This window comes from Rattus norvegicus, chromosome 12, assembly GCF_036323735.1.
Source record: "Rattus norvegicus strain BN/NHsdMcwi chromosome 12, GRCr8, whole genome shotgun sequence".
In the NCBI taxonomy this organism is placed as follows: domain Eukaryota; kingdom Metazoa; phylum Chordata; class Mammalia; order Rodentia; family Muridae; genus Rattus; species Rattus norvegicus.
In genome coordinates, this window is record NC_086030.1 from 45822518 (window position 1) to 45894606 (window position 72089).

Here is a 72089-nt window from a genome sequence, read left to right on the forward strand (position 1 = left end):
TCATTTGAGTCACTACTACTATTACTACTACTACTACTACTACTACTACTACTACTACTCACACACACACACACACACTCAAACACATGTAGTCTCTCTCACACACATAGTCACAACACAGTCACACATACACAGTCACATACAGAATCACACAATCACACAACAGAGTCAGTCACACATCCATAGTCACATATACTCAATCACACACAGTCACACACACAGCCACATACAGTCAAACAACAGAGTCACACACACACAAAACATACACACACAGCACACACACACAGACACAGGCAAGGAGTCACAGACAGTCACAAACACATACAGTCACACACTTACCACTCACACACACCATCATGCACACAGATAGTCACACACATATACACTGTCGCATACTTAGTTACACACAGTCACAGAGTCAAACACAGAGTCACACACACTCATATACAGTCACACACTCAAACACAAAGACACACATTGATACACAGTCACACAGTCACACACACATTTACACACACACTCACACACATAGTTACACACAGTCACAGACAGTCACACACACACATAGTTACACACAGTCACAGTCACACACACACACACACATAGTTACACACAGTCACAGACAGTCTCACACACACACACACATAGTTACACACAGTCACAGACAGTCACACACACACACATAGTTACACACAGTCACAGTCATACACACACACATAGTTACACACAGTCACAGTCACACACACACACACACACACACACACACACACACACACACACACACAGAACCAGTTATTCTCATCACACATCCTGTCTGTTGTTCAGTGAAAACCCACCTTAGGAATCCTGAGGGTGGGGTACCCTGCCTTGGCTAAGTCTGTAGCCACTCACCACCCCCTCCCAACCCCACATTGACTTCATTCTTCCTAAATAGGTTGGTCATGAAGCCGAACCCAATGTCCTCTTCTGACATTTTCTAGTGACTAAGACCTGTCGATGACTTAATGGTCACATGCCCTTTGCCCACACTGACACATCACTTTTAGAGTGCTCCATTTGACGGAAGATACAGTTAAGGCTCCAAGGGCAAGCTCACATAACTAGTAGGCGTCTGGGTCCAGATCTGAGAGTTCCGGGAGCATTTTTTTAACACCCTTTATTTTTTATCCCCGAGTATGTGAACCCCATCGATGCAGAGCTAACCTATCCCACCCCACCCCCGATGGCTCCAATTAGATGACTTGTCAGAAATTGTGTCTTTTAGAAGAATGTCCCTGTGACTAATGTCGTCACTCTCCCTGACTCATGGACAGGCCTTCACCTTTCTATCTTCCGCCCAGACTCCCAGTTACCGGGAAACCACGTGTTTCTTCATCTTGCGATTGGACAGGGCAGATGCCCCACCCCCCGCACCCCTTAAACCCCTATCCCCCTAGGTCCCAGCTGTCCTGGCTGCGGAGGGAAAAACCCTGCTTCTCGGATGCCTAGATGCCTTCTTTCTTTACCAGATTGGCAGCTGCCCAAGTGTGGAGCAGAGGCAACATGCCTCCAACACTCCCGCTCTGGTGATCTGGATATGCGTGCAGCCTCTCTGCTGGGTCCAATCGATGAAACAGTTCAGGCCGTGGGAGGAATGTTGGGAAACAGAACTTCCCAGGAGATGGGACCCAGACTCCTGCCAGCGCGCTTTTCAGCTTGCGCATTTAAGCAAGTCGAGCCCTTCTTTAGGACCCAGTTGCTCTACCTATTAAGAGGGGTCGGGAGGGTTAACGGCAACTAGTATTAAAATCACTTTGAACTGTTAGCCCGCCCCAGACAATATGAGTTTTCGAGGGAGGATGTCGGGCACCTGAGCTTCTAAAAAGTCTCCCTAGGCTATTCCAGTATGAATCCAGAGTGGAAAACCACTGAAGACGATGGTACCCATACACTACCCAGAGCTGGTGGATGTTCTAGGGTAAAGTTCGCAGCACATCTTGGTGACCATAAAGCCAGCACTAAGCGTCTCCACGGTGCCAACTAAGGGCCAGGCTGGTATCTGGGAGCTCCACTTGTGTCCATGTAAATGACCTACCTATCCATCTCCACAACATCCCCGGGAGAGGGACGCCCTGCTAACGTCAATTTCATAGTTACGGAAACTGGGACACAAATGTTTGCTGGTAGGTCTCTCTATCCGGTAGGGGAGGAATAAGGCAGAGTGTAACTACACCTTGGAGGGTCAAGCAGAATGTCACGGGGCTGAGGAATGTGCCCTCTAGGCAGCTGAGGAGGAGAATTAGCTAATAGCAGAAATGAAGCTTGTGGGGTTGGGGATTTAGCTCAGTGGTAGAGCGCTTGCCTAGCAAGCGCAAGGCCCTGGGTTCGGTCCCCAGCTCCGAAAAAAAGAAAAGAAAAGAAAAGAAAAGGAAAGGAAAGGAAAGAAAAGAAAAGAAAAAAGAAATGAAGCTTGGGGAGGAACCACGGGGTAATCCTGGGCATGGGGTGGGGGCGGGGTGGGAGCAGGGCGGTGATTGCACTTGCCTGAAGTCAGTTCCCCACCCCCACCTCGTGTCCCCGCCCCTCTCTCCCTTCGTGCAATACTCATTGCTAACCTGTAATTACTTCTCTTGTTTAGTGCACATCTCTGAGGGCAGGAGGCTTCTCATTCCTTGTTAATTCCATTCCTGCAGGGACACTCTGCCTGCATGGTGTGTGTGTGTGTGTGTGTGTGTGTGTGTGTGTGTGTGTGTGTATCGTGTGTGTGTATCGTGTGTGTGTGTATCGTGTGTGAGTGTGTGTGTGTGTTTGTGTGTGTATGAGGAGGAGGTTGCAGCAAGGTAGTGACATGTCCCCAAGGTAGTGTGGCATGTCCCCAGAGCAATGTCACTGACCTACCCTGGGAAGAGAGAAGGGAGCCCAGATGGTAAGTCACCTGAGCACTACCATCCACCTGGCCTTACTCAAGGCACAGGGACACCTACCCCGGGCTACAGCATGACACAGATCTTAAAAGGAGCAATTGGAAGCAAAACCATGACAAATCGTACCCGTGAATCCACATGTAGGTTTCGTGGTCTCTCTGTGCTTTGACTTCCTTACCGTCTGCTGAGAATAACAAAACACGAACGTCACAAAAAGACCTCAGAGCTTAGAGGGGGTGGTGTGTGCCAGGCACTCAGCAGAGGGATTGATTTAGAATCCCACCCTCCCCTTAGGTAGCAGAACTCCACAGCGTCTTCTCCACTCAGGAGAATCCAGAGTCTCTAGAGAGCCGGCACCTCTGCCACTCCCCAACCCCCTGGCATTCCATCCAAGTTTCCCCACGCCCACCCCAGGCCATTCAGTGCTATTGTGGAGAGACTGTGGGCTGTCGGTGCCTGTCCATCAATGTGGAAGGACAGCTCTACATTACCACACCCTGGGATCTGACTGCATCATGGGAAAGCCAGGGCCAGCCAGCCCTTGGTTGACTCACACCTGACTTTTCTTTTCACCTTGTTGTTTTTCTTTGCTTTGCCATAGAAACTTATCCGATGCGCTCTCAAACTGCAGCAAACACTAGGCCTCTTCGGCAATAGACTCTCTCACATCTAAACCTGAAGTGAGTAATACCAACTACATTAAATGGAGTCACATTACGTAACAGAAATGGGGGCTGGGAGGTAGCTCAGTCATTCAGTGTTTGCCCCGAAGGCCTGAGAGCCTGAGTTCAACCCACAGAATCCTTGCAAAAAGCCAGGCATGGTGCTGTGTGGTTGTAATCCCAATACTGCGGAAATGGAGACGGGAGGATGCCGTGTGACTTTCTAGCCAGCCAACCTATCGTAGCTGATGACACCCGGACCCCTGTGAGAAGTAGAAGAAAAGAAGGTGGAGAGAGACCAAAGAACCACACCCAAGGTTGTCCTCTGGCGTGTGTGCGTGTGTGTGTGTGTGTGTGTGTGTGTGTGTGTGTGTGTGTGTGTGTGTGTGTGTACTGGTGCATATGTGTATATACACATACACAATCACACATATGCACTCACACACACTTACACACATACTCACACATACATTCACACATTCTCTCACACATACACATACTTTTATGTACACTCTCATACACACATACTCACATGTACACTCACACACACACTCACACATACACACACACTCTCACACACATGCACACTTAGGCTCACACTCTCATGCACCCGCACACTCTCATACACTCACACATACACTCACACACTCTCACACATACATGTACTTGCATGTACACTCACACACACTCTCACAATGCACACTCACACATGCACACTCATGCTCACTATCATACACACTTTCACACATTCACACACTCACACTCACACACTCACACATGCACATGCTCATGCACACACTCACCCACACACTTACACACTTGCAATAAACAGACATGAAGAGGACAATGGGATGAAATGGTGCACGCGCACACACACGCACACGCACACACACGCACACACACGCACGGTGGGGGGAGCAAGAGATGGGGAGGGAGGGAAAGAGAGAGAGAGAGAACATAGAGAGTGTATATAGTCTGTTTTTTCCTCAACCTTTCTCCCCTCAACCCTTATTTCTACATTACGGTATCTTAACCAAAGAGAATTTCATGACACCCGGTACTTGAACTGTATAGAGTCTCTCAATCATTGACACTCTCCACAGAGTTACTGTGGTAGCCCAGGGACTACTCATTTCTCACTTGTTTTTCTGAAAGAGTTTAACTTACAGGAAATTTTTGGGTGTTTGGACAACATTTTCCCTCTCTTGGGATAATGAAGATTTCTCCAACGCCCTCAACATCCCTTCCTCCTTCATTCATGATAATAAAGCCCTCCGTTTTTAACTAGGTTTATAGCCACTCAGAGAAGACAATGGCACCTCCCCTTCGTTGTCCTGCCCAGGTGACTACTTTTAACCAATCAGAGAAGGGCAGAATCGTTACCTGGGGGAGGGGTTTTTAGAGAGAGCCTCATCCTATGTTTGTCTTTCATTTTCCTGTTCATCTTTTTTTCAAGCCGGATGTGAATGTGATGGCTGGAACTCAAGTGGTTCCCTGACTCATGAGGTGATGATGATGGATGGGGATGGAGCTGGTACACGTGTGACAGGTGCTGTAAAGGTCTCGTTCTCACCGGGCTTTGTGGGTATCGGACCAGCACTGGATAGACATCCCTGAACTTCTGGCAGTGACAAGAACTCAGCTTTTCTCCAATTTTCATGGGTGACCCTTTGCTTAACTGTTGTTCACAGATAATTCTCATTCATCCCGGTGAGACTAAGGCTGCCACCCCAGCAGAGTCATCTTCCCCTCTCTGCATTCTCCCAGGCCCTCTGAGCCTTGCCCAAGCACAGACTCGGAGAACTTCCACAGACTGCACACGCCCAAGAGCTGTCACTCCCAGTCCCAAAAAAAGAAATTTCCAAAGCTGTTGCCCGCTGTCATGGTCACCAACTGGTCAATCCAGCTCCCTTTCTACCCCAATGGCTTCTGGGAGGAGGCCTCCCAGGTCTCCCTTTCCCAAACAGCTCAGAGTCACCTTCTGCTTAAGGGGCAAATGCAGCATGCACCATAAAATGTCCCAGACTTAGAGAAATGGGCACCAGTCTACCAGACAAAACCTTCACAAATGAGGACACCGGAAGCTTCGCACATTCGAGGGCCAGGCATGTTGAGAATGGTCTTGTGGATACAGCCGTATCTACACCCGCCAAGGGACACAGTTGAAAGGGCTGCCTGTCAGAATAAGCTGGGTTAGGAGGTGGTCATGAATGAGCCCCAAAGAACAAAGGTCTCATTCATATCCTTTTGTGAGGGTCACGACTGTAATGTTGATTATCACAGCAAACAGGTCAGGATCCTGCCTGCAGAGCCAAGGTTCTCCTGGACTACTAAAGGCTTTTAAAGGCATTGACATTTCAATGAGTTGTGGGGCAATTGGATATGAAGCAGTCCCGTAGGCTCATGCCTTGGAACACACAGCCGGTAGGGGGTTTGGGGAAGTTATGGAGCCTTTAGGCCCTTTGCTGGAGGAAGTGGGCTCCCAAGGGGGCAGGACTTGAGTGTTATGGGTGGACCCAATTCCTGCAGTGCTCCCTGAGTTGTTAAGTGCTCTATAGCATGAAGCTGCCATGGGTTTCCATTGTCCCAGCCACAGCCACTCCAACTACTGTAGTAGTGGACAGTATCCCCAGACCGTGAAAGCCAAGCTCTGTTCCCTTGCTTTGTCTCTGCTAGGGAATGGGCCACAGCGATGAGAAACCAGCTACCACAGAAGGAGAAACTGGAAATGCCTGACAAACACACCCAATGACAACCACAACACGTTCTCTTAAGCGCTGTGTACCAGGTCCTGGTGACACAGCCGTGAACGATTGGATTAAAGTCTCTTCTCTTCTCCCTCCCTATCCATGCCGAAGGAGGGGGTCAGACAAACAGAGAATTAGAGGTGAAAATAAAGTCCTCAGTTAGTGGCAAGTGCAGGAAAGAAAATGAAGCCAGCAGACATTAGAGGCTGTGGGAGGCTTCCTCTGAGCAGATGAGATTTAAGTAAAGATCTGAATGAGTCGGGAGACCCGGGGAACACTGTTCCAGGCAGTGGGAACAGACGCAGCAAAGGTCTCGGGCGAGAACATTCTAGACTCTTCTGTCTGAGAGGCAAGATCGTGGGAAACGTGGGACTCGTGGGCGGCAGAGAATCAAAGGAGGTCGCTAACCTGAGAGCTTACTTGTCGCCTTCACAAAGCTTTTTGGTACTGGCCGCCATTTTAATTGGCTGTTTGGCTGTTTCTGGAGACTCATGAGAGCCAGGGCTTCTCTCTCTCTCCCTTCTCCATCTCTACTCTTTAGGATAGTCGTTTGCGCACACAAGTGTGTCGTGTTGAAAGGAATGAATGAGAGAGGAGCAGGCCACACCCCCTTTCCACAGAGCAGGCCACACCCCCTCCTCCCTCTGGGGCGTCCTCCTTCACAAGTTCCATTGGCTCACCACCCTCCCAGGAGCGAGATCTAAATTCCAAGTCCTGTGTTTGATGGGCTCCTTCTCCACCCTGGCATCCTTCCAGTGACTCTGTCCACATTTGGTTCTTTTATATGCTGTTAGGCAGTATCTCAACCTTATTAACTGAGTCACTATAAATTCCCTCTGCTGGTCTCCTGGGAGTGGTGCTCCCGTAATACATGCTCCCCTATGTGCCAGCAATGGGGCTGAGTTCTCTTTTTCCAAACATTTTCTGGCTCTTAAGCCAACTCAGGACAAAGTCAAGTTCCTGAATGGTCCATTTTGACTGACTCCTCAACTACATCCCTTTCACCGTCATCCATGCTGACAATACCAGGTACTGTATTAGTCAGATGTTCAACCCTATGACAAAATGCCTGAGACAATTAACCTGTTAAGAAGAAAGGTCTCCGAAGCTTCAGCCCACTGTTAGGCCTTTGGTCATGTAACATAGTAGCAAATGAGGTTGGAGAAAGCTGGCCCACCTCAGTTTCTAAGAAGTGGAGACAGGCCAGAAGAGGGTAGGGTCTCCATATCCCCAGCAAGGCCGTGCTCGAATGACGTAACTTTCTTCCTCTAGGCTTCACCTTTTAAAGTTCCCATCATTTGTCAATAGCACCATGACCTGGCAACTGATACTATAACCTGTGGGTCTCTCTAAACCATAGCAATAATGATTAAATCATAAGAAAATTATTGAATCATTAAAAAAAAAAAGCAGGTGATACCATTATCTCCATATTATCTCCTTCTTACGGGAGATTAGATGGGCGTTCAGAGGAGTCAAATCAGGCGGAGCAGACAGAATCTGAACAAGGGTCTATTCAAATTCCCATGCAGCTGTTTACTGCCCTTCAACAGTGAAAGCCAACACACACACACACACACACACACACACACACACACACACACACACACACCATGCCTGAAAACTCTGCTAGCCGATCCAGGTATCGGTGTCCCTGATGCAGACTATACCGATTAATTTTTGCCTACTTGATACAATTTAGGGACATCTGTCAAGACAGAAACTCATTTGAGGAATTGTCACCACCAGGCTGGCCCTGGAACATGAGCCTGTCTGTGGGACATATTTTGATTAATGATTTATGTAAGGAGGACCTAGTCCACTGTGGGCGGTGCCATGCCTTGGCAGGTAGGTGGTCCCAGATTCCATAAGAAAGCAGACTGAGCAAGCCAGGGGGAGCAAGCCAGTAAGCAGCACCCCTCCATGGCCTCCACATCAGCTCCTGCCTCCATGTTGTTCCTGCCTTGGCTTCCTCTAGTGACAGAACTGTGACCTGTGAGCCAAATCATCTCTTCCCTTCAAGGTTGGTTTTGGTCAGTGTTTTATCACAGCAAGAAGGACAGAAGGACAAAAGGACAGTGGGTGATTATGAGCACCACAGAAGTGAGGCTCACAAGCAAGATCAGGGTACCTGGTCATCCAGAACTTACTCATCTCCATGAGTGGGCGCAGGCTCTACCCCTGCAGCCGAGAGCTGATACTGCCTCACACTAAGGATACTTTGCCGTAACGGGCAAGCTAGAAAAAGGTCAGCTGTGGTTGTTAGTTGTGGTTGGGTTTGGAGAGCTGGGATCTGGTCAGGAATGGGGGTGGGGAGGAGGGCGGGGAAGAAGCATCATGACCTCACTGTGCAGATCGAAGAGATCCAGGGCTTGACGTTTACATAGGCTTGGATTGAGAAACCACAAATTGGTGATGATATTGGCCTCAGTTTCCTCATCTGTAAAATGGGGGGTTGCTTAGAAACCCTCCTTTCCTTCTACCCATTACGGCTATTTCAGTAAATTCCCAAGTGCTATGACTTGTACATGCTATGCAGGGCAGGGCAAACCAAACTCAGAGAATATCAGATGCTCACAGGTTCTGTTGTGCCCCAGCATGTCATCCTCAAGAACCCGGACAGAAACAGGACGCCCGAGCATGATACTTGAGGGAGGCATGGTGTGCTAAGATTCTATTAGTGTTATCTTTAAGGTTTCTGAGAAAGTGAAGACAGAGAAGAGAGAAACACCAGTTGCCCTGGACCTAGAGTCTCTGTGAAGGTGGGAGAGCCTCCCCCCAACCCCCATGAAACCACCCAGCTTCCCCAGGGAGAGTTCTCAGCCCTGGGGCTGTGCTGGCGTAGGAAGGTCAACTCTCACCAGAAACCTGTGCCTTTGAGAGAGAGAGGTCCTCCCTCAGTCTTTGTTGATGGTGGCTGGGGTTAAGGAATGGAAAGATGGGGGAAGAGGAGCCTTAGGTGTCTCGGGAGAGGAAGAACCCAGGTCTGATTGCAGTACAAAGGAAACCCACATGACTGTAGGTTGTTGTCCTGCCAATACCTATGTGACTACAGCCCCTGCTTCTGCCTCCAGGGCCCCAGTTCTGGTATGCAGGATGATGTCACCTTCTCCCCAAACTGTCTCTTTGGAAGATTACTTGTGGTATTTCCCGTGTGAAAGTTTTAAGTAGATGGCAGGCAAGTGAGACAGTATTTGCTCTGGGTCCTGGGATCTAACTTCCTAATACACACACTCACATACGTACACATACATTATATACACTCCACAAATATATACACATCCATATACATACATATACACACATGAATAAAAACACACTCATATACACACTCACACATAAAACAGTCATATACACAGTCACACACATACACATATATACACACTGACACAAAAACACACTCATATACACACTCACACATAAAACAGTCATATACAGTCATACACATACACATATATACACACTGACACAAAAACACACTCATATACACACATATTTTTACACTCACATACTCATACACACTCACACATATGTACACACCCACACAAAACACACTCCTATACACACTCACATGTAAAACAGTGATATACACACTCACAAAAACACACTCACACACATTTATACACTCACTTACTCATGCACATCATACACACTCACACATTTGTACACATTCATGCATTTATAAACACACACAAATTTACACACACACACACACACACACACACACACACACACACTCCCAGAGTTTCTCCTGGAAGGACCAACCCAGGCTTCCTCTTCACAGCCTCTCCGAGTCTGATCCCACGGTTTTGGCTCGCTGGTGATGACCCAGGGTGTTACTGGTCACTTTTCCCTCAAGTCATCTTACATCTCAATCACTGGCTCAGTCAGCAGAATTAGCAGCTGCCTCACTTCTCAGTTTCTCCAGACAGAAAGCTGGCCTGATCCAGGATGCAGTAAGATCCCAGAGAAGCATGCCAGGTGGTGCAGAGAACCAGAGGCCTGGTGATAATTTCCCTTCACGGTTATTGTGAGAAACCTGCATCTCACTGGCTGTGTGACCTGGGGGAGGTGGCTTCACCTCTCTGGACTATGATAAATAAATATGAAGGTGGATGCGATGACCAGGAGCTGTAGGCACTAAGCAGGCTAAGGCAGAAAGATATCAAATTGCCACCCAATCTGAGCCACATAGAAGACCCAGCCAAGTTAACCCGAAACCTGCTGAACTAGGGCCCAGTGTATGATCAGTGCTACGTAGATGCGAGCCTCGACTCTGATTTCAGAGTATGAAAGCCGGGTCAGAGCCAAAGGCCTAGGCTGGAATCCCAGCTCTGTCGCTGAAGGACACACAGAGTCAGGCAAGTCGCACTGTGCCTCAGTTCTCCAGCTACAAAATGGGAACACTTAAAAGCCCCTTCCTTGAAGGCTTTTGGGAGGATTTGATGAAAGGGCAGGAAGTTCAAAGTGTCAAAGGTAGAAGAAAGTGATGCCTGGGTCTTCTAGTCACGTGATCTGAGGCCTTAAAGAGAGACTACAAGGCCTGGGGTTTGATTCAAGTGGTGAATGCTGGCCTAGCCCACACCAGGCCTTGGGCTCCATTTGCAGACTCTCGTCATCCCAGCGTTTAAGAGGCCGAGGTAAGAAAGGTCGGGAGTTCAAGGTCACCGTCTGCTTTATCACGAGCTCAGGGTTTGCCTGTGCTATGTAAGAGACAGAAAGGGAGAGGGGGTGCTGGGTGAGGGAGATGCACAAGCCACCATAGATGTTCAGTCCCCACTGCTGTCGCGCCCCGCCCCCCTTCCTGGTTCCAGGCAGAATGGCCTTCGAGAAACTTTCAATGAAAATGTGCAAAGAAACCTGGGAGGGAAGAAGAAAGCCCTTTAGGACGCATCCTCAAAACAGGCTCACCCATAAATCAATACAGCTCAGCAGCACACGAACACACACCACAATGCCCACCCAAAGCCGCACGCGCCCAGCCAGCGCACCACCCCCATCCTATCCCGCCCGCTGAAGAGCCCCGCCCCGCCCCGCCCTCCCACTCCGCCACCCCCACCCCCGCCTGGTCCCAGGCAAGGCCAGATTTCTCCCTGTTCATCCATCATACAGGGTGGCTCGCCTCATAATTAGCTGCAGGCTCACTCGGCCCCTCCCAGCTGCAGTCTATGCCCAGCCATGACGTCAGCTTAAGTCTTCTGGCACAGTGAGCTCATCCTGTATCGCGTAGGGGCCACCCAGGTACTGAGGGGGGCACATCAAGGCAGGACAGGGGGACCCTCTTCCCACTGGAACAAAAGCCAGGGGTCTCATCCCACCCACTCAGTACAGATCTAAGATTCAAACTGATCGGCATTTCCACCAGAGTTCCTGACACAGGCCATCTGTATGCACGGGCCACCTATTTCCTCATCTGAAAAATGGGTTAACAGTAACAAAGACCGTTGTGAGCATTTCCCGACATGCCTGCATCGTCTCACCCTCGAGGGTGATCCTTCTCAGTATCGTCATTTTGAGTAAAGTATGTCCTGTGAGGACAGTTTTCTATCAAAACAGCTTCTCAACCTGGAACTCAAATTCCCCAACATGCCCAGTCCAAAAAGAAAGCAGAACTGGGACCCCAAGACTTTCAAAGGGAAAATGACAAGCTTCCTACCTGTTGAGGATTGGAACCCCAAACCCAAGGCGCCTGTAGGCTAAAAGATTCCTAAATTCATTTTTTCCAAGCAGAATGGAAGAGTAGGCGTTTCTAGAAATGGTTCTTCCCAGATCTGAGCTTCCAGAACATCCCACCTGGAGAACAGAGCATCTAGACATTTGCTATTATTCAGAGGAGAGAGAGAAACCCAGCCTGGTGCTAGCTGACAGGGGAGGCTGAAGCAGGGAACTCACAAGTTCAAGGCCAGCCTAAGCTGAGAGTGAAGTCAAGGTCAGCCTAGGGAGACTAATAAGAGGCTACTTGAAAATAAATAAGGAAATAAAAGGGTCTCTTTACCTGCTTGCATAACCCCACTTACACACACACACACACACACACACCATACATCACACACACACACGCACCATACATCACATATACACACCCATACATACATCGTACATCATACACACACATCATATATCACACACACAGGCACACACACATCATACCTCACACACACACATCATACATCACACACACATAAACATATGCACACACATCATACATCACATACACACACAGACATACACACACACAAACATGCATACGCACACACACACATCATACATCACACACACACATCATACATCACATATACACACACATACACACATCGTACATCATACACACATATTATATATCACACACACACAGGCACACACACATCATACCTCACACACATATCATACATCACATACACACACAGATACACACACAAACACGCATACACACACATATACACACACATATCATACATCACACACCATACATCACATATACACACACATACATCATACATCATACACACACATCATATATCACACACACACAGGCACACACACACATCATACCTCACACACACACACATCATACATCACACACACACATAAACATCCGTACACACATCATACATCACACACACACATAAACATACGCACACACAGCATACATCACATACACACACAGACACACACACAAACACACACACACACACATTACAGATTAGGATTCCCCCTATGAGGCGTAGCATAGTAGGATGACATAGTAACATCTAGAAAGAACATCAAGACAGGGCCATCTTAGGTAATGAGGAAGGATAGATGTAGGCGAAGGACACATAAGTCATGGAAGAGGTTAAAAAACATTTTTCTCCCCGAGTTTCCACCCCATGATCGACTTTTTTTTTCTTCTGTATGGTGGAGCTGTGGATAAAGCTGCGATTGATAGTTAAAGTGTAAAACACATAAGAAAGCTTCGGCGTGGCTGTTCTGAGTACGGAGTTCACAAAGTGGGGCTCCAGGGCGTGGCTGCTCTGTGTACAGGGGTTCGCCGAGATGGAAAGCATTCGGGACTGAGCAGGTGTTCGAGTGGCTATTAGCTAGCCTCAACCTGTTGTGTGATGTTTTTATTTGTGAACCCACCTCGATAAGTGATTTTACAAAGGGAGGAGGGTTGACGGTGCAGCTCGCTCTGTGGTGAAATGCTTTCCAGCATGTATAAGGCAGTCAATAAAAAAAAAAAAAAAGGTTTCTGATGACTTATGATTGTTTACTCTCCTGCCGAATGGGACAGTGGTAAGCTCGCAGCTCTCAGTGCGCAGAGGGGGAGGATTCCACCAGCTAATGTTTACGAAGCACTTGAGAGCAAACATTATGCAACCAATAAGTTGAAAGTCGAAAGCCTAAAAGCATAGACTCCTCTGCAAAGTCTATGACCTCATGCATTCCTGATGACGAGTCCCAGAGCAGGCTCCTCTCCTGCCCCACTCCCTCAGGTGGAAACCAGGCGGCTCAGGCATGCCTTGGAGTAATATTGCCGCTGATCGAAATTCTTCCCTTGACCAAACTTCAGGCAGACTCCTCCTCGGAGGCCCAGGGGTGTGTTCTCTTCACCCGGTTTTAGCAAGAACATGTCAGTTCAGCTGCAACCCCCATAACTCCATGTGTGATCACCCCCTCCCATGCCTGATCAGTTGCTCATCCTCCATTGACTTTCAAAGCAAGGTCTGGCCACCCGAGTCTATCCATAGAGGAATTCAGTTAGATCCGTTTATCTGGAATTCCCTCTGGTCCCTGAATTCCCCTCAGTCATTTCCCATCCGTTGACCCCCATTCTGCCTCCAGGCTGTGAATCCCCAGTGGCTCAGGCTGTGCTGGAAGTTGAGCTCCATCTGTTTTCTCACCCCAAGACCTACCTACCCCAATAGACTCTGCCTGACAACGTCCTGCTTTTCATAACGTAAACTGTCATTTAAAAAACAAACATCATTCTCAGAAGTCTGAGGCTGTAAGACTTGGGCCATACTGTAAGAGGGGATTCCGTGTGCTTCTCGATCCAATGAGGGGTCATCTCTCCTCTTCTGTGAGTCCCCAGAGTGGGAGGCAAGACAGAACACGTCTGAGGATGGTATTTCCAGAGTGTGACCTGAGCCCTCAGCCAGGCGGAGGGTTATTAATAGTCTGGTTTTAGTGCCCTGCGGGGCACTGGTGCCTAGAGTGGACGCTGCTGGAGGCAGAGGGAGGGCGGGGCGGAGCCGAGCAGGAGGAGGAGATCGTGCCTGAGAGGCTGGCTGGACTCGGACGCTACGGCCCCTCCCAGCTCCCCACCCGCTCCCGGAGCCCAGTTGTTCTCTCAGCGGATTCTCAGGGACTGGTTCATCACCTTTGAATACTCCTGTGACAGGAGGCGCTTGCAAAACCCGCCCCCAGCCCCCAGCAGCAAATAAATAGAAGGCTCCCAGCCCAGAAGCCAGGAGAAGTTTCTAGGCGCGTGAGTCCCCGAGCTTTTATTAAACTCCTGGCTGCGCTCAAGACCTCAGCAGGCTTTGGCTGGGAGCCGGGGCAGCCTGGGAGGAGGGCAGTCGGTGGCTTGCTGATAGCCTGGTGAGGTGGGACTGAGAGAGGCCCTCTGGGATTCTGCTGGGCCCGATTAGGTGGTCACCTTTGTGAGCCAGGACCCCAGTGCAATTCTGGGCAGCGGATGTTTGGGCTTGTGGCTAAAGGAAGATCAGCATTTTCTGAAGTGGAGAATTAAACTCTGAAAGCCATCTCAAGCCACATCACCTTGCTGTGTGACCTTTGGGTAGGTGGCTCCGTCTCTCTGAGCCTCTGTTTCCCCCTCTAAGCTCAACAAACACCATGGCTGACGGGCAATTGCCTTTCCCGTGCTCCTACCCAAGCCGCTTGCGCCGAGACCCCTTTCGGGACTCACCGCTCTCTTCCCGCCTGCTGGACGATGGCTTTGGCATGGACCCCTTCCCAGACGACTTGACAGCCCCTTGGCCCGAGTGGGCTTTGCCTCGGCTCTCCTCTGCCTGGCCTGGAACCCTAAGGTCTGGCATGGTACCCCGAGGGCCTACAGCCACAGCCAGGTTTGGGGTACCTGCTGAGGGTAGGAACCCCCCACCCTTCCCTGGGGAGCCCTGGAAAGTGTGTGTCAATGTGCACAGCTTCAAGCCGGAAGAACTGATGGTAAAGACCAAGGATGGATACGTGGAAGTGTCAGGTGAGTGACGGGCCGGCAGGGTTGTGCCTCTGTGTGTGTGTGTGTGTGTGTGTGTGTGTGTGTGTGTGTGTGTGTTGCGTGCTCCCATGCCTGTGCTCTTATGCGCGTGCTCCCAGGTTCATCCCAGAAAGAGCTTCAGGAGAAGGGACTTGTGACAGACAACATGGCTCAGGTGACCTCAGGTCCCAAGAATGCAACCCACAATGTTATCTTCAGAGACAAGTGTTTCTCAATGGGTGACGGAATGAGCGTGGATGTGATGGAGTAGCTGGGGTCCTCAGGACACCGTGCCCCACCCGAGAGCCGGCAGAAGCCAGGCTAGATGTTTCGAGGTGGACAATTTAATATAAAGACCAGATGAGTGCACGCAGGACTTCTGAAGGCACGGGGAGAGGGGTTAGCACATTCCAAAGCCAGGGGCACAGGAGCCAGGGTCAATGCAGTCACCAGATGAGGAAATGAAAGCTGGGGTGGTAATGTCAGCAGTAGGGACCTTATCCTAGGTGGAGAGCTGTCTGCCAGGCACCACGCCGAACCGTGTCCTCAGTGCCAGACAGCACCTGTGTTAGTACAACCAGAGGACATGGCTGGTGCGTCCACATCTCCCTTTTGTACTTTAGGAAACTGAGGCACAGAGAGGTTTGCATAGTTTGCTCAAAGCAACAAAGGGTGCCAACCCAGACTGCCTTGGGAATTGGGGTGGAAGGGAATATATATACATATATATATGCATATATATATGAATATATATATGAATGAATGAATGGCAGTCATCCCGACTGTCTACTCCCCTCTTGCAGCTGAGGAGGCCCAGTCCCAGGCCATACAATGAGTCAGCAAAAAGACCAGAGTAGAGCTTAGGCCTGGTCACCATGCTAGGCCCAGGGCTTTCCTTACCCCATTGCACTCTGGGAGAAAGAATACATACACAGGGGGCAAAAAGAGGAGACAGGAAGCTTGGCCCCTGGTAAGCTGGGCCTCAGCAAAGCTTTCTCCTGCCTCCCTCCCAATTAACAGGCCATTAAAAGGAGCTTGTTCTTGGCAGAGGCCTGTCAGCCAGGCAATCAATAACCGCCACTCTGTAAGCATTATCTGGGCAGGGACAAGTCCGAGCAGTGTGCGAGGCGGTGTCTTAAAGTCTCTCCGAGTACAACTGTAAACATCAAACGCCGTGGGTGTGGGAGTGGTGGGGCAGGCGGCACTCAGGGGCGCGTGCTGACGTGGGTGTGGGCTCTCTGCACTGGCTGGCGAGCCAACCCTCGCTAGCCAACGGGACGGCTCCTTTTCTCTTCGGCTGTCTCGTTCCTTTTCTGGGCAACGAGCTCCCTCCCCGTGGGTCCTCGGGAAGGATGGCGGTAGCCCCAACATATCTTTTATCTATATGGTAAATGCGCAGATGGTGCTCAGGGTTCGGATGGTGAGTTTGTTCTTGTTAACAGCAGCCACAGCGGTGGCTGTGGTACGGGCACCTGGGAAGGTCCTAGTAATAACACGTGACAAACATTCTTCGAGACCTGGGTTCAAATTCCAGCCCTCCTGTGGGGTAGCAGCACGGTTGCAGACTAGGAAGTCTCTTCATCCCTCTGAGCCTCAGTGTTCCCATCTGCGCAGTGGGAATCGGGACCATTCCTGTCAGGCAAGGCTAATGGGAAGGTGTAGTGAATGCAGACGATCTATCTAGAGTGTCAGTGAAATGGAGTTAATAGCGCGTCCTGCTGACCGAGCCCGTCACCACCCCGCCCTGGTTATTTTAATTATGGTTGTTTAATCCAGAGGCTCCCAGATCACCTACACCCTGCAGTCTCTTCTCCATCCCCATTAGAAGGTACTCCTTAACAGGTGGAGTCTGGCAGCCACAGGCTGAGATCTCAGCCACGGACCTTAGTGATCCTGAGGTTCCGGGTGTGCCCCAGACCCCCGATGTCTCTGTCTGTGAGACGGGAACACTGGAAACTAACACACAAAATAAACCATGTCCATGATGCGCAGCTAGACTGTGGCCCCAGCTCTAAAGACTCCGAGCCCACAGAGAGTGAACGATGACAAAGCTTTCTTTCTCTCATGAAAGGGGTTTGAGAACTAAGATCCGGGGCTCCCTGCAAAAGCAAAGGGAAGTCGGGGAACAGAGTCAAGGACAGCTACAGTGCAAACAAGAACCTGTCCTTCTGCAAGCAGGTTCAGGCTGGACCTTTGCTCAACCTCCAACTAGGCTGGCTTACTGGTTACTCTTGATGGGTTTTTTTTAAAGGAGTGTGGGTAGGCTTGTAACACCACCCCTGCCCATTTTACAGATTGTGAAACTGAGTCCTAGGAAGGCTAACTCACCCAACAAAACCAACCACCTGCTTCTTCTCTCGTAGTACCTAATACTTAAAGCCAGGCCTGCCCGGAGGTTCATAGGCTTACTCTAGCTCTAACTGGGAATCTACTTTTAGAACACCCCACTCCCAACCTCTGGCCTCTGTTTCAACGCTGGTCTCAGAAAGAGGTTAGGGCAGATTTGTCATCTGCTTCCGGATGTCTGGGAAGTGGAGGAAAGGCTATTTGGAGTTTTGAATGATTCCAGATGAGCCAAAATCATGAGTAAGCCTCCTCCTGGTGCAGGGCTTGGAGCCTTCCGTAGTCCGTGCAGTTTACAGACCTGAGGCGGGGTCATGATTTCCATCGCACCTGGCAGTCTCCTGCAGACAGCAGCCAAGAATGATCCCTTCAAGGGTTACTGGGCCAGGCTTTGGCTAGGGGAAGCCTGGAAAGGCTTTTGTCTTGTCCCCAGGCCCTCTGCTCTGCCTGGGAATAGCACCTTTCTTTGATGGGTCTGAGCACTTCCCCCAACACCAGCGTTTCTCTCTCAAAGCCACAGCTTTCTAGAGCTCCTAAGAAACATCACAGCCATGCTGTCCTGGGATGGCAGAGGCGATCTTTCTGTACAGACAGCCATCTTCCCTTCCTTCTGATAAATAATATATATTATGCATAAACAATTTAATATCATTCACAAATTTATTTTTATGTTAATAATTATATAGAAACGATTATGTAAAATATTTGTGTTAATATACAAAATAAGTGTATTAATAAGCAATAATATAAATTATATAGTAAAACATAATGAGTTATGCTTGCTGGTGTAAACATTAGACACACAATAAGCCAGGCGCGCATGCAAATGATATGAAAACGATATGCAAATGACATGTAAATGAAGCACAAGAATGACCCACCTTCTTTAACACATTTCCAAATTACACATTTCCTTCCAGCGATCTTGGAGTCTTTCCTGCTCAGAGACCCTCGTTCCTTCTCCTCAGCCTGAACCTCATTTTCAGAGCCTGGGCAGGATTCATAGACTTCTGAGGATCCCCATTTCCAATCTAAACATTGATGTGAACGCCAAGGTTCACCTGTGCATCTTGCCAGGGCCGTGTGACTCACTCCATTGTGTCTCCCAGAGCTCCAGTTAAGGCCGTTTTCACAACGTTTTAGAGACTACACGGAGGGCCAGAGAAGGGTAGAGCCCTGTCAGGAAGTGTTATCTAAGCAGGGATTGACATCTGGCTCTTGGGACTCTGCCCACCTCTTCTTCCAGATCTTTGCTCCATGACTTCTGGGGTCACTTGATCAGGTGTGTTCAGGGCAACTCGGCCTCTCTGATTCACTGAGAGTCTCTGAATTTTAGCTTCTCTATCCACTCAGTGCTGGCAATGAAGTCCCTGCTTAAAGGAGTTGGCATTAAGTAAGTTGCTGAGAACAGAGGCCCAGCCTACATGGGTATCCCTTGGCTTACGATGGGACCAGGGCCCCCAGAGACCTCATCTGAAACCCAAAGTATCCCAAGTTGGAAATGTAGTCACTATGCTGACCTACCGAATGCCGTGGCAGAGCCCTGCCTGTCTGAAACTGGCTCTACTGTTTAATACTGTTTAGGCAAAATTATCTCACCCAAACGCTGACTTTGTTTCAAAGCATTGACTATCTCGTGTCAGTTATTGAACGGACACACAGCAGCAGCATGGTAGGCAGAGTGGAGAAGAACTAGTTCAAAGACTGTACGTTGCTGATGTCTGTTGAGCTGACGGTTAGACCTTCATCTTCTTCACCACTGCCTCTGGCAGTCATGAGGCCGGCAGAAGGAGGAGAGGGCTCAGAAGAGCTGAGTCAGAGGCTCTGGCCTGTCCCCAGTGGAAGCAGGCTCCTCAGAGGCCCTGGCCTCAGGGAGGGAACCAGAGAACAGACCGTGCTCTTAGGACCACAGGACCCTGCCCGTGCAGGGCAGGTAACTGTCACAGAGTTGAACAGAATGACCTCTGGGTTGATAGCACACCCACCCACTGGATACAGAGTTCTAGCCTCCAGACACAGCAGTTTAAAAGGTGAATTCCGGTCAGTATATCTTTCCTCCCTGTAGTGGAACAATAGTGACTTTCCTAAGGACCATGTAGTAATGTAGCTCAGCCCTTAGAAGGTCGCAGGCTTGCCTCAAATCCCAGAGATCACTGGGCTTGGTGTGAAGATCTGTCTGCAAGGCATTTTAGTGGGGAGGGGAGGCTTCCACAAAGTAAGGGGTGGGCTGCGTCAGACATTACGGAGTCCTGAAGTGGAATACGATGCAGCCATTAAAAATGACAAGGTCCTGAGTTCCAGTCCTCAGAGCCCACCTAAAGGCTGGCATGGCAACCTGAGTACTGGGGAGGCAAAGGCAGGAGGATTCTGGGTACTTTCTGATCAGCCGAATAGACTAGTCAAGTGAAACTCCAGGTTCAGTGAAAGACCCTCCCTCAGAAATCTAAGGTTGAGCCCCCACCCCCACCCCCTGCAAGATGTCTCAGTCTCAAAGGCAGCCTGAGATTACATTTGGACCTGGGGATGAACTGACTGCTGCAAGCTGTCCTCTGATCTCCGTGGCATGTGACCCATACCAAGCACACGATTTTAAATGAATTAATCGACATAGAACCCAATAAAATCATAAGGTGGATAAGCAAACGAGAAACACACACACACACACACACACACACACACACACCACACAACACACACACACACACATACACGCGCGTGCGCCATTAAGGAGTATTTGGGGAAAATGGAAAGTAATCAGAACGTATTAGTGAGATGAGATCAGATTTCCATCCAGTGCACAGAATGATCCCTTTGGTACAGGGTGTGATGTGTGGCCGTATTCTGGAAAATCTCTAAGTTTCTGGGAAGCATTCTCTATGTCTGGAGACGTGAACACGGTATTTATGACAGCCTGGGGGTGGGGTGGGATAATGGGTGGTTGGGCCTTTTGAAGGTTTATTTCCTACGCGTTGTAACATCCATATGCATTATCTTGTAATCAGAAAATGTTATTAAAGGGATGATTAACTGGTACAAAGTATCGCTAATGCAATCACCTGTAAATGACGGCTCGAAGACACTTTGGACCTCCACATGATGCTGTAATCCCCCTGGGTATTTATAGACTGTTTTATGAAGCTCCCGTGTGTGAATATGGCGCCTGGGCTCTGGAATGTGGCTTCAAAAGGGAGCGGGAAGTGCTGAAAGGTGGCCGAGCCAGGCACTAATCCTGTTTGTTCAAAGAGAAATTGGAGACATTTTACTTTAGAAGAGGGGGAGGAAGAGGAGGAAGAGGGAGGGAGGAGGAGGGGGAGGAGGAGGAGGAGGGAAAGGAGGAGGAGGAAGGAGAGGAAGGGGATGAATGAGGAGAGCTGAGAGGATCATAATTTGCACTGTAAAAGCCATGGTCCCAACCTTCTTGTAATTTCATCCTTCTCTTCCATAATTGGGAGAAGGAACCCGGGAATGTGGGGCTGTGGAATCTCGGCCTCTCTGGTTCTGTGGCTCCCTCTCAGAGGAGAGCTACCTTAGGAGAGTCTGAGTGTCTCCAGCACCTTGAAGCTTTGAAGAAAGGCTGTCCTTTCTCTAGGATAAGGCGATACTGAGGGCTCGATGCAAGCGTGACAGCAAGAGGAGTAGGAGGCCACAGCATCTGGCCTTGATTCAGTGAGAACCGATCAAAGCCCAGAGCAGCCATCCACCTTTCTGGGTGAACTCCAACCCACTTCTAAGCGCTGAGTCCATATTTCAATAACAGCAGGAGAGAGAAGCTGATCCGTAGAACCAGGGAAGGGTACTGGATGGCCAGGGAGTCCCCGATGGGGCTTCGGTTCTTCCTCCTATGTCACTGATCGATCTGTAATGCTAAGCTCCTGGATCTGCAATGGCTGCTGGCTAGTGGGTAGGGGTGAAGCAGGAGGCTGAAAGCTAGGGAGCAGGCGTCCCAGTATAGCACTGAGTTGTCAACAAACTATCATCAAAGTCCTCTTTCCTGCCCATCAGATTAGCTCATCTTCAGCCAGCCTGGGAGGTAGGCTTGAGTCTATATGCCAAAGTCCTGAGGCTCAAAGCCTGAACTCTGAACCATCCCTAAGTTAATGAAGACAGGAGCAGAGCAGGATTGGAAATCAACCCATATCCTGAATGATAACCAAGAGATGCGGATTCTAACACACGATGACGCTCTTGTCTTCCAGGGAAGCACGAAGAGAAGCAGCAAGAAGGTGGGATTGTCTCCAAGAACTTCACCAAGAAAATACAGTAAGTGGCCTTGCGGGTGGACTGCGGGCAGGCATTGCGATCATGAGTAGAGCCCAACTTTCTTGGGAGAGACACACCTGGGCAAGGAGCTGAGCTCTCAGAAGCTGTCATAGTAAACCTTCAATAGGTGACCCCAAGTAGGGAGTTAGGTTGTCATTTCATCAGCTTGGGGCCCTGTGAGGAGGGCATTGACCCCATCAGGGAACAGAGAGGCAAAACGATTCATCTATCATACACTGAGAACTGTAGTGCTCATCCACCCAGGAGGATAGACAGGAGAGGGTATTGCCATCAGAGTAAGCCTCCCAGTTGCTGTGATAGGATCGTGTGTGTGTGTGTGTGTGTGTGTGTGTGTGTGTGCACGCTTGTGCATGCATGAGCATGAGTGTCCATGTACACGTGTGCGAGTGCATGCATGCATATGTGTGCATGTGTGCATACATGTGTGTGCATGTGTGTATGTGAAATGCATATGTATGTGTATGCATGCATGTGTATGTATATGTATATGCATGTGTGTGTATGTGTTGCATGTGTGTACATGCATGTATGCGTGTGTGCAATGCATGCATATGTGCATGCTCTGGAGTGCATGGACTCTTGTGTTTGAACAGAGGCCAGCTGCAGACGTTGTGTGCTCTGCTCCTACATTTCCTACCTTAGTGCCCTGAGTTAGAGTCTCTCACTGACCCTAGAGCTGGGCTAGTGGCCAGAAAGCCCACACCAGTCCTCCTGCCTCCCTGTCTCATAGCAGTGGGGTCACAAGCATACACTGCCACACATGTGTTTTTCCATGAGTGCTGGAAATTTGAACTCAGACCTTTATGCTTGCACACTGAGCCACTTCCACAGCTCCTCTAGTAGGCTGTCTTCCCCTACAGCTAAGGTAATACCCACGTGCCTCAAAATACTGACTTACTGTTGTCTGGTTTCCTGAGATCACTCTCACCAGCCATGGAGGTTTGGAGACTGAGATGCTGCTCTAGAGGAAGGACCAGTTTGACTTAAGGGAGGGATTCTCATTAGCTCTGGTCTTGTGAGAGCCGTAAGCAGGCAGCCAAGAGGAACGGATGAAGCATGACCACATCCCCTAACTGGCAGTCTCTGTAAGGAGAGAAGGCTCAGTGGAGGATGCTGGCTGCACTAGAGGCTCAGGGACCTGTCATGCTGTCTTCCCAGTCAGTACCATTCACTGGGTATATGTCTGGCCCTGAGGTCTTTCTCAGCCTTCACCATCCTGACCTCTGCAGTGATGGCATAGGATGGAACGAAGATGTATTGGGAACCTACCTCCCTCCTTCCCTCTGAGTATTCTGGAGAAAGGAAATCTCCAGTAGGTGAAAGGGAAAGGCTGAAGTCTATAGTAAGGATTTAGCACTGCCCCAAACAGGTCTCTGATCTGTTTCCTCCACCTGTTAAAGGTATCCTTGCAGAAAGTGGTAGATGTTCCTAGGGGTCCTCATACAGGAGGTTTGTTGCCAGGATTCTCATGATTGTGTCTGAGCTCCATACTGGCAAAGATGTCCCAGGTCAGAGAGACTGCATCAGCTGAATTTCTTTCAGCTCAGCAATCTGAGTCTGCATCTTGTGCCCTTCCCTGACTCAATCCCCACAGCCCCCATGGTTCTTGGAAGCCCTTGGAAACTTCCTGATAAGGCAAACACCAGCAAGTTTCTTCTTGCAGTCACTGGCTTGCAATCTGTGACCCTCACCCCTTCCCAGCTCAGCATCCAGATCAAACAGAACTGAGGAGGGAGGGAGGGGCTGAGGGAGGGGGGAGGGTATAGATGTCGCCTTCCAGAGGCTCAGACCCAGGTTCTGGACAGAATCACAAACAGGGCAAAGATGAGGAAAAGATCCAGCAGGGAACATGGTGAATCAACCATTATCAAAAATGTCCAGGGTGTGAGGAGAGGTGCAGAGGATAAGAGCTTTGCTCTGTAAGCACGAAGACCTGGGAATGAATCTCCAGCAACTATGGGCAAAACCAGCCATGGCAGTACAGCGGAACCTGTAGCCCTGTTGTTGTGGAGCAGAGGAGGACAGATCCTAAGCAGTCACTGGGCAGCCAGCCTCACTGGAATGGCCAGCTTCATGTGAGAGATCACGTCACGGGAACAAGGCGGAGACTTATTGCCATTGGATGAGGAAGACACCCATTGTCCTGCTCTGGCCTCCACATGCCAAACGTGCACACACACACAGAGAGAGAGAAAGAGAGAGAGAGAGAGAGAGAGAGAGAGAGAGAGAGAGAGAGAGAGAGAGAAGTGTCCAAAGCTGGACATGGTGTGGACATGGTGGTTCACACCCAGAGCTCTGAAGGCTGGGACAAAATATCGTCCTAAGTTTCATGCCAACCTCAGCTAATATAGGCTGCCCAGGACTACCCAGTGAGACCCTGCCTCAAACAAAACAAAAGAAAACACACCCATTTCCTTCGGATTTCCCTTCCTCTGAGGACTCACAGGAAGCTGCTCTCTGGGAACTCAGAGAGTAGATAGAAATGCCTGAGGTTGCTGAAGATGGTGTAACTACTCCTCAATCTATGGGATGGCGCTGCCTACATCAGCCCCCCTCCCAACACAATTAATCCTTTCTGCAACCTCCTTCTCCGAGGACCGAACACTCTGATGGTCAAGGCTGAGCTTCAGTCTGTGTTGCTGGGACCACCCAAACCTCCTTCCCTTCAACAAGTGGAGGTCCCCAGGGTCTTCCTCTGTCAGCACAGCACGCCTCCATCCATTGTGAATGTCAGTGCCCAGCGGTACCCTTAACTCTGTTAGCATTGTGATTCCGACCCCTGGTGTAGAGAGCTTCCATATTAAGATAAAATTAATGGTTCCCTTAGAGCGACTCGGGTAGCTGCTCTGAGCTTTCACTCCCCCCCAGAGATCTGGAGGACTACGGCAAAGTGTTTGGTGGAGGGGATTGATATTATTAAAACCCCCAAAGGTCAGAGTTACACACAAGAGTGGCTTGACAAATGGGACACATCAAGGAGCCCAGTTGGACACCGGGATAGCCCTGGGCTAGCATCAGGGAACTTGATTGTCTTTAGAGGACAGAGATATTTCTTTAGTCAAGCCCAGGGTCCTTAGAGGATCCCACCTATGCAGAGTAGGATCTCACCTAAGCCTGGGGTGTACTTCCAAGTGGGGTGCACTTCCAACCCCAGAGGCCTGTTTGTGTTGGATAGGAGAGACAGTTTAGAGGTCCCTAACAGGTCTGAGGTAGGCCCTCTTCTACCCCCAGCTTGGAGGAGAAACAGGAAACAGGATGCAGGAAGTCATCCCGGAAGATGCTCAGCATAGAGCACTTTGTTCTTGTGTCACGGCTCCCCGGGTATCTGGTCAGCCCTTGGTTGGTGTCTGTGACTTGAGGTGGCCATGTTATGAGGTCTGCAGGTTTAATCCAACTTATTGTTAAAGGGATCCCATTAAGCACGATTATTAAACTCACCTTGTCCGTGAGGAAACTGGAGTTCAAAGGGGCGGGTGGTGACAGAGTTAAAGTGCCGGTAGGAATAGAGCCAGACGTTTAGAAAACCCTGAAGGAGAAAGGGAGGAGAAATCTGAGCACACAGGTGGAGCTGGGGAATGCAAGGCTGGGTGAGGAAGCAGACAAAACACAGGGAGAGCAACTCTGTAGCATTTCGCCTTTGTGTGGATGACTAAATAACAGGGCTCTTCAAGGGAGAGCATAGGACGCTGCTGCCAGGGGTTGGAAATGAAAGGGAATTGGGAGTTGGGAGCCGGGAAGATAGCTCAGTGAGTGTACTGCTTACCGCACACACAGGTGGGCCTGTGCCCCAGCCTCAGCACCCATGAAGAAATCCCAGCATGGTGGGATGTGCTCATAATCCCAAGGCTGGGGAGGCAGAGGCAAGAGGTTGCTTGGGACTTGCTGGCCAGAGACAGCCTAGGCTAATTAGGGAGTCCCGGATCCCCTGAACTATCCCACCAATGATGATGATGGTGATCATGATGATTAATAATTATAATTATAATAACAATAACAACAGCAACAACAAACTGGGAATTTCCTGAGGAACGATACCCAAAGTTGATCCCCAACTTCCATATGCTTGTGGACATGTATGTGATCATAATCACGTGAAAACACACACACACACACACACACACACACACACACACACACACAATTTGATAAAGCTGTCTCTAAAAGAAAAGAGGTAGCAGTCCCTCTACCTCCCTACTGGATCAAGGGATCTCAGATGACAGATTTCACAGACCTGACTTTCTCAGACTCAGAGACTACCATACCGGGTTTAGGGCTTTACCGGGCTCTGCGGTCAGCTCACTTTTAATAACGTTAAATTAACACCACCAACGAGATCCCTAAACAATGTACCTGTGAGGGAAATAAACTCAAAGACTCTTATCTACCCTGGGCCAGTTCTAACTAGATAAGGCTAGTTGAAATGTTAAGTCAGCTTTTACTGGGAAAGGGAAAGGCAGTTAGTGAAGGGCCCTAGAGGTGACAAGGGTAGTTAGCACTCAGCGGGGGACATGCAAATAAGAACCTAAGGGGAACTTAACGTTTTCCCACATCTCCCAAAACGGGTCTACTCCTGTCTCTAGGCCTCCGTGTCTCCCGGTCCAAGATCATCCCGCTGGGTCATCAGGAAGGTCTTTTGGGCTCTGAAATCACTGTAACTTGCTTCTAAGTATCTACAACTGTCAGGGTGCCAGCATGCAGGGCCAGTGACGGCAAGGCTTCCTCACAGCGCTCAGTCGACTCCAGGATACTATTCTGACATTCTTTTCCCTACAAGGAATTAGGTTTGGAAGAGGTCAGATCATCAGTCCCCTTCTGCTGGTTGGAGAAGCTTCAGAATGTAAACTCAGCTCTGCTTGCCTGTGGGGCCCAAAGCTATACTTATACCAGGTGCCCACGGCCCGGCACACGGACGGTTAAATAGAATTGGCCCGTCCCCCACAGTGGGCGGGGCGGTAGGAGGGAGACCCACAGCCCGGCCTTGTGTTCTTGCTTCCAAAGCTTGACTTGGCGATTGTCCAAGTCCTCTAGAAGCACCTTTGTTGATCTTCAGAGTTCCGGCTTGGCAAGATGGTTTTGGGTGGGTGTGGCTCGTAGGGCTTCTGGCTTCTGATCATAGGAAATGACTCCCACCCCTCCATACCCCTCCTCCCTCCCCCGGGACTCCCACTCGCTCCACCCTCTAGGGAGCGTCCTACTCACAACCTGGAGAGGCAGAGCTAGCTGGGCCTGTGGGAAGGTCTCTGATGATCCTGGCTACTCTGTCCTTCCCTCACGTGACTGGTACCAGGGGAGGCAGGAGAACATGCTCTTTGGAGCCCAGGATTTTAGTTCTGAGTCTATCTGCCAACACCAAGCGTAACCACCTCGAAGCTCATTATCTTTGCCTGTGAAGTAGGGATGGTAATAGGACCTTCTTGGCGGGATTCTTAGCAACCGAATCTGAGGCAACACCCGAAATGTTGAAAGGGCTCAGCCGGTCATGGGCTTTTGTATTCTTACTAATATGGGCATTCCAAGGAAACCATTAACATGCCCTCATGGTTTCGAGTTTGTGGAAGAAGAAATCATATACTGGGCAGCTTCGTTCCCACCAAATAACAAAGAAAAGATCTTTTAATTCTTAGAGCTGGGTGGGGTGACACATGCCTACAATTACAGTCCTCGGGAGGTCTAAAAGTTAAGGTCTTAAGGCCAGCCAGGGCTCAGCAAGAGGCTGTCTCCTCCCACCTCCCAAGTCCTTCTGAGAAGCAGAATCAGATTTGAAAACACAGATCCCATCTTTGGTGCTCTCTGACTCAAGTTTATCTGACTCTGCCATCTCCACCCGCGGGTCTCATGATCTATGAAACAGAGGCTTGGATTCACGTGGTTTACTGAACGAGACTCTTAAAAGATGGTAACACGAGGCCGGAGTTCAGATCGGGACACCTTCATAGAAGCCAGGTGCGACCACACACGTCTGTAACCGAGGTGGAAAGATAGAGTATCCCTGAGGCCCAAAGGCTAGTTAGCCTCACCAAATTCACAAACTCCAGGTTTAGTGAGAGACCCTGTGCCTCAAACAATAAGAAGGCAAACAATAGGGGAAGATTCCCAAAATCAGGTTCTGATGGGAGGGGGGATGCCTGGGTGCGCACGTGCACACACGCACACATGCACACTCATGTGCACACACGCATGCACACGGGTGTGCACACACACATACAAACATGCAAAAGAACATTTTCTTTCCAACGAATACAGTAGTTTCAGCTAGTTTAAAAACAATCAGTGGGTAAGATCTTGTGTTTTGCTCTCCCAGGCTTCCTGCAGAAGTGGATCCAGTGACTGTATTTGCCTCACTTTCTCCAGAGGGTCTGCTCATCATTGAGGCTCCCCAGGTCCCTCCTTACTCACCCTTTGGAGAGAGCAGCTTTAACAACGAGCTTCCTCAAGACAACCAGGAAGTCACCTGCTCCTAAGACGTCAGCCTTGGTCCTTCTTTGCTCCAGGCCCCTGCCCCAGGGACTCTCTGATTTGAGGGTAGACGACTTTAGCAGCACTCAGATTTAAGGCAACTCAGATGTTGGGGGATGGGAGGGAGAACCAAATGACCATCCCTGGATAATGTAGTAGTAGATTTCTCCACAGGGTGACACAATGGGCCCGCCTCGCTTGGTTGCCTTAGGTCAAAGTATTGGGAGGTTTTTCTTCACCTTGTCTGGGTGAAGACACCACACGGTCTATAGTTGCAAAACAAGCAAATGGGGACTGAAGATTTCATGTTACATTTTTACCTTGCAGCTAACGCAAGACTTGCTTTTCTCTGGGGACCTTCCCACCACCCAGATCCCCTGCTCTGGGCCCTCCTTATATGTGGCTTGGTTGATGGGACTCATTGGCTTACCTCAGTGTGTTTCTAAACTCTCTGTCTAGAAGAGGTTATAGATAGGTCTTATATCCCCATATGGGATTTATCCACATAAAACACAGTCTGGATTTTTCACAGCATGACCCCATGGCTCTCAAACCATCACCACCAAGGACTCTGGGAGCCCCTCAGTTAATTCTCCGGCTAAGGTCCCCTTTATTGTGTCCCCTGTGTCCAAGTCAGGTTTTTACAGAGAGCTGTCTTCAGGCAGCTCCACCAGGAACCAAGCAAAGGTCAGACAGCCTGGCACGCAGGCTAGTGGTATTGTGTATGTGGGGGTGGGGGTGTCTTCATTGTGTGAATTGAGCTGTTGTTTAGGGGGAAGATAAGAGTAAATAATAATGTTCATAATAAAGGAGCTGATGTTCTTAGCACTCCGTGCTTCATTTATCGAGCAACTAAATGTTCTATCACCGAGGTGCACACACTATCAGGATGCTACGGCCTCAAGTAATGATTTCTCAATGAATAGCGGGCAGGACGGTATAAATGCTTCAAGCCTACTCCACAAGAACTTCAGATGTGCCGGCAGAGCTGTTTCTGCCGTTCTGCTTCCTGTATTTGGTCTACGCCCTTTGTGGTGACTCCACACAGCCATAGTCTGTCCTCGAGGTTGAAATACAGATGCTAGAATCCATCCTCCTGTGACAATGTAGGGAGGAGAAGGCTGGGGTGAAAGGGACGTCGAAGGTCATACGTCTGTCCAGAGTCCAATTCCTGGTGGCCCAAGAGGATGGGATGACGTCATAGCTACTTTTCTGGTTGCTGTGAAAAATTATTTTGACAAAAGCAGCTTAAGGAAGGAAAGGTTTGCTTTGGCTCACAGCGGAAGGGTACGAGCCAAGTACCCCTCCCCGCCCACAATTAGGTTTCGTTAGTGTTTTATCGCAGCAACAGAAATCAAGCTGGGACAGTGACTCTGAATCCTTACTTGGTGAAAGACACTCCAGCTAATTGATTTTATATATTCAGTCACACTAGGCTCCTATGAGGTAGGGTCAAGTCTTAGCTTCCCAGCTTCCCCTTCTACAGATTGGGAAACTGAGGGCTAGAAAGATGAAATGCACCATCCAAATCACACAGCTGGTAAGCAATACCCCCAGGCAGCAGGGATGTTCCTGAAGCCCCGGTCCAGCTCTCCCAGCAAAGGGAAAGCTGAGTTATAGTTATCAAGTCAGTTTTGATTGTCAGGATAAGAGAAGGGAGCCTGCAATCTGGCTTTGAGCAGTCAGGCAAGTCAGGGTTGAGGAATCAGGCACAATTCTAAGACCGGAACAAACAGCGGGGGTGCGGGGAGGGGTGTGGGGTATGTGAGGTGCCTGAAGCACAAGAAAACATGAGCCAAGGAGAAAGACAGGTCTTTCCTGTTCCGAAAGGTCTATTGTTTATAAGACCAACTCCAGAGTTCTTCAGAAGACTCGTGAGCCTGCCAAATGCTTCTGTCTCCCCTCCCTCCTTCCCACCCTCTTTCCCTCCCTACCGATCTATCCATCCATCCATCCATCCATCCGTCCATCCATCCATCTCTTTCTCTGTCTCTCTCTCTTACACACATAACACACACACACACACACACACACACACACACACACACACCTTTCTCCCTCCATACCCCAAATCCCCATTCTCCTGCTCCACCTGGCTTCTCTCCATTCTTTACGACAGACTGGCCCTTAAAGCCATCAGGAGAATGACTCTCCTACCCTGCCCTCCAGTTAATTCTTTAGGATCTCAGCTGAGCCTCTCATACACCACCCAGAGCCTCAATCACTTACCCCAATCCTAACACAATACAACCTATTCACCCAGGCTGGGTCCTCACAAGGCAAAAGAAATAATGATGACATCAATCAAAACCCAAATGATCCTAGCCGGCCCACTTTCAAAGAAAAGAGTGGGGAATGGTCCCAATCAGAGGGGAATTTCCACTCGTTTGATACTTGCTCGGCAAATATTCTTTAAATATCCACTGTGCCCCAAAACATAATTAGGTATTAATAATAGCTAATAATTAAGTGTTTCAACGGTCTTCTTTAAGACAAGGGGGAAAGCACAGCAAAGGTGTTATCTCCGGGTCCAACAATTCAGTTCCGGTTTCACCAGCTAAATGATGAGTGTCAACAGGCTGGAATGGAAAGTTGATCCTCGTGAGGCCAAGTGCATGGAAGGCCACAGTGATTTTCCAGGAGGACTGGAGGGACCACCACAGTAAGTAAAGATGGTAAACAGTTGGACTTTAATATAAGGTGACCATTGAGAAATGCTAGGCGCAGGGCACACCAGAGCACAGGCACACCTGGACACAGGTACACCTGGGCACAGACACACCTGGGTATAGGGTACACCTGGGCACAGGCACACCTGGGTATAGGGTACACCTGAGCACAGGCACACCTGGGTATAGGGTACACCTGGGCACAGGCACACCTGGGTGTAGGGTACACCTGGGCACAGGCACACCTGGGTATAGGGCACACCTGGGCACAGGCACACCAGGGCACAGGCACACCTGGGCAGAGGCACACTTGGGCACAGGCATACCTGGACACAGGGTACACCTGGAAACTAAAAATATAGTACTCAATATTGCATGTAAAATACTTTGCATTGTGATATAAAACTCCCATGTCATTCTCACCAGTGGGGATGTCTTATGCATATGCAGGTGCTTCACGTGAGTAAGCTTTGAGCAGGGTTGGGATAGGGTTTAAAGGCAACCCAGAGCAAAGGAAACAGGAGATTTCCTTTCAGGAAGTGCCTGGAAGTGTGAAAGGCCACGAGAAAGGCCTAAGACAGAAGGTCATTCCACGAGGGGCACTTGACAGAAAGTCTACACCACTCATGTTCAAATATCTCAGGGGAGTTTGTGTTCCCCAGATTTCTGAACTGCTATCTCATCCACTAGTCTGATGTGTCATGATGCCCATGTCTTAATGCCTCTCCACTAAATTTAATTCTTAACACACTGTCTGCTATGTAGAAGTGGTTCTTGCTTGTTAAATGCACAGACCAACAGACTGAACAAATAAAATTCAAACTCTATTCTACTGCCTTCAAAGTCCTGTGTGCCCTGGCCCTTGTCAGCACCTGCTTCCTCTCCTGAGTCCTCTCCTATGTCCCTTCTGATGTCACTTCCTCTTCTATTTCCACGCCTTCTGACATCACTTTCTCTCTTCCCCCAGACACTGAGCTCATTCTCACCCCAGGACCTTGGCACCTGCCATTCTGTCGGATGTGAATACTCTGCCCCCAGCTCTTTGCCTTCCTGCTTAGATCTCCCCTAGTATCTAGGTGTGGATCTGTACTGCTTGCTTAAGTCTTGCAGAGACTCAGGGCCTCACAACAGGCCTAGCCAAGCAAGCCCATCACTACGTTACTCCCTACAAACCAAGTCCAACAACATTGGTGGCAAAATCACATGGATTAAACTATCAGTTCCCTCAGCATTTCCTTCATATATATATATATATATATATATATATATATATATATATATATATAAAATAAAATTCAGCCCCAAAGGATGCATTTTTGTTTTTCTGTGTTGTTTAAAATGTTCTATGCAATGTTTGGTATGTTGGAGACAATAGTTACTGGATAGATGGATGGGCAGGATAGATGTGGACTGGAGGAAGGGGTAGATGGGTGGAAGGTGGGATAGATAAGAGAGAGGATGGATGGATGGATCGATGGATGGATCGATGGATGGATCGATGGATGGATCGATGGATGGACAGACAGATGGATAGATGTATATATGGTTAGATGGATGGGTGGATGGATGAATGATGAATGGATGGATGGACAGATGGATGGATAAAGAGGGGGAAGAATTAGTGAGAGTTAAAAGACGGAGAAATGGATATAAAAGGGTAGGGTGGATAAAAGGATGGATAGATAGATGATAGATGTATATATGGATGGATGAATGGATGGAGGACAGACAGATGGATAGACAGAAAGATGAATAGATAGATGTATATATGGATGGATGGATGAGTAGATGATGGATGGTTGGATGAAGAAAGGCCGATGGTCGATGGATGGACGTTGAATGGATGGATGGATGAGTAGGTGGGTGGATGAATGGATAGATGGGTGAATGGCTGGTGGGGAAGGAATGGACAGCTGCAGGAGGAAAAATGAAAGGGAAGATGGATAGAGAGGGAAATGGAGGGAGAGAGGAGAGAGAGATGAAGGCAAGGAGGGATACAGGGAACGAGGGGGGCAGAAAAGAGTGAATGCAGTAAAAGGGATCATCCTTGCAAAGGGAGAAAAGGTCACAATCGCAGGCTTCAGAGACTGCCCCATTTCACTTGAGAGCCACAAACCCAGGGGTCACAGTATGAAATCAGGAACCACACCCACTGACAGGGGAGTATGGCTCCTGGATGGCTAGCTACTTTTCTTGATGCTGTAGCAAAATTTGTAACAAAAAAAAAAATCTTGAGGAAGGAAAGATGTATTTTGGCTCACGGTTTGACAGTCCAGTTTGTCATGGCAGAGGAGGCTTCGTGACATGAGCATGAGGCAGGGAGGTCGCACGCACTCCACCCACAGTCAGAAAGCAGAAAGTGATGGGTACTTCTGCTCAGCTCGCTTTTGTCTTGTTGCTCCACACAGGGCTGTAGGACGTGGAATGGTTCAACCCACTTTTAGGGTGGATCTTCCCTCAGTCTAGTTAGATAATCCCTTATGGGTATGCGTGGGGCGTTGCCTGCAAGGCGACTAGTCATGTTGACAATTCATGTGAGCATCACCATGACCCTTCATTTGCACGATGCTAAGATAAGGGATACCTAGACCCCATTCTGTCCAGCTTCCCTAACCCAGCTTCCAGGATGTCTGGTCCACAGAGCACCTCCCCGCGCCCAGCTGCCTTGGAGCCAGCCGATTTCGGATGCTGATATATGGAGATGACTTGATTTGACCTTGAAGGGAAGAAACAAATTAATGTGTCTCAAAATAAATTCCCAGAATCAGTGACTGGCTTCTCCTCCCCCCCCCCCTCTGGTGCCTTGTATGCATTCTAATTTGAAAATCAATACTGTCTCCTAAATGAGCCAACACCTGGAGCTGCTTGGAGGTCCCCTCCTCCCTCCCGGTGTCCTGGGCCCAGGAGTTGTTAGAAGCTATGAGGACTTTAAGGCCTGGTGTCAGCTTTGCTCTTGCTTGCTGAGGGTTGACCAAGTCTCCTCATCTACAGGGAGGCCAATCTGCCTGCTCTCCAACCCCACCACAATTCAATAGCTTCTCAAGTGCAAAGTGCGGTTACCTAGTGATGCCAGAAGGGAAAAAGGAGAGCAGCTGGGTAGGCAGCATCTCCAAAGACACGTGTGCACAGGCTGGGGAAACTAAGTTTCTACCCAACAGTTAATGTGTATACACTAAGTTCTGTACTCAGCCCTAAAGTCAGTTGGGCTACATGGATACAATGACACATCTCAATCCTACAATATTTGGCATTGCAGCCCTTTACCCTTTGGGTTCAGCTCACTGCTTGGCTCTCTAAGGTTTATGTCTGAGGTCTGCACGTCTTTCCACTCCGGGGCTCTGCCTGTGTGGGTTTCTATTGCTGTGAAGAATTACTATGACCAAAACATAACTCAGAGAGGAAAGGGTTAATTGAGCTTACACTTCCACATTGCTGTTCATCACCTAAGGAAGTCAGGATTGGAACTCACGCAGGGCAGGAACCTGGAGGCAGGAGCTGATGCAGAGGCCATGGAGGGGTGCTGCTTACTGGCTTGCTTCCCCTGGCTTGCTCAGCCTGCCTTCTTATAGAATCCAGGACCACCAGCCCAGGGATGGCTCCACCCACAATGGGCTGGCTCCACCCACAATGGGCGGGGCCCTCCCCCATCAATCACTAATCAAGAAAAGGCCCTACAGCTGGATCTCATGGAGGCATTCCCTCAACTTTCTTTATGATGACTGTTTCTCCTTTTTTCTGTGATGACTCCAGCTAGTGACAAGTTGACACACAAAACCAACCAGTACAATCTGTTTGGAGCCTGGCTAACCTTGAGATTGCCCATCCAGGGCTAACCCTTGAGATGGCCTATCCAGGGGTACCATCAGCCAAGGATGGTGAGTGGGTCTTTTATGTGCACACTGAACAGTCCAGAGCCCAGCCTCTGTGGCCTCCTTTTCTGTGCTCTGGGTTCACTATCTGCCAGTCCTCCTTGTCCCAGAGTGAGATGCTGGATACCAAAGGAACCATCCCTGATCTTCCAGGCCTGCCAAGATCTTTACTCTGGCCTACCCTGAGTCTATTCTCTCTCTCACCTGTTCCTTCCTGTGAAATCGCACTTAATACCCCCCACCCCCATACACACACAACCCTCTTCTGTCTCCTGATCCACCTTAGTTAGGTTTAGATGACACCCTTGTGCCATCTTACATGATCCCGGAGGATCAGTATGTCCTCCTCCATGGAATCTGTCAATATAACCAGTTGTCTTTTCAATGCCAACTGTCCCGATGCCTAATTAATAAAATATACACACATAAACAGCTTCCACTCCCCCACCCAAATCCTCATCAGGACCTACAGATGAGAGGATCATGTTTCCTAAACAGGAAGCCTTTAGAGCAATACCATTCTCAATGAGTTGGTGTCCTGGTCTCTATGTATTAAAGGCTTTGATGAACACACCCCCCAATGCTGCCATGGCCACCGCCACTGCCACCACCGCTACTATCATGTATCAGGAACAGCACTGAAATCCAGACAAGAGGAATAGAAGTCTCTGCTTTGTCCATTTTCCCCTCTCAGGTATTATGGGGTGTCATGAAATGATTAAACAAAGACTCATAGCAGGATTTGAGGAAGGATTGGTGTGAGGTTGCAAAACTTCTTGGGTCCTGACCCAGATTCTGCTGCTTGCTGCCGGTATGACCCTGACACTCAGTCTCTGCAGTTGTCCTCATCTGTCCTAGATTTAATTCTGTTGCTGTGCTCAAACATCCCAACAACAACAACAACAACAACAACAACAACAACAAAACAACCTCAGGGTTTATTTTAGCTCACAGTCCCAGGTTATAGTCCGTCAGTGTGAGGAAGCTAAAGACGTGGGGAGCTTGTGGCAGCTGGTCCCATCACATCCAGTCAAGAGCCGGGAGAAATGAATGCCTGCATGGCATGTGCTGGCTGGTTTACACGCAGCTCAGTGTCTCCATCTTACATAGTCAGGGACCCTCTGCATAGGGAATGGTGCCGCTCACAGTGGGCTGGGTCTTCCCACACCAATTAACTTAAGACGACCCCCTACAGATATACTCAAAGCTGGCTCAATGTAGATAATTCCACATTGACGCTTGCTTTCTGGGTGATTCTAGACTCTCTCAAGCTGACAATTAAAGCTGACCATATGCAGGGCTGACGTGAGGGTTAGGACATTGTGTGTGTATGTAAATGATGTATGTAAATGATATATATGACATACACACATATGCAAAGTACTCAGTGCACAGGTGTTAAAGCAGAGAAAGCCAACAACAAAGACGTTCCACATTGATGGAAGACATCTCTTTGACTTGAGCGTGCTAGAACCAGACTGTCTCCTCCTAGAAAGGGAAAAACCCAGCATCTTCCAGGGAACAGTGATATTTTGCTAGGTCAGTAGTCTCCAGAGCTGAACCTGGAGTTGACACTCTGTGAATGTCTGCATCCCAACAGTCGTTGTCTCTGTCTGAGAGAAGATAAGTCTCCGCGGTTAGAGGCTTAGCACTGACCTTGCTGCCACCACCATCTCAAACTCCTGCCCAGGAATAGACCTGTGATGGTAGACTAGGATAAATCTGAGGATAACGCGTGGAGATCTGAACTGTGTGTATTTCTAGAAAGAGAAAATAGTGTCATCGATAAACAGAACTTAGCAAGAAACACAGTGTAAGACACTGCCAGATCCACTCTCTTACAAAGGAGTAAGGAGGGTTGGCCTAATCCATCCAGACCCCTGCAACAGAACGGTGCACGCCGGAAATTATAAATCCCAGAAATGTATTTCTCATAGTTCCTATTGCTCAACGTCCACAGTCAGAGGGGTGGCAGATTAGGGATCTGGCAAGGACTCATTTCCTGCTTTGTAGACAGCAGTTCCTCACTTGGTTGGAAGGGAAGAGTTACTCTCTGGAGTTTTATTTCCACTCCTGAGAGCTCCACTTTCGTGGTCTTACTTACCTCCAATTGATTCTGCCTCTACTGTTACCACTGTAGGGATCAAACGTTAATCTATGAGTTTGAAGGAATGGGGTACAGACTCAGAAGGTGGCAAAGGTTCCTGTAAAAACAGATCATGGTAGGAGATGGCCAGGACAGGAGCTGGCAGCTCAGGAAGCAGCTTCTTCTACAAGGGTTAAAAACCCAAGGTGAATCACCAGACCGTGCTGCTTGGCTGAAGTCTTGCTGGCCTTATGGTGCACTGGCCACTTGAACGTTCAGGTTCAGATGATAGTCCAGGATGCATTTTAGATGTTCAGATTTAGAACCTGAACTGGACCAGGGCGGGGGTGGGGGCATGAGACAGGAGAGCCCAGTGAAAGACTTGGACCAAATCCCCACATTTAGGAAAGTTCACAGTTCAGAAATACTTCAAGAGAGTGCCCACAGAATCAGCAGAGTGGGTGTGGGAGAGGCAGGACAAATTCCCAGCATCCCTAGCTCCATTGCTCTCACAAATAACCAGAAAGGATCAGTTTGCTCAAGAGTGGAGGTTCACCCCGACAAAAGACTCAAACACTCAGGCAGCCGTTCAATAGCCCGTCTCTGAAGGTGATTGCCAGTCACAGACATGGGAGACCAGACTTCCAATAATCGTTATGCCTGGGGCTCCATTCTGAAGCAAATGTAAAATAAATTTTCATTTGTATTTATTGTTTAGGATGATCAATAGAGATTCAAATTTGGAGGGGCTTGTACCTGTTGGAAATGTGTATATTCCCAACCTTATGTGTTGACATCTTTAGAACAAAGGGTGATGGTTTGAGGAGACTGGGACTGGAAAAGGCTAGGTGGGGGGGGCCCTTAGGCATGGGATTGGTGCCCTTACAAAAGAGACCTAAGGACATCGCCATCTACCAACCACTCCAAGACATGAGACGTTAACAGCATGTGACCCTGAAAAGAGACTTTGCCAGCATAACAGCACTCTGTGCCCCCATGTCTAACTTTCAGTCTTCAGAGCTGGTAGGAAGCAGTTCCTTCTGCCACACCCTGCCTAGACTTGGATACTTTTCCTATATATGCCCCAACTGACTAAGGTAAAGATTTTTCTGTTGTTCACACTCTTCATAGACTTACTTAATGCACATTATGTACCCATCACTGTGTAATGAAAAACAAGGTAGGTTTGTAGCCAAGGCTGGCCCCACACTCTAGATCTGCCTGCCTAAGCTTCTCAGGGGCCAGAACTACAAGGATACTCCATCGTGGCAGGCCAGGAGTGACAACACTTCAAACAGGAAAAGCTCCCCAGCTGTGACAAGGAGGAGTCTCACAAAGAAGCCTTTACAGTGACATCACCGGATAAAGATCCCCCCACTCCGCCCCTGCCTGATCCCGCCCCCACCCCTGCTCTCCCCTTCTGGGTTTATGCAGACACACTAGAGAACAGGGCTGCCCCAGTTTTGGATTCTGATCTATCATTTATTAGCTGGGTGACACTGAGCAAATGTCTTAACATCTCTGTGCCTCGGGCTCTCCCTGGCAGCAGTTCAGGGGTGGTGATTGAGTAGTCTGCCAGGCTGCAGGGGAGAATAAATGAGCCCAGGTAGGTAAAATACTCAGGGCAATTTTTAGCCCATGCAGAAGCCCTCTGGCTGCCTACCTACCTTCTCCAAGCTCCTTCCTAATTAGTCTGAATGACTGAGGTCGTTTTCTAAAGTATCCCCCCCTCTCTCCCTCTTTCTCTCTCTCTCTCTCATTAAAGCTACACTGTCCCACCTTGTACGGCATTCCTCGGGGATCCTGCCAGACCTAAGGCAGTCCTGATAAAATCGTTAGGTCGGCCAAGTACACTCTATTCCACTCCTGTCTTACCTCTTGCCAGCTCCTCAAAAAGCATTTGAAGCAGGGCCTCGGTTTATCGAGTTCTGGCTGAGTTCGATCCCCAGATCCGTTGTTTATTTTTAATTTTTAAACATATGCATATATATGCATGTATGCATGCATGAGTGCATGTATTGCCCTAAAGATAAGATTGCTCGGTGTTAGAGACCCACACTTGTGGTCCCTATGATGGGGAAGTCAAGGCTCTGGTGAGTCATCCTGGATGCATTGGTGAGTTATGGGTCCCAAGACAAGACCCCACCCATGCCAATAAACAGGGTAAATAGCTCTTGAAGAACACCACCCAGGGTTGCTCACCTCAGGTGCACCCTCAAACCCATCCATCACACCCACAAACTGGTGGGGCCTCCTTTTCATGTTCAGCGCCATTTCATTGGAACTTCCTGCCAACGGGTCCCATTCTCCCTCACCAGAGACAGAAACTTGCTCTATGCTAAGCCAGTCAGAGCCTCTTGCTGGTGTCAGAAACCCTGTGCAAGCAGACCTGAGCACAGACAACAGGTGAAGTCAACTCATCCCAGAGACAGGGACCAAGGTGTCTGTCTTCCTTCACCTTCCCAGAGCGTGGGAAGTGGACCCATTCTTGCCCTCCCCTGGGATGGGGTCTTCTGTGTTTCTCTTACTTCAGTGAGCTACCCAATTCAGTAGGCCCAGCCCCTTTCCTCCGGAGGCACAGAGACGAGAAGTAAACAGAAATTAGCTTCTAGAGAAGGGCGGAGAGATGCGAGGCTGAGTAGCATCACCCACGCACCCCAGAAGGTAACATAAGGCTCTGCTTTCTTCCTGAAACCAACCTACGCATGATTAATGATGGTGTTTGAGTCCTGTCCTAAGTCCCTAGGCTTCTCCCAAGATGGGTCACCTGTATCCCTTAACTCTAGTAACCGTTCCTACCTAACACATCTAACGCCCTACTCCCACTGGTCCTGGTTTTCTTTCTATTGCTATGACAAAGACCATGGTCAAAAGCAACTTGGGAAAGAGAAGAAAGGGTCTATTTGGCTTGTATATCCCAATCACAGCCCACCAGACAGGAACTTGGAGACAAGAACTAACCCTGAAGGGGTGTTTCTTACTAGCTTGCTCCCTATGGCTTGTTCAGCCTTCTTTCTTATAGAACCCAGTCACAGTGGCCTGTGAGCCTTCCCACATCAAGCATGAATCAAGGAAATGGTCCATGGGCTTGCCCGATGCCAATCAGATAGAGGCATTCTCTCAATCGAGGTTCTCTTGTTAGTTGCGTCAAGCTGACAAAAACCAAACCAAGTTCTCCAGAGCTTCCGATAATGCTAAGACATCTCCACCCACAGGCTTCTCAAACTCCAGATGTTAGTAATGAAATCCAGCACCACCCTGCGAAAGACTCCTCCTGCCTGCTTTCTGGGGTTTCACAATCGGCATCAAGACTCCCCAGCCAGACTTAGAGCACGTCACCATCTTACTTCCCCACACCCTCCGTCATAGATGCCACCTCATCGGTCCAGCAACTGGCATTTTATAACATCCAAATATCCAGGCATCGTTTATTGTATTCTGTTCGTCTGGGAGGAGGGAGGTATTATCTCAGTTGGAGAATGTGGGAGATCAGAGCAGAGAGAGTATCTACCCAAGGTCTCACAGGAAATGGGAAGTATCAATGGGATTTGAACCAGGACAGTCTGAGCCGCCATACTGGTTCCCCCTATGATCTACTCCATTCATAGCATCCAGAAGCTGGAGGGTGAATTTAAGCCCATCTATCTCTCTGGCTGGTTACTAAGGTCTCCATGCAAACATCCAAGTGTTGTCTATGAGCTCATCCGCTCCACCCTGTTCCTAATCAGGCCCTGACCTCGGAACTCATCTCCCAGGCAACCAGAGTGATGTAACAAACAGAGGTAGGGATGCCAGCACAGAGCTGAGCTGCCCAGACTGGCTGGTGGTGCAAGCTCCGGACAGATGGCTGACCTCCTCAAGGGCTCCCAGCCGAAAAAATCTCTGCTATGGGCTTGGCTCACAAGGCTCTCAGGAATCAGTCCCATTCGACACCTTGACTAGGGAGTAGCTGGTGACACCCTGATTACATGACATTTGTTGTGTATGGTCCTGTGGAGCTGGGAGGATTCAGGATGACAGAGTCCACATCGGGGCTGAGAATTACTGACGTTACCCAGAGCCCACCAGGAGACTGTACTTTACAAATAGATCAAGTCTTCAACCATTCTCTACTCTTCGATCTAAGACTGCACTCTAACAGACTATTCCTATGCACATCTCAATGGTCAAAGTTTTTATTATGTTTATGAAGGAGGGGTCATATGTCGCAGTACATGTGTGGGGGTCAGCCTCCTTCTTCCACTATGTAGGTCCTGGGGATCAAGCTCAAGTTGCAAGCTCACTTTCCCATCGAGCCATTTTTGTCCCCATGATGGTCAAGTTTTTAAAATAGTATCATCATAAAAGAAAATTCACCCTTTTACCATCTTTGCTGGTGAACGACTCAGGGACATTGATCATATTCAAGTTACAGGCTATCATTAACATTGTTTCCTCAAATTTTATTGTAAGCAAGAGCTCCCCCAATGTCCTCATCCAACCTGTCTCTGTCTCCGATAACTGATACACTCTGTCCCTGAATGTGCCCAGCCTATTCAAAGGCGCTCAAATAAGTAGAACTATGTGTATGTCTGTGTATGTGTGTATGTCTGTGCATGCATGTATGTGTGTGAGCATGCACATGTGTGAGTATCTGTGTATGTGTGCATGTGTGTATATGTATGTGGGTATGGGTGTGTATGTGTATGAGTATGTATATGTATGTATGTCTGTGTATGCATGTGTGTGAGTTTGTGTGTGTCTGTGTATGAATGTGTTTATATGTGTGTCTGTGTGTATGTGTATATGTATATGTGTGTATGTATATGTATGTGTATGTGTGTGAATGTGTATGTACATATTGTGTCTATGTGTGCATGTGTGTCTATGTGTGTCTCTTGTATGTATGTGTGTATATGTGTATGTGTATATGTGTATGTAGGTGGGCATTGTGTGTATGTGTACATTTATGTGTATATGTGTGTGTCTGAGCTTGTATGTGTGTGTACGTCTGTGTGAACATGGTGTGTTTGTCTGTGTATATGTATGTCTGTGTCTGTGTGTGTATGTATGTGTTTGTGTCTGTGTGTCTATGTATCTGTGTGTGTGTGTGTGTGTGTGTATGTGTGTGAGACATACAATCATGCCTGGCTTTTCTCATTTAGCACATTTTCAGTGTGCGTGTGTGCACGTGTGTGTGTGTGTGTATGTGTGTACATGTGTATGTGTGTGTCTGGGCTTGTATGTGTATATGTGTGTATATGCCTGTGTGAACATGTATGTTTCTATGTGTGTGTATGTCTGTGTCTGCTTCTGTATGTATGTATATGTCTGTGTCTGTGTGTATCTGTGTGTGTGTCAGTGTGAGAATGTTTGTGTGTGTGTGTGTGTGTGTGTGTGACATATAATCATGCCTGGCTTTTCTCATTTAGCACATGTTCACTGGTTGTTTATACTGCTTCGTGTCTGCACCTCGTTCCCTTTATGGCTGCATGATATTCCACACTGTATGAACGTGTCATGCCTCATTCACACATTTATCTTCTGACAGACACTTCACAGAGCGCTTACTCCCGGGGAACCATTACTCAGATGATGATGTAACTCTATTCAAATATTGCCCATCTCAGTTCATTCAAAGCAAAAGCTAGAGGTCTTACTATAACCGCTACAAAAGAGTTCATCTGCCATCCACACCCTCTTACCTCCTGTACCCTCCAACCTCAGCACTCCCATCTCTTCGGGCTCTGTTACTAAGGGGAGATGAGGTGGATGTCCAGGCTTCTTTCCTGTAATAACTCTCATTCTGTCATCCCCCACTTTACAGATTGAGAAACTGAGGCTCCAGAGCAGGAAGTGGCTTATCCGAACACCCCCGGAGCACACAGATGCAGGAAGTCAGAGCCTCAGCCCAGCTGCCAGGCTTTTTCTGCTAAACTGCTCCCACCTGTGAGATTCCAGAAGCTTGAAAAAGAAATTCCTTCCCCAGAGACCAGCTCTAAGCCCAGGGGAGTCATAATAAAGATGAAGAAAAAAAGCTTCCTTTTTATTAAGAGCTTCCTATGTGTGTCAAGCTTACTTTACTGTGCCAAGTGCTTTCCAGACGTTTTCCTCCCAGGAAGGCAGGAAAGAGAATTGTCCCCTCGTAGCTGACGGGGAATGGAGGACAGCACGTTGCAGGGTTCATCCTGGACAGAGGTGGTATTGAAGGCTGGCTCCCACGGTGCCTTCCTAAAGCTGTGGCTTCTCTAGTGCCACCCACACATCGCTTTGCCCAGTGACCTTCCTACACAAAGCAGATCCAAGAGGGCGCTTACAGAGGTGGGAAAGGCGAACGTTACACCAGCCCGCGCAACCACCCTCTCCACTTGAGCAGCAAGAGACAGAGGAACCAGGTACCATGGGAGGCGGGCATTGGGAATCCTTCGTGCCCAGCAAGGATAGAGGAAGGGGCCTCTGAGATGAACAATACCAGGGCCCTTTCATCCCAGAGCAGGAGATTCAGTCATTGGCAAATACATCATGGAAGTCCCATGCTAGTTGTGGCAATTTCAGTGGGAGGAGTTGAGCTCTTTTATCTGCCTGGTGCTTGGAAGTCTTTGGGCTGTGAGAGGGTATGAAAATATTTCCCGGGGCTGGGGATTTAGCTCAGTGGTAGAGCGCTTACCTAGGAAGTACAAGGCCCTGGGTTCGGTCCCCAGCTCCGAAAAAAAGAACCAAAAAAAAAAAAAAAAGAAAAAGAAAAAGAAAATATTTCCCAGCATGCGCTTTGCCCAGGGCTGGCTTGAAGGGAGTAGAGAGAACCAGAAGAAAGGGCTCATTGCCAAAACTGTATCTGTCTTCAACTTCCAAAGCTTGCTATGATGAAAGAGCCTAGTAATCTCTCTGTGGCTTTTGAAAGAACCATAATCTTAACAAGTAGCATGTTCTGTGTGTGTACCGTGCACCAGGCATCGTGGGGTATTTTAAATGTACCTTAGCTCACTAACTGGGTACACATAAGTTAGTGTGGGGAAGTCTCCATTCCATAAGGAAAATGTCGAATTCGAGGTGACCCATTCTTTACCCTGTTGCTAGATAACTACCATTAAGAGAGGTGGCCCAGCCTCGGGCCAGAAGTCACCTCCTAAGGATGCTCCCCACTTCTCACCAAGAACAGTCAGTCACTCCCTCCCAGACTCTCAGGTCTGCATCGAGCTCTGGAAAAAGACCAAAAGAAGGGGAATGACTGGAGGCAGAGTGGGGGCCTGAAGAGAAGGGACTGGAAAATCCCAGGCCTTAGGGAGGTTAAGGGCACGGAGAACTTGGAACCGAAGTCCTTTTATTTACACGAAGTCACATGGCACTGCCAAGGTCTGCTGTGCAGTGCCGAAGATTAAAGACTGTCTGGGTGGAATTAAAGCTACGATATGCAGGGTCTGTGGAACAGGGAAGGGGATTGCAGAACCCTCCCGGAGTCTAAGGGGGTGTTGGGTAGATGGACAGAATGACATGAGCATTTGACATGAGCATTTTGCTCCCCCAAACCATTTGACAGAGGGCTCCAGGGTGAAGGTCTGAGTCCCACAAATCTTACCCCCAAGGTTACCCTAAACGCTTCCCAACAGAATCTTCCAAGGTACTCCAAACCCTTGGTAGTCCTCTTGGATGCTCCTGGCCTACAGGCAGATAGCCACAAAGCACTTCCCCTCCCCTTCCTTCCTCTCCCCTTCACTCCCCTCTCCTCTCTTTCCCCTAACCTCCCTCTCCCTCACCTCATTGGGAATAGGAAATAACCCACGAAAGAAATTTATAGTCGAAAAAATTGTGGAAATGTCAGGTGTTGTGTGCACGCCTTTAATCCCATTACTTAGGAGGCAGAGGTAGGTGGATCTCTATGAGTTCAAGGCCAGCCTGGTCTACAAAGTGGGTCAACCAGTGCTACACAGAGAAATACTGTCTCGACAAAACCGCACCACAGCATCAAAACTGTGGAAGGAGCAAGGAAGATAGCCCACGAGCACTCACAGTAAACGCTGGGTGCGATGGCGTCTGTGTATCAGCTGAGGGCAGAGGCATCCATGTACCAAGTGCTGAAGAAGTGGGACAGGTGGATCCCCGGTTCTCACTGACAGTCCCTGGCCAGTGAGAGACCTTGTCTCATTCAACAAAGTGGGTGGCTCCTGGGGAACAACACACAAGGTTGACTTGTGGCCTTCAGCTGTATCTGCCCTGGCTCAACTATGGTCCTTCCATTTTGTTTTTTAACATCTTGGAAGACAGTATGTGAGCTCCACATGACCACTGGACAAATGCACACAGGGAGGTCAGTCAGGTATCTGTGACCTTTGTTTCCACACGGCACAGAGGAAGGAGAGGAGGTTTCCTCCTGATTCCCAACTGTTTCTCTTCCTTTCTCTAATTGCTCTGACGTCCACGAAGCAGCCCTCCAACTCCCAGAATCCTTCACACAGAGTCCCTGCCCTCCAGCTCCCAGAATCCCTTGCATCAAATCCTGCCCTTCAGTTCCCAGAAGCCTTCCTTTCAAGTCCCTGTCCATCAGGGCTCGCCAGAAGGACTAGTCCATCTTTCATTTTTAAAAACTTGTATCTGTATGTCTATGCATGTGAGAACGCATTTGTGTAGGGGTGGAGCGTGGGGCACACATGTGCACCTGCCTATGGAGGCTCTAGAACAGCTGCGATTGTCATTCTTCAAGTGCCACCTACCCCCCATTTGTTTGTTTTGAGGTCTCTTGGTGACAAGTCACCAAGCAAGCTAGGCTGCCTGACTAGCAAGCCACACGGATCCACCTGTCTCCACCTCCTTGGCGGTCGAGCCTAAGCGGCTGCAACCAGCTTCATTGCTTTTTTTAAACACCGGTTTCTGGGAATGGGACTCAGGTTCGAAAGCGTGCCAGGCAAGCGCTTCACTGATTAAGCTTTTTAACAATGGTCTAGGAAGACTACCATTTTTACAGGGAATCGGGAGAGGGAAGGAAGAACAAATCAGTAACCTAGACTCTGGACTTTTGACTTCAAATCCCCATTCTGCCTTAGAAGATGCCTATCCATGCCCAGGTGCAAATTCCCAGCTGAGGAAAATTCCTATTCTAAGTTCAAATCTCACCCCTCCTTAGGTTGAAGAATTGACCTGGGGGAAGCCATTTCAGTAGTCTTCTCATTATCTTCGTTAAAGGAATACTTTATTTTTTAAGAGAGAGAGAGAGAGAGAGAGAGAGAGAGAGAGAGAGAGAGAGAGAGAGAGCCTGAGTGTGCACTATGTATGAGCAGGTGCGTGCATGCATGTGTGTGCGTGTGTGCCTGAGTGACTGTATGTGCAGGTGCCATGAAGGCTAGAAGAGGGTGTCAGATGCCCCAGAACTAGGGTTACACATGGTGGTCAGCCACCGTGTGGAGGCTGGGAACCATACCTGGTAAGTGCTCTTACCACCAAACCATATCTCCAGCCCCAAAGGGATAGGTTCATAGCCAACCCCTAGGATGACTTACAGGAAAAACATTGCACATTGAGTCCCCAGTAGCATATTGGAGCCAGTGCTGTCTCTGTAACCAAAGGGTCACAGTAGTGTTTGAGGACATAACCATATTTTCCTATCCTCTGAGGCTTAAACTGTAAGTGAAGAGTTTTGAGGTGAGATCTAACACTCCCTGGACTCCCACAGAAATCAGAATATATCTCACCGCAGATGGACACCTGGCCGAAAGTCAGACCAGCCATACACAAATTTGCTGAACTTGGGGATGGATGCTCTAGTATTCAATGAATATAAAAATGGTCTTAATAAATTCATCTGAAATGTACTCGGTGAACACATTCCCCTTGGCAGCATTTTAAGCCCCATTTGTCGGAAGCTAAATGTCATGGGGGCTGTTTAGCCTTCTTAGGACCTCTTGCTCCGGAGAATATCTTCAACAGAATCTTGAATGTAATTAAAACACCTTGAATAATTTCATGATAAGAGTATTCAAAACGTATAAATTTACTGAATATTATCACCGAGCACATTAAAAGGGCATTTTGCTGGATCCTTGACTTTATTTTTTTAAAAAAGGAGTATATTATTAGTCATTAACGTTTGAGAAGAATGGTCCTTAAAATCGGGTTCTGAAAAATAGTCAAATTTAGTCAACGCGATCGGTTGATTGGTGGCATTTTGAATCTTAAAGGAACTACGATGATTTTGAGGGACTGGGCAAATTCTCTCACGATGACTACAGTGCCCCCTGTGGACATTAGAGGAACTGCATCCAGATTCATTTCTCATGTCAGACCTGACTTCTCTCCTGTCAGAGCCAAGACCCTCCAGCGCTTTGGAGCAGCCCACCCTTTCAAGCTCCCGAGGATGACGGCCCACATTTTAAGAGGACCTTTCCTCTTCGGTTTTCTCAGCACATGCTATATTTTATGCCACAGACGTACACATGACAGACTAAGCCGGAACTCAAGTACACAGCTCTGAGTTTGAATCCTAGTTATGGCTTTGACCATAAGCTGTGTGATCTTGAGCAACTAGCACTACATCTCTGAGCTGAGCTGAGCTGTTTATTTGGGTTTGTTGTTGTTTTTGTTTGTTTGTTTGTTTGTTTGTTTCTCCTTCTGGGAGAAAAAAAAAAAAAAACGGGTAAAACGGAGTCCTGCTATAAGAATTGTGTCAAAGATTCCACGAAGCGCCGAGACACAGGAAGAACTCGGCGTCTGCTAGTCTGGATCATCGCTAGTGCAGCTACCGTCTGAGAAATTCTCCTTTAGTTTTAGGAAAGTCTCCTTACGTATCCAGCTCTATACCTTATGGCTGTAAAGGGCTAAATGTCAGACATCCTTCTAGATCCTTCTGTGACTCCCAAAGAGAGCTGCCTCTAGAGATTCCAAAGGGTGCCTGCTACACGATCAAACTTAGATAACTCGACTAAGGGCTTTTTTCTCTCTCCTGTCCTCTATCCCTCATAGGTGCTCTGCAGAGATTACGTGACCCATGAGACCCACAGGAAAATGCATGTGGGAGCCATTGGGACAATCTTGGCATCTTCTATTGCTGCTTTTCAAATGACTTGTAAAAGTATATATAGCCCTCTCCTTCACTTATGTTTTTGTTTTTTTTTTTTTTTTTTTTTTTGGTTCTTTTTTTCGGAGCTGGGGGCCGAACCCAGGGCCTTGCGCTTCCTAGGCAAGCGCTCTACCACTGAGCTAAATCCCCAGCCCCTTCACTTATGTTTTGACTTGCAGAAATAAGATTTTTTTTCATAAAAATGTGTCTTTTGGTAGCATTGCCTGGGTCTCCCATTTTGAAATAAAGTCATGTGAGTATTTTAAAATGCGTCATTCAAATTTCTGACGTGGTCCACGTGACTACAGCTACGCCAGCGCAGATGCATTCTTGGCAGTAGTTAGGAATGCTTAAGACTGAAAGATGTCTGGAGATCGGTAAGCTTGAAAAATAGCCGGATTGGACTAGATTAGAGTATTTTATAGGGCTAATCTAAGTTTGCCTTTGATGTTGTTTCTGTCATTGAAACAGAAAGAGAGTCTTGCTATAGACCTAAAATTCTCTATGTATGTAGGTTGACCCTGAACTCCTGAAGACCCACCTGTTCCAGTCTGTGCCCCCTGAGTGCTGGGAAACTATATACATACATACATACATACATACATACATACATACATCACATTACATTCCTCCATTCCTGGAGACTTAGGCTGTTTTCACAAGTATGCATTAATGGGTAAATGTGTGTTCTGTATTGACTTGGAGTCTTGGATGAACACCTAGGAGTAATATATGTGGGACCTATGGTAAATGTGCTCTTTTTACTGAGAAACTTCCCTACATTATCCGTAAGGGCCAGACTGATTATCCTTCCCTTTTGTCTACATTCTAACCTGGCCAGAATTATTGTTGTTGTTGATGTTATTATTATTATTATTATTATTATTATTAATTTTAATGTATGTGAGAACATCAGTCAGTGCCCTTAACCACCGAGCCATCTCTCCAGCCCCTTTTTATTTTCTTAATGGCTGACATCCTGACTGGGGTAAGATGGACCCTCGATGAAGTTTTGCTCTCCAGGACTCTGACAGATAATGAAGCCACAGATTTATCAAATCTTTACCCCATTCATACTCTATCTTTGGAGGATAATCTGTTCATTAGACCATTTGTTGGATGAAGTTTTGTCAACTGCAAGAAAATGCTTGTGACTATAATCACAGTAAGCAAATCAATATAACATATGTCTCCCCGGTGTTTCCTAGACTTTACACTTGACTGTTTAACATTTAAAAACGTGGCAATTCATGTAGGGCAACCTATCATCCCTTGGTGCTGAGACAGGCATGAAAACATACTGTTTAAAGTGTTTGTCACAGGGAGACAGGGCTTTTTCTCATCTGGTCTGAGCATTTATACAGTCTTACACTGGGTCTCCACTCACTTTCCTCTCTTAGTGCCAGGGTTCACTCCGCCAAGCCCAGTGGAATGGGCTTGCTTTGTTAAAGGCTGTCTCCCTCAGCTCTCGCTCAGTGGTGTCCTCTTACTTCACAGAACAATCATAATTCGTGAGAGAGAGAGAGAGAGAGAGAGAGAGAGAGAGAGAGAGAGAGAGTATATGTGTGTATGTGCCTGTACTATGTGTATTTGTGTGTGTGTATGTGCCTGTACTGTGTGTATTTGTGTGTGTGTGTTGTTGTTGTTGTTTTGTTTATTTTGTTTCGCTCTTGCTTAAGACTGAACTATCCAAGGTCTTGTGTTTTTATCCAAATGAATTTTAAGATTGCTTTTCTGCTTCTGTAAAGAATGATGCTGTACTTTTTATGGGGTTTGTATTAACTGCATATCACTCTCGTTAAGATTGCCACATTTTTTACGGTATCCGTTTCCCCAGTCCGTAAGCACATAGAGCGAATGTTTTTCATCCATTGATCTACCGATGGCTTTTTCAGTGGAAGTTGGTGTAGTTAGGTCATGGCAAATAATATTACCTCAGTTATCTCATTTACCCAAGATGGTACCTAGGCAACCAGGATTTCCGTCGGGCAGGTGAGAATGTAGGGACTCTTTATGGCGATGGAGACAGCTCACGGTCAGATAGCCAAGCAGTGGTAGACATAAGATTTGAACTGGTCCGGCTGGTTCCTTTCCCGTTCAGACAACTCGTGCAAGAGGCTCCTCGCTGTTGTTCAGAAGGCAGAAAGGAAAAAGCCGAGCGCCCCTCTCCACAGAGGAAGCCTGACCACGTGGCTTAAACACGTGACTTTATTTTCTCACAACCTCAAGCTGATCCAGGTACTGGCCAATTTGGGTTTTCTGGACTGTTCTCAGAAGTCGAAGACGGTCACCTACATGCTATCCTGAGACGGTGTGGGGAGATGAGAGGGAGAGAGATTCTCTGCTTTGTCCCACTGTGAGGTCACTAACCCTGGAACCGGGGCCCCGCCTCCGTGACTCATAAACTTCGTTATGCCCACAGCATCTCCCTCGCCGGTAGTTACAGTCACGGTCACCTTGCTGTGACCAAACACCTGAGAGAAACAAGAGAAGAAAGGGTATAACGTTTTGTAGGTTTCAGAACAGTTCTTTAAGGCTCAGGGTCATCATGGCTGCTGGGACTGATGCCGCTGTTTTTAAGCAAAAGAAGTGTGTGTCGGGGAATTCTCACCTCTTCTTGGCAGTCCCGAAAGAGGAATGTACAGACCAGAGGTGAGTATGAATGAACCACTTCTGCCACTCAGTCAGGCCCCATCACTCCAAATTTCCAGAGCCCCCAAAGTGGCAGCATCAGTTCAAGAAACACTGCCCAAGGCCCGAGTCTAAGTAAGACATGGCTGAATTCAAACTGTAATCACCTTCAAACACAGCGACACTGGGGCTGGGGGCTAAAAGGTACAGATTTTTAAAATGCACATGTGCAAGCATAGGGTTTCCTAGAGCTTGAGTTCCAGGTGATTAGAAGCCATCTGGTGCGAGCACTGGGATCTGAACTCGGGTCCTCTGAAAGAGCAGCAACTGCTGGTCACCACAGAGCCACCTCTCCAGCCCCACGACGTGGGTGGACTTTGAGGAACAGGAACATTCTGTCTCTAGCAGATTCTTTCCCAGTTTCTCCTCTTCCCTCATCTGGATTCTGCTCCACACACCCTACTGACGGAGAAGCTGTTCGCGGCGAAAGCGAAGAGACAGAAAGACAAAAGACGAAAATATTCAGCCAAGCAGCAAATATTTACCGACTTGGTAGATCTTTTTCCCGGCTCCCAACACAAATGAAAACAGACCAGAGCATCCACTACTGTCTTCTCGGATTATTGAACTAAAACTATTTGCCACCACAATGCTTTTATTCGTAGAATGATTAGATGGTGTTTTATTTTTTTCTTCCAGCAAAGTCGTTACGGAAGCAGGAGCCTGTGGCCATCCAAAGAAATACCTCAGACTAGCCTAAGCCAATAATTTTCTCTAGTTTCTCTAGGGGCCGGGACTACATCAATTTACTTTCCTATCCTTAATCGTATTAGGTTTTTTTTTTTTAAACTCCATAATAAAACATTTTAGTGCTGCAAAATGAGAAAATTTAGAGGAAAATAAACACCAACACCTCCCCTCCCCCAATTCAGAGAACAGAGCGAAGTATGATTCTGTTTGTGGCTGCCCTGCTGGCGTTATCCTTATGATTATTGTGATTATTGGCTTGCCAAAATGACAGGAAGCCAGTTTGCATCCTTTCTCCAGTGCACACCGTGCTGATCTCCAACACCCTTATAAAAAGCCAGGCAGAGGTTCATGCTTGTGATCCTAGTGCCGGCAGAGGATTAGACCACCAGCCTAGCCCACCTGCCAAGCTCCCAGCCACTCAGAGGCTGTCTTCAACCAAGAGACATTTACTGCATTGGAGGGGCCCACCCCCCAAATTCAGGATTCCCTTTTAAAGGTCTGCCTACTATTGGATTCTGTCAAATGGACATCCCGTGGTTGATTTAGGAGCGGCCCCACTGTTACATGGCTAGGCTGCTTCTCTCTTTGCCTCCTCATAAATGAATCGGACAGAAACGAACGTCCTGGGAGCTCAATGTTTATACTCATCCATACTTTCTTTCCTGGATGTAGCGTTCTTGAGCTAATGCGTGCGCACGGTTTTGTTAGCACTACTGATTATTCTTACAGCCTATACATATATATATATATATATATATATATGTATGTATATATTTTTTTTCTCTCAGAAGGGAGGGTTTATGTTCCTTCTGTTTCCTCCTTTCAGGAGACATCTTTAGGGAGACAGGTACAACACAGAGAGACTCAAATAAATACAACTCATTATCATTATTACCAGGAGAGTTAACTGATCATTAAACTGGAATTGTAGAGCCTGTTTAATTAGCTTGAATCCAATGGCATTCCATCACGTGTAAAACAATTGATTTTAAGATACACCATTATTTGAGGTGAAATTAAGAAGGGGAAAAAGTAAAACCTCTTCTAATTAAGTGGCGGCGTGCTCCCTCAGTAGCACCTTAGTCAGAGTCGACATCCTTCATTTGAGAGTTTTTCCACCTGTGGGCCAAAAGAATTCAGCAGTTTCTCTCCTCTCCACTGCCTCGGGCTTGGTGTGTAGTATAAAAAGAAATTGTTTTAGAGGCTGAGGAGGCGACTTCCTTGGTACAGAGGTTACCCACACAATGAGAGGACCCAAGCTGATCTCCAACACCCACATAAAAAGCCAGGCAGAGAGGTTCATGCTCGTGATGCTAGCACCCACCGGCAGAGGTGGAGATCAGACCACCAGCCTAGCCCACCTGCCAAGCTCCCAGCCACTCAGAGGCTGTCTTCAACCAAGCGACATTTACTGCATTGGAGGGGCCCAAACTTGACGTCTGATCTTCCTATGTGCGGCACACTGATGTGTGCACACAAAGGCACACAAAAATTCCTGTATACATATCTCAGTGACAAAAATAAAACACAGCTCTGTCTATGTGGGGGTGTTCCCATTTTCGGGGAGCAAAGGTTGCTTTGTGAGAAAGAAGGGGTAATCAGAGTCACAGCCTCCCCCCCTCAAAGAGTTGTTTCAGTGGTGTCAGATTTCTGTCCTTGATCCATTTGGGAGTCTCTGCGGATACACGGAGACTTTCTGTTTCAATGGGGAATCAAATCATAACATAATTTTTTGAGGACATTCTAAGTGGCAATTAAAACCGATGTGTCAAGTGCCGGTCACGTGACTAAATCAGCTAAAGTGGTGTCAGTGCAAAACCCGTGACTGAGTGTGCTTAGGAACAGAGACTAAGACTCCGGCGTGTCTGTTGACTGGCTGCTGGAGAATTATAAAACACATCTCAATTACGAAGAGCTTATCATAGAAAAACTAAGCATCTTAATGAAATGTGATTAATGGAACTCTCCAAAAATTAAGATTAAAGAAGCAGGACTACGCATATACTTGTAAATTATGCCCCAGAGTAAGAGTGAGACAGGAGTGACGCTTGCCCCATGGAACATTCCCTCAGTACCATTTTCCACCTGCTTCTCAGACAGAAGACACGGGTGCCATGATAGGGTATGTTCTAGAGTCTGAAGATACATAGAAGTGAGCAATATTCCTATTTAAATGGGTGATAGATAGGTGACAGATGATTGATAGAGATAGAGATGGATGGATGGATGGATGGATGGATGGATGGATGGATGGATGGACGGACGATGGGTGGGTGGATGGATGGATGGGTGGATGAATGCATGGATGGATGGGTAGGTGATGGGTGGGTGGGTAGATGGATGGGTGGGTGGGAGAATGGGTGGGTGGGTGGATGGAAGGATGGATGGATGGGTAGATAGATGGGTGGGTGGATAGATGGGTGGGTGGGAGAATGGGTGGGTGGGTGGATGGATGGATGGATGGGTAGGTGGATAGAAGGATGGGTAGATGGATGGTGGATGGATGGATGGGTGGGTGGGTGGAAGGATGGATAATAGATCAACAAACAGTAGATGACTGGTAAGTAGAGATAGATGGATGTAGACGATAAAGACATACATGATATAGACATAGAGAGATAAACACCAAATACATATTACAAATATAGATATTGTCTCAGTGTGGGCTGTAACCACAAATACAGAGAACTGTTCTCAGTTCTTGAAGGAAGTCTTAGAAAGAGACAGGATTAGTTCCTCCAACATGGTAGAGAATTCCAGGAGCAGTTTTGAGACAGTTAGTTTATGTTCTGATCTAGGATAGAGCTGGGACATGAGGAGAGAGGAAGAAAGGGGGGGGGGAGAGGGAGAGACAGAGACAGATAGACAGACACTGAGATTCAGTGGTAAAAATCCCCTATTGTCTCAGTCACTGGACTCTCTCTGGATGCCGTGCACCCTTTCCCATGTTGTAGCTGCTTGTCACAAGACTGGCTCCTGTAGCCATTTGAACATGGTCTGTCTCACCAAAATTCACATTGACCACTGCTGCGGCAGTGTTGGGAGGTGGGCTCTTTAAACGATGATTACCTCACTAAGAAGGGCTGATGTCTGCTACAGCACGAATATAGTTTGTCCTCATTGAAACCCATTGCTGGAGCTTATGACTGTTCGGCACTGGGAGGGAGAGCTTCGCAGGAGGTGTTTTGGTCAAGGGAGAGATATTTAAACGATCTCGTATTTGACATTGACATCCCAGGTTCAAAATGAGTAACTTGGAATTCACTCAAATTTAATTTTCCCATTTCTGTGGACGACAAACCACAGATGGGAGGATCAACTCTACAAAGTTTGCAAAGAGACCCTAGGAACTTCAGGATTCCTTAAGGACAAGAAAAGAACACAACTCGAATTTTAAAGTTGCAAAAAAGGTCTGAGGGGGCACCTCGCTGAGGAAGACACACAGATGGTCGATATGCATGGAGGCCTCGTGTTACCAGAGGGCAGCAAATCAAACAGGACTGGAGTACTACTGTGTACCTCTAGGGTGGCTAACACCCCACCAGCATCAAACGCTAGTGAGAACGTGACGCTGCGAGACATCTCATAGTTGCCATGGGAATGCAAGGTGGCATTCCAAGCCTTGGAAGCAAGATCGGTTGGTCCCTTTCCTGAAAAGATGGCTCAGTGATTAAGAGCCCCTATTGCTCTCGAAGAAGCCCTGGGTTCAATTACTAGCACACACACCACCCCCAACTCCAGCACCCAACTCCCTCTTCCGACCTTTGCAGATACCAAGCACTCATGTGGTATGCAGATGTGCAGGCGAAATATTCATATGTAAAATAAAATAAATCTAATTTTAAGAGTAAAGAAAATGTTTAAATTAGACCCATGCTTGCCGTAGGATCTGGCTGTCATTCCCTGTCATTTCATAGTATTTACAACCGAATGAGTAGGGGAGTGGGGACGGGATCTGCTCATGAATGCTTAAAGCAGCTATATCCATAGTTGTCCCAAGTTAGAAGCAACCGGGATGTCCTTTAGTAGGCAAGTAGATGAATAGACTGTTATACTCCCACACAATAAGATGTTATTTAGTGCTAAAAGTAGAGACCGGGGAAATGGCCCTGTGGATGAAACACATGCCACTCCAGCGTGAGGACCAGAACTCAGATTCTTAGTATGTGCTGAGAGCAGCCTGCCCTGCAGACGGAGTCCTCAGGAGGCAGAAATGGCGCTCTCCAGAACAAGCTGGCTAGACCAGCCATATGGGCAAGCTTCCGGTTCAATGGAGAAACCTTGCCTCAGGGACTAAGGTAGAGAACCATCAAGGAAGACTACTAACATCAACATTAGCCTGGCCTTCCACACACACGTGTGCACACGTGTACCTGTGCGCCTGCCCATGGTCCACTATGGGGAACTCCACTATGCTAAACCATCACGGTAAAGATACATCATTACGCATGTGTCAGAGCACCTAGGCGGCACAGCACGCAGAATGAAGCCAGTTGTAAGCAATGCGGTTTTCATAATGATGCACCAAGGCTGGTTCACCCTTCAGGGGCTCAAATCTTCCTAATGCTCAACGATACTCAGTTGTGCGGGTATAGGACACTGATGTGATGTTGATGGCAGGGGAGCCGTGTAGGAGGGGTGGGGTCAGTCTCTGTGTTTTACACTCGATATCTCTGTAAACATCAAGCTGCTTGGGAACTGTCTGGTAAATAATGCAAGGCGGCAAGATGTGATGGCCCCGTCCTGCAATCCTGGCACTGAGGAAGCTGAGGCAGGAGAACCTCAGTTTAGACCAACCTAAAAGTTACATGGTGAGACCCTGTATATATACGATATATATGCAACTGATAAATTAATTTAAAATATAACCGTTAGATATATTGAGGATGTATGAGTATGCACACAGATTTAAGCAGTTGACTTGAGAATCTCCTCAGTGTGTATTCCACTGTTTGAGGGTTTCAAAGGGTCAAAGCTCCCCCACAGAAAGGCATGGATTTTCACCATCCACTGACACACACACACACACACACACACACACACACACACACACACATTCTTTACCCTCTGCCCTCCCGCCTGAGCCCCAATTGGATTCACAGGCAATCACATGGCTTCTGGTGTGTGCACCCAGTCTCTGCATCGGATGTGAGAGTGTCAAGCAAGCCCTAACAGTCGCACACCATGCCTGGCTGGGCAAGGAGAAGGGATGTGGGGTTCACCTTGGCTATCGTATCGGAGATCCCAAATGTGCTGTCTCTGCAGACCTCAGCTGCATAGGCTCTATAGAACCAGGGAATCATGTCGGGCGGAGACCTGCCTTTGCGTCAGTTCAGATTCATCAATAAAGCGATCGTGCTAGTGTCAGCATGGAGGAGTCCTGTGCCCCATGCCTGCCATTCTCAAGATTGTCAGTTCTTCTGAAGACCCGGTACCTTGACAGCCCAAGGTCAAGGCTGTCAGAGCAAGGCTTGTCTCCTCCTGTAGGAGGAGAGCGGGACATAAGACTGAGAATTTGGGATTCCCAGTCTAAGCATATGAGGCCCTGGGTGGGATAATCTTTCCCCAAGACGTAAGATGACTCTGCTGTAGAATGCTAGAGACCATAGGCTTCACGGCTGCCATTCAGATGCACCCAGTACTTAGCAGACGTCCCCTGGCTCAAGCTGCTCTCTATCTCAGGGTAATGCTCACCTCTAGGATTCTTGTGCAAGTGAATGACGCTTATAGTCCCTAGGACACTTTAACCCCTCCCTTTAAAGGCATTCTGAATATCCAAGGGCCTTCTGAGTCTAAACCTCCATGATTGCTTTCCCTTGAGGTCACCAAGACTCAGAGAAGGAAATGCCTTACCCAGAGTTAGACATCGAGTGGCTGACCATGAAGCCTTGTGTACCCTTTCAACATGAAATGCTCAGAACAAAGTGTCATGCCAGCTGCCCCACCTCCCTCTCTCTCCTCTCCTCTCTCTCTCTCCCTCTCCCTCTCCCTCCCTCTCCCTCTCCGCCCCCATTCTCTCTCTCTCTCTCTCTCTCTCTCTCTCTCTCTCTCTCTCTCTCGCTCTCACACTTTCTTGCTCTCCATCTCCCTCCCCCTTCCTCCCTCTCTCCCCCTCTCCTTCCCCCTCCCTCCCTCCCTCTTCCCCCCTCCCTTCCTCCTTCCCTCTCTCTCTCTCCCCTCTGTGGAGCCCTAGAGAAATACAGGTATGTTACTTTTCTCAATGCTGTGGCAAAATGATCTGATAAAAGCAGATTCAGGACCGAAAAGATTTATTTATTTGCATCCAGGGGACACAGCCTGTTATGGTAGTGAGGGTGTGGTAGTAGGAGCAGCAGGCAGCTGCCCACACGGGGCCCCCACATCAGCAAGCAGAGAGCCGGATGCCAATGTTCAGCCCACCCTCTTTCTCACTCCACCTGAGCCCCACACACTAGGGCTGCCCAGGTTTAGGGTGCGTTTTCCATCTCAATCAGCCCAGTCTAGAAATTTCCTCACAGACAGCCCCAGAGCTGTCTGCTGGGTGTCTAGCTCCTGTCAAGTTGATCGGTACTGTCACTGAGGGCATGTGCGTGCCGTCAGCATCTCAGACTGTAGTAGCTCTCCAGCCAAGACGGGAATCAGCATGACACATGTAGTCACTAGATCAATATTGTGACAAGGCTTGTAAGAAACCTGGGGACTGCCTGGGACACACATAGTTACCAAGAATGCTTCTGTTTGTTCATTCTATGGATCTTAAACAAAAAAACAAAAAAAACAAAACAAAACAACCCGGAAACAGTCCCTCAACCCAAGAATGGATAAAGTGAATGTGGTTCACTTACACAATGAGACACTACTCAGCCCTTAAAATCAGGGACACCATGAAATTTGCAGGCAAATGGATGGAACTAGAAAATATCCTCCTGAGGGTGGTAATCCAGACCCAGGAAGAAATGTATGGTACGGACACACGTATGAGAAGTGGACATTAGCCATAGAGTGCAGGATAACCACATTACAACCCACAGACCCATAGAATCTCATAATAAGGAGGGCCCAAGGGAGGATGCTTGAATATCACTCAGCAGGGGACATTGTCCATTGGAGGTGGAAGGAGGGAGGGAACTGTGTGGGAGAGGAAATGGGAAGGGGACCAGGATGGGGATCAGATGTGGGGACAGGTGTAGGTGTTGGGCAGGGCAAGCTAGAGACCTAGGGCAGGGGAGGTTCCAGGGAGTTTATGGAATGACTCTAGCTGAGACTCTCAGCAGTGGGAAATATGGAGCCTAAAGTGGCCACCTCCTGTAGCCAGGCAGGACTCTCAGTAGAAGAATAGGGACACAACGCACACACAAAACCTTTGACCCCAAATTTGTCCTGCCTACAGGAAGTAGAGTCACAGATGGAGACTGAGTTATTCCTCAACCGAGGACTGGTCCTACTTGAGACCCATCCCATGGGAGAGAGCCATCCTCTCACACTATTAATGATTCCCTGTTACGCTTTCAGACGGGAGCCTAGCATAGCTGTCCCTAGCAGCCCATGGAAACAGACGCAGAGGCCCACCGCCACACATTAGACAGAGCTAAAGAAAAATTGTGGAAGAGTTGCGGGGAGGATAGAGGGATCCAGAGGGGATTGTGACTCTACAAGACCAACAGAGTCAACAAACCTAGACCACTGGGGCCTCCCAGAGACTGACCCACCAACCAAAGAGCATACATGGGCTGGACCTACCCCTCCTGTATATATGTAGCAGATGTGCAGCTTGGTTTTCATGAGGGTTCCCCCAAAAACTGGAGTGGGGGTTAGCCCTGACTCTGTTGCCTGCCCGCAGATCCTATTCCCCTAACTGGGCTGTCTTGTATGGTCTCAGTGGGAGAGGATGCGCCTAGTCCTGCAGTGATCAAATGGGCTGGTACCCAGGAGGGTCCTCCCCCTTCCCAGAGGAGAAGAGGAAGAGGAGGAGCCGTATGAGAGGAAGACTGGGAGGGGGGTTGTGATTGGGATATAAAGTGAATAAATAAAGGAGAAAAAAGTCCTGAAGTGTAGGAGCCAAGAGGCTGCCATTTCCTGGGTGGGGCATCTAGCCTCCTACCAATTGCAAGCGTCTGTTGAACGAAGTTCAATCTTTACATTCTCTTCTGTAATCCTTTTCCATCATTTCCCAAGAACCCCTCACAGATGATCTCTTCACAGGTTCTTTTAAGTCTCTCTCTCTCTCTCTCTCTCTCTCTCTCTCTCTCTCTCTCTCTCTCTGTGTGTGTGTGTGTGTGTGTGTGTGTGTGTACGAGCGCACGCGCACACGTGAGTGCATGTGCACCTTTTACAGTCCCACACATGTGGGCCCCTTCCTGCCCCCCCACAATTAATCTTGTTCTGCCCTCGAGTTATTTAGATTCAAGTTGTGCATGTGAGAGACAACATAGGACTTTTTGCTTTCTCCTTCCATCTCCGGAAACTCTCTCATTGACCCCCATTCCTCCTCGCACACAGCCCCTTTCTAATCGATTTAAATCTGTTTCCCATTTAAGAGAAAGCACATTGTATTTCATTGAGCGCAATGATCTCCAGATGCATCCATTTCCCTTTAAATGGCATAATTCTATTTTTCCTTATGTTGGAGTAAAACTCTGTCGTGTCTGTACCACATTCTCTTCATGAACTCTCCTGTTGGTAGACATCTGGGTTATTTCCATATCTTAGTCACTCCAAGCAGGGCCATCAGAAACAAAGAAGTCCTTACCAGATCTTTCTACTTGTGTCTTTGTTTCCATCCAGACTCCTCTCTCCCTAATCACAGAATAACACCAGTTGCTAAGGTCATAATGCACTGACCAATCTCTCTATAAGAATGAAGGCCAATTTCCAGAGCTGCTACAGAGAGTCTGTTGTCCAAGACCACGTTCTTTTTTATAGGACAGCGTATGGAGAAGCTCTTTAGGTCCATCCCTGCCTCAGAGCTCTCAACGTTGTTGACTGAGCCCCTCAGCAGTGCAAAAGCCCTCAGGTGGTCTCATGGCTGACATGTTTGAAGAAGGCCAAGGGATTCGTGGGCAGAGTGGGAAAGGATGAGGAAGGAGATGATGTTAGAAGCCTGAGGAAAGACTGGGAACCAGTAGTGCTTGGTAAGCAATTCCAGGGACTTTGGCTTTCCCGAGCACTTAAGGGAGACTACCAGACAGCTCTGAAAACAGAATCCTGTTTAAGCGACTCTGATGCTTTAGAGTGATGGGCACAAGGGTCCACTTGACAAGGCTAATAACCCTGCGGAGAAAGTACAGCAGCTCCTATCAGATCCAAGACCGCACTAGACCTGCCCATTTTCTAGCAAAAACCCATTCTCTCTTTCTTGGTTGGACAATTTATGGCTTCCCAGCTGGGAACTACATTTCCCAGCCTGCCTCAGGGCAAGATGAACTCCTGTGACTAAGGTCAAGCCAACGGAAGGGGAGCAAAAGTGATCTGTCTAGTGTTGCTTCACTTGCTTGAAAGAAATATGTACATTGTGTCGGTTTTTCTCTTTGTTGCTGTCTACAAAGGCACGAGACGCGCTCTCTTGCAGTGGAGTGGCTTGAGCGAGGAAAATGGCGGAGAAAAGACACCGAACCCCAAGGAAGGCATGGAGCAAAGCCAAGAATAATAAATGAACTATCTCTTAATGCACTGTAGTTGGGGGTTCTTTGTTGCAGCAGCTTAAAGGTTACCTCAACTAATACGCAGATGTTTCAGAAAGGCTGAGTCTCGCGTGCACTGCAGCACGGGGTTGACATAAACCTAACACTCACCATCACCCGCCTTGACACTCTCTAGCCAGACGTTGCAGGGACTTTCCAAGGCTGTCTTTCTCATTAGGTCCCTGCCTGATATATTTTCTTTCATAGTTTTTCCCTTCTCCTCCTAGAGCTACTTCTACAACTTCCCAGTGCCTGAAGACGTCTGCAAGATTTTATCCAACTGTTTTTTCCAATCTCCGTCGCAGTCAAGATCTCTAAAGTTGCTTATTGAAAATCCAAAAGCCTAGTAGAACATTCTCAAGAAAGATGCACCCCACAATGGTCTCCCCAAAACGGATTACAGAATATCTGAAATCCTCCTCAGCACGTCACACAATGAGAACGGCCCCCATTGGCTCATATATTTGAATGCTTAGCATTAGGGCGTGGCACTACTTGAGAAGGATTAGGGAGTGTGGCTTCATTGGAGCAAGTGTATCACTAGGGGTGGGTCCAGTCTCTCTCTCTCTCTCTCTCTCTCTCTCTCTCTCTCTCTCTCTCTCTCTCTCTCTCTCTCTCTCTCTCTCTCTCCTCTCTCCCCCTTCCTCCCTTCCTCCCGCCAGATGTAAACTCTCAGAGATACCTCTCCAGCACTATGTCTGCCTATAAGTCACCATGCTCCCCGCTGTAACGATAATTCACCAAACCTCTGAAACTAAGCCAGCACCTAATTAAATGGTTTCTCCCTGAACATCACACTGACTAAGACTCTGCTTGCAGCCAATGTCTTTTGTTGACACATCTCCCTTCCCTAGAAATATTCTCAACATGCAGAAGCAGGGAGGTAGCATGACAGAGAATATATTTTTTATGGACTTTCAGCAAGCTTTATCATTTACCCCGGGAGTTCAGAGTCTTCTCCCATTTACGGCCACTCCCATGCCTATATCCACGGGGCTCTTTCTCAGCTGAGCTCAGGCACGCACAGCCTGTAGTGGCGGAAGATGCTGGGCTATGGGTCTCTGCTGACTCCTCAGCCCAGCCTGTAGCAACAGCTCAGCTCTCTGGCTGCGAGTCTCTTCCACTTACTGGTTCTTTGTGTTTCTCCCTGAACGTCACACTGACTCACTTCCTGTCTGCTTTTATAGTCTGTTGTGCTCACTAATGACATTTGGGCCGGCTGTAAACCGCATTAGGAAGAAGGCGACCCAGAAGCCAGGCTGTAGCAAGGCGCAGTCAGGCCTGACTATCAATCAAGACAGGTCACGTTTTCCTTCTGAGAGAGACAAGATGTCTTATCGGGACACTAGCCTAGAGACTGGCCATGGTTTGCTAATGTTTACGCCACCATGACATGGGGTCTGGGAGAGGGTCCCCCAAGCTTGCTTAGTATCCACCTGGGACTAACTCTTCCAGGGAATAGGGAATGGAATGAGATAGGGGAACACTTCATGTGGTTTGGGAGCTCTCTAGATAGAGGTGTGTACACAGACAGTGAAAAATGGAGTCAATACCTCAGCATAGGCCATGCACACATCGTGATGTCATCACAAGGGTCTCTGTATGTCATCTGGTCATGTTTTATCAGTTTCTGTTTTTTTTTTTTCTTTTTCTCCAGCCCGCCTCACATCATTCTTCTTCCAGCATACGTTCTGAACATCCAGCTATGCCCCTCCCCCCTCCTAATCCAGTGTCCGCTCTCTTTGGTTCCTGTGGCCTCTTGTCCACAGTAGTACTGCAATGAAATAAAAATCCCATAAATAAAGAGTCCGCGAGCTTTCAATAAGTTTTACTACTTTCTATTCTCTTTTTCTAAAGATTTATTTTTACATGCATTGGTGGTTTTGCTTGCATGTATATCTGTGTGAGGGTGTCGGGTCCTCTGGAACCAGAGTTACAGGTGGTTCTGAGCTGCCACGTGGGTCCTGGGAACTGGGCCCAGGTCCTCTGGAAGAGCAGCCAGTGCTCTTAACCACTGAGCCATCTCTCAGGCCCCAATGACATTCTATTCTAATCATTCCATCACTGTCTTCATTATTGTTGCTACTTTAGTATGGCTGATTTATGAGTCAAACTGATCACAGACCTCATTAAGAGAAAGGACACTGATCTGTAGAGAGATTCGATGCCCTCTTCTGGTGTGTCTGAAGACAGCTACAGTGTACTTATATATAATAAATGAATAAATAAATCTTTTAAAAAAGAGAGAAAGGACACTGTATACAGAGTTTATCACTGTCTGCAGCTTCCTATACCCACTGGGGATCAAGAAGTGCATTCTTAGACAAGCAGGGACTACTCTATTCTCCTCTTGAAGCCCTTAATTCTGCCCCTCTGTCTTTCTGACTCTATTTGTCTCTGCTGATGTATGTCCCTCTCTGTCCTTTTTACTTCTCTCTTCCTCCCCATCTCTCCCCATTTCTTTTTCTCTTCTCATCTCCCACGATAGGCACCTCCCCATCACACCCAGCACATGAGCCCCTTATTCATGGAGCCTGAACTCCCAGGCAGTGTCGTACCCACTTAGCAAGTTCCTCTCATCCCTCTTCTCTTCCTCTTCCATAACTCAACAATGGTATTGCCACCCCATCTAGATAGCTTCAAAAACTCATAGCTTGAATGTGCCGTGTGCCCAGCGCCAAACTGAATCCAAATGGAGTGACTCACCCAAGCCCCACTGTAGCCCCCTGCCATTTCACACACTGGCATCCATTTGAGCGCTATTTGCCTGAAGTATTGTTTATGTTGTGCCTTAACACTTTTGTCTTGTGCTTTCGTTGTTGTTTTTGTTGTTGATGTAAGTTTGGGGGTAAGATTTCTGGATTTTATTTTGCAAATATCTTAAGTCTACCATTGGGCTGAATTTGTGTATGTGAATCCCAAGATGGGAGGAGGTGGTCGTGCACATTGAATGGGGCTGGAGAGATGGCTGGGTGACTAACAGAGCTTGCTATTAGATAACAAGGGATCACATTCAGTTCCTAGCATGTGGGTCAGGCAGCTAAAAAAAATGCCCATATGTCCAGATCCAACACATGATGTCTTCTTCTGACCCTCCAAGGTCATATGCGCATGCACTTAATCTCAGACACACACACACACACACACACACACACACACACACACACACCCCACAGACACACCCCACAGACACAGTTTTGTATCAACTTGACACAAGCTAGGGTCATTTGAGAACAAAGAACTCCAATTGAGAAAATGTCCTGCCAGAATTGGTATGTGGTCAAGCCAGTGGGACATTTTCTTGATTGATCATGGATGGGGGAGGGCCCAGCTCCCTGTGGGCGGTGCCAGCTTTGGGTAGGTAGTCCAGAATGGTATAAGAAATCAGGATGAGCAAGCCATTGGGAGTAAGTTAGTAAGCAGCACTCCTCCATGGCCTCTGCATCAGCTCCTGCCTCCAGGTTCCTGCCCTGCTTGAGTTCCTGCCCCAGGCAAAGGACCACAAATTGTAATAAGAAGACAAAAAAACTAACTTTCTTTCTCTCCCCACATTTTCTCCCATTATTCCCTGGACAGTAGTTTAACTGTACACACAACACTTCTATCATACAAGACTCTCTAAGTAATAGAGAAGTGATTTAAAGAGGATGGAGGGTGGGCATGAATCCCAGGCAAATGCCGTGCCAGGTTATTAAGGGGACTTGAGAACCCATGACTTTGTATCCGAAGGCAGTCCTGACACCAGTCTGAATGGACATGCATATTCATGGGTCCGCCACACTTAATTCTGTCAGGATATAAATCACCGTCTCCCACAGCAATGCATTGTCTCGTTTTAAAATGCATTGAGTGTGCATGCATGATGCTCTATTCATGTATGCGGTGTAGGAGAATATCTATATGTCAAATGCTGTTTGACAGCCTGGAATTGTATAGACCCCTTCTGACCTCATTTGATTTATGCATGTGTGTCTTACTCTAGGTCTCGCCGTCTACATTTTATAGTGAAAGTGCAGAAGGAGGAAGGTGGCCTTTGGGCAGAATGACACATCTATACATCCTAACGGGTCTGTGTCACCTGCCGTTGGTGTCACCCTTTCCTATCCTCACCCGAACCCTGCAAATGTCACCGGCTAACAGCTCACACCTGGGCGCCTTGCTCAGGGATGCCTTCGTCCTGGGATTGACTCCTAGAAGAAATCCTGATCTTGTCGTGAGGGATGTGGGATCTGAGAGCCCCCGCCAACGGGTATCACTATTCAGATGGAGGAGAACAGGGTTGGAGACGGTGGGGAGAAGACGAAGCCAGACGAATGGGATTCTGGGAGGAAACCAGCCTGAATCCCCGTGTGTGGTTCCGCTTTTCAGTATCTCAGTCTAGAGGAAGCGGACGGGAACACAGGTTCAGTCTAACCGCTGAGCCTGGGGATTTTCCTCTACAGCACAGTGCATCCTCCCCGCTGTCTGCGCTATGATTCACCTGGGAGGGTTTCCCTGTACCTTTCTGCAGAGGTAGCAGTGAATAGGACCTGTTTGTTTGTCTAAGAGTAGAAAGTAACTGTCTGAGACAAGGCGCGTAATGGACACTGCCTGTTACATTACATTTTATGGTTTTATAGCAATTACACTGCATTTTATGGTGTCATAACATATTACATTTTATGGCTTAATATCAGCTTTAATACAAGACACCCTGTCCTGGAATTCTAACCAGGGGAAGGTGGTAGAACGGCCACGGGCTTTCTGAGGGACCACATGCCTGCCAGGAGAGAGCCAAGAAGGGGACCGCAGAACCGGAATGAGACCCCCCAGCTCTAGCGCCGTATGATGTCACTGTATCATATGCCAAAGCCCCAGTGAGTTTCTGGCTGAAACATGCTGAACATGTCACACCCTTCCGCATCTCCGTGCCTTTACACCCACCGTTCCTTTGGCTGGAAGCTTTTCTTGGACATATTTCACAATCGGCGCGTTCATTCAACAAATAGTAATTGAGAATCTCGGTATTATTCTGACCGCCTAAGGACGCAGCGGTGAGAATCCCGAAGTCTCTTCTCTCTCAAGAGTCCGCTTTCTAACAGAATAGGTGATAATAATATATTCAGCCCTTCAAAACGCATGTCCAGGATGCCCTCCCTGATGGGTCCACTGGCGACGTTCATATTCTGTCCCACACCCGTGTTATAGCACCTGTCACAGCATTCGCTAGTCTCTATTCGCTTTTCTGCTTTCCATGGTGTTGGCACAGAACCTGTCCCCACCCTCCAAATCCAGCGATGGCGTCACCCTAGGAGACAAGGAGCCGGGCGCGTCTGTTGCCATGGCAACCGCCATACATTTCCTGCATGCACTTCACCTGTGTGCCACCTCACCTGTGCGTAGTGTGCATGTGATTATGTCACAGTCCAAATAAAAGGCAGAGACCTCCAACCCTTTACTGCTGCTGCTGCTGCTGCTTCTGCTGCTGCTTCTGCTGCTGCTTCTGTTGCTGCTTCTGCTGCTGCTTCTGCTGCTGCTTCTTCTTCTTCTTCTTCTTCTTCTTCTTCTTCTTCTTCTTCTTCTTCTTCTTCTTCTTCTTCTTCTTCTTCCTCTTCTTTTTCTTTCTCCCTCTCCTCCTCCTCTCCTTCTCCTCCTTCGCCCCCTTCGTCTTCTTCTCTTCCCTGCTTCTCCCCAATAAACCTCTTCTCCTGGAGCTGTGGTGTGATCAGTCCAGATACAAGCCACCTTCTAACACAACACATGGTACAGGGACAAAGCTGTGTACAAGTTCACTTTTGTGGCACCATCTCCAGACGAAGTCTCTGGACAGTCTAGCAAGTTGACCAATTAAGTACATGATTGTAGAAGAGTAATGAATGCCATGTGAGGGGGAGAGGTGCTAGGAAGATCCCTCTGCCACAAGAAAGCATTTCCAATATGGACACTTCTCTCCTCCTGACTCTCCCCCTATCACGAGAGAGTTGGGGATAGGATTGCAGGCAGAGACACTGCACCCAGCTTTAATTGTTTTTATGTGAGTTATGGTAGGTAGGTCATCAGGGTGCTTATCCTGAAAGAGGGAATTTCTCCAAGCCAGACACCCTGGCCCAGAGTTGCAAATGGGTGTGGCACGTTTAGCAAAAGCCAAAAGCTCACTGGATCTTCAACAAATGATACAGTGACATCATACAGTGCTGGAGCTGGGGGTCTCATTCTGGTTCTTCGGTCCCCTTCCTGGGCCTCTCCTGGCAGACATGTGGTCCCTCAGAAAGCCCATAGCCATTCTACCACCTTCCCCTGGTTAAAATTCTGGGCCAGGGAAATCTTACTCAGAAAAAGTCCCTCCTTTAGGATAAGCCTCCTGATGACTTACCCACCAGAACTCAAATTTTAATGAAGAAGCTGGATATAGTGGCTGGAGCCTGTAATACCATCCTCAGCTCTCCTGTGATAGCATCGGGTAGGGGAGCCAGGAGAAGAGAAGTAATGAGTCTCTGCTCATAAACAAGGGAGAAGGAGAGAGCCCTTGGCTAAGAGCTTACAAACTCGTGTCCTCGCAGTGACCTGAGGAGTTAGATATTACTCAGCCCAGAGCAGATGAGCTACATTTTTTTTCTGTCTTTTTTCTTCCTTCCTTGAGATTCCAAAGACATGAGTATTCTGCTGCTTGAAGCTGTCTGAAGCTCTTCAATCCTTCTTCTCTTTTTCTTTTCAATCCTCTTTCTCTTGTTCTGGTTAGTTTCAAGGGCCAACCCCTCACAGCCTAAAAGGACCTGGGAAGGATCTTAATGGGAAATTATCTAGACCAGGTCAGTCTGTGGGCATGGCTGTATGGGGCTGTCTTGATTAACTGGGGTACAGATTTGGATGGCACCATTTTATGGGGTAGGGCCTGAACTTCCTGAGTGAAGAAAGCTAGCTGGACACCAGCATAGGTGCCTGTGTTTCTCTTGGCTCTTAACTTTGCTGTTGCTTGTCCCTGAGGATGGACCATACCCCGGAACACTGAGATATAAGACCCTTCCTTCCCCAAGCCACTTTTTTCTTCTTCTTTTTTTCTTTTTTCTTTTTTTCGGAGCTGGGAACCGAACCCAGGGCCTTGTGCTTGCTAGGCAAGCTCTCTACCACTGAGCTAAATCCCCAAGCCCCCGAAGCCACTTTTTGGTGAGAGTGTTTCATTGCAGTGATAGAAAGGAGATGAGAATCCATGCATTGCGCCTAGGATAGTTCCTATTGTCCAATCTTCAGTTCACTAATCTTTTCTTTGACAATGTCTAGCCCATGGCTGGTGCCATTCGCCACATTGTTCACGGCCAACGCTGAAGAGCTCATGTCTCTTTCTTCAGCTCATCTTTCTGCGTTTCACTGTGGGATTTTCCTTCAGATGTTGAGGGTAAGCCCTTATGCACGAGAGACGAACCATCCACCACGGAGCTTCACCCTGTGCTACCCCACTTTTAACATAGGGGATGTGGTTAGATTAACTGCTTCGATGTTCTTGTCAGCCTGCTCCAGCATGCTTTTATTATCATCATCATCGTCGTCGTCATCATCATCATCATTATTTAATTATTATTCTATAGTGATTTCTACTAGACAGTTTTTCTTGTTTATGTGTTTCCTCTGCTTCCTCTGTTTCCTCTCTGGAAACCTCAGACATAAGTATTTCTGAAGATGCTTGGAGCAGCTATGTTAGCTCACTGTTTCCTATGTTCCGGACCCCGTGTCAAACGCACAAAGTTACATGACCGTCATGGCCCCCTTGGAAGGACTTAATACCACGATGCCCACTCTATGGGTGAGGAAACTGAGGTCCAGAGTCCGGAGTGTCCTTTACCCAATTTTATGAGTAGCGAAAAGGTGGAAGGGGGATGGGAAGTCAGAATTTTGCTTTTGTTTTGTTTTGTTTTTCAAACTCTGGGATTTGTAACTTTAAAACCTGATTCTATACTGCTTCTGCATAAGTCACCCTAATCTAGATGAGGTCCCCTCCCCTCAGCAATCCATATTCATGACACTCACTGCCATGTAATTGGGGCTGCCAAAGGGTGCTGAGAAGCCACCCTAATGAGCTCACTCAGCTCCTCTTCCCTAATAGCGTTCCCTGCCGGGGCCATCGGGCCTCGCCTGTCAATATTGATGCTGTCTGAGATCCTGCCACGGATGGAGGGGCTGGTGCCGCTGAGTTTTAAAGAGAGAAAGGAAGAGAGGAACACAGATCCCCTCAACAAAGTTGCCATTTGCTGACACAGACACAGAAACACCCGTGCAGCCAGCAGGGATGCAGACAAACGTTAGCTGATGTGGCAGCCAACGGTCAAGGCCCTTGACCAACGTCCACTTCTTTGCCTCCTCAGAGGGACCATGCAAAGCTGGCCTGGCTGGATGTGTCTGCTTTGGCAAGTGAAGGAAGCCTGTTTGCCGGGTGTTTCTTGGAACATTGAGATTCTGATGGCCACAGGTGATGCCTATCCTGCAGCCCCTGGAGGGCCAAAGGCGGGTAATGAGAGGACGTCTTTACTGGCTGGTTTTTCGTGTCAACTCAACACAAGCTGGAGTTCTCACAGAGATCGGAGCCTCCCTTGAGGAAATGCCTCCATGAGATCCAGCTGTAAGGCATTTTCTCAATTAGTGATCCAGGGGGGAGGACCCAGCCCATTGTGGGTGGTGCAGTCCTAGGCTGGTAATCTTGGGTTCTATAAGAAAGCAAGCCAGTAAGTAACATCCCTCCATGGCCTCTGCATCAGCTCCTGCTTCCTGCCCTGTGTGAGTTTCAGTCCTGACTTCCTTTGGTGATGAACAGCAATGTGGAAGTGTGAGCTGAATAAACCCTTTCCTCCCCAACTTGCTTCTTGGTCATGATGTTTGTGCAGAAATAGAAACGGTGACTAAGACAATGTGTTTCTACAGGGAAAACAATACTAGTCCCAGAAGCCTGGGGAAGTAAGAGACTGCTGTCGGTGGAGTGGGGGAGTCTGGGTTCGTCTTCCTAGTAAGTGACCTCTTTCTCTGGCAGCTGGGGATCTGCCCACCCCTCACACACTCATGCCTTAGCAGCTCGGACTGCACATGGTCTGGAATGTTTATATGAAGCTGGGTATAAAGCTGGCCGTGAAGCTATCCTTAGGAAATACAGGAAATCCTGATGACTGGCTCAGCAGGCACTATACAGACTATCCTATACAGAGAGAGAGAGAGAGAGAGAGAGAGAGAGAGAGAGAGAGAGAGAGAGAGAGAGAGAGACAGCTGTCTTGTAAGAGCCTCAGAGACAGGGTGACTCCAGGCCTGTCACACACTCTCCATGCCAACCCGGATAGTCCGTCCACATCACGCTTGCTTTTCTGTGTCAACTTGACTGGGCCATCAGATGCCCAGATGGCTGGCCAACATTATTTGAGTGTGTCTGCAGGGGTGTTTCTGGATAAGATGAACGCAGGGAAGATTGAGTGGAAGATCCCTGGTAATGTGGAGTTCATCCAACCAATTTAAAACATACACTGAGAAACAGCTAAGTGTGTCCTCCCTTGGGCCCTAGGCTGGAGCATTAGTCTTTCTTGCTTTTAGGCCTGGACGAATACATCAGCTCTCCTGGGCCTCCATCTTGCTGCTAACTTCAGGATCTGATCATCTGCGTAAGCCAATTCTTTTCTTTATCTTTATCTTTTTCTTTTCTCTTCCTCCTCCTCTTTCTCTTCCTCCCCTCTTCCTCTTCCTCCTCCTCTTTTCCTCTTCCTCCTCCTCTTCTTCATCCTCTTCTTCCTCATCCTCTATGTCCTCTTCTCCCTCCTTCCCTCCCCTCCCCCTCCCCTTTTCCCCCTCCTCCTCCTCCTGCCCCTCCTCCTCCTCCTCCTCCTCTTCTTCTTCTTCTTCTTCTTCTTCTTCTTCTTCTTCTCCTTTTCTTCTTCTCCTTCTCCTTCTCCTTCCCCTTCCCCTTCCCCCTCCCCCTCCCCCTCCCCCTCCCCCTCCCCCTCCCCCTCCTCCTCCTCCTCCTCCTCCTCCTCCTCCTCCTCCTCCTCCTCCTCCTCCTCCTTCTTCTTCTTCTTCTTCTTCTTCTTCTTCTTCTTCTTCTTGTCAAGGTCTATCTATTACGTAGCTCTGGCTGTCCCGGAACTTGCTATGTAAACCAGGCTGGGCTTGAACTCACAGATCTCCACCTGCTTCTGCCTCTCTGCCTCCTGAATGCTGGGATTAAAGACAAGTCCTACCATGCCCCGCCTGTGAGCCAATGTTTTATAGAAAATAAATACATTTGTGCACCACCTATCACCCATTATCTATCCACCATCTATCTGTTTATCTTCTAGAGTTATGCACTCACCCATGTCATTGGCTCTGTTTCTCTGCACTAGTCTGACTGACTCCCCTCACTTCTCTTTTTCTTCACCTGAGGACTGATGACAGTTGTTTCCGCTCAGTGGGATGTTATGAAGACAGCAATTACAGAAGAGATTATACTATAGTTTGCAATGTGCTATGAAATCGATTTTAAAAAGATCCCAGGCTGTGGAATCAAAGGAGCATGCTTCTCAATCTTAAAGGACGGCTTCTTCTAGAATATGTGCAGAATGATTGACGGCTTGAGGGCTGGAGGCACTTCACGGTGGCTGAAGAACTTGCTGCAGAACCTAAGGACAGTGAGGTCAAAGGACAGTCTTACAAGTTCTCCTCTGACCTCCACATGAGAGCTATGGCATTCGCTCTCTGCCTGTGCCTCTGCCCCCTCCCTCGCCGCCCTCCCTCCTCCTCTCCTTCTCTCCTCCCCTCCTTCCCTTTCTTCCTCCTTCTCTTCCCCCCTCCCCACTGTGTGTGTGTGTCTAAATAATAAA

The 72089-nt window shown here is 48.2% G+C and overlaps 1 protein-coding gene and 2 long non-coding RNA genes across 5 annotated transcripts in view; 2 read left to right on the top strand and 1 right to left on the bottom strand.

The window, feature by feature from the left end:
- Positions 1–13381: 13381 nt before the first annotated feature.
- On the top strand, positions 13382–43932 carry Hspb8 (heat shock protein family B (small) member 8). 2 transcript variants are annotated; one of them, XM_039089000.2, is made up of 3 exons: positions 13382–15517; positions 22054–22117; positions 43025–43932. In XM_039089000.2, exons 1-3 carry the CDS (start codon positions 15151–15153, stop codon positions 43035–43037), a joined length of 444 nt encoding a protein of 147 aa, XP_038944928.1. In that variant the 5' UTR covers positions 13382–15150; the 3' UTR covers positions 43038–43932. The 2 variants fall into 2 exon arrangements, with proteins under 2 accessions (XP_038944928.1, NP_446064.1); NM_053612.2 differs by lacking the exon at positions 43025–43932 and adding an exon at positions 28440–29422 and having other exon boundaries at positions 14791–15517.
- Positions 43933–50014: 6082 nt separating this feature from the next.
- Positions 50015–52244, top strand: LOC134481301 (uncharacterized). 2 transcript variants are annotated; one of them, XR_010056797.1, is made up of 2 exons: positions 50015–50896; positions 51281–52244. It is a non-coding gene; the product is annotated as an uncharacterized LOC134481301 (long non-coding RNA). The 2 variants fall into 2 exon arrangements; XR_010056796.1 differs by having other exon boundaries at positions 51284–52244.
- Positions 52245–71723: 19479 nt separating this feature from the next.
- The window catches only part of LOC134481336 (uncharacterized), a 737-nt gene continuing 371 nt past the window's right edge, over positions 71724–72089 (bottom strand). The window contains exon 2 of the long non-coding RNA XR_010056828.1: positions 71724–71888. This is a non-coding gene — a long non-coding RNA (uncharacterized LOC134481336). The remainder of the gene's footprint in view (positions 71889–72089) is intronic.

Bases quoted from the DNA above. Each gene is read 5' to 3' on its own strand.
- Hspb8 (NM_053612.2), top strand. From the start codon at position 15,151: ATGGCTGACGGGCAATTGCCTTTCCCGTGCTCCTACCCAAGCCGCTTG. The intron at 15,518-22,053 runs GTGAGTGACGGG...CTTGTCTTCCAG, and splicing joins TGGATACGTGGAAGTGTCAG to GGAAGCACGAAGAGAAGCAG. The intron at 22,118-28,439 runs GTAAGTGGCCTT...TTGCTCTCCCAG, and splicing joins AACTTCACCAAGAAAATACA to GCTTCCTGCAGAAGTGGATC.